The sequence below is a fragment of the Linepithema humile genome, chromosome 3, assembly GCF_040581485.1.
Source record: "Linepithema humile isolate Giens D197 chromosome 3, Lhum_UNIL_v1.0, whole genome shotgun sequence".
NCBI classification, from domain to species: Eukaryota; Metazoa; Arthropoda; class Insecta; order Hymenoptera; family Formicidae; genus Linepithema; species Linepithema humile.
In genome coordinates, this window is record NC_090130.1 from 17,215,328 (window position 1) to 17,276,275 (window position 60,948).

A 60,948-nucleotide genomic window follows, 5' to 3' on the forward strand; every position below is an offset into this window, starting at 1 on the left:
AACAATGCACCAGATAGTTCAAGACGAGGTATTGTGATAGATTTTAACGGCGCGACCCTAGATTTAGCGCATATTAATCTCGTAATTGTGTTTTTATCCTTTCCGCTTGACCGCACGTATAAACACGCCCCATAATCATTGAAACTTGCGTCGCAAAATCCGTGAATTTGAACGTCACAACAATCGTCGACTAATAATCTGCGCATAATTGCAATTTGATTCGTTATTTCTAATTGTTTAACAAATTCTATCCACTCAACGTGTATATTTTGTGGTACGGATTCATCCCAATGTAGCTTACATTGCCATAATCGCTGCATTAACCCTTTAGCGTATAATATTATAGGGCCTAATAGACCTAATGGATCGAATATTTTTGCGATTTCAGATAATATGTTTCTTTTAGTTATTCTGTTTGTTATTTTAATTGGAACCGTTAAATAATAGATTTTGTCATCTTCCGTATTCCAAGTCATACCTAACGTTTTCAAAGATCTATTCTCGCTAAATCTAAATTTTGCATGTAACGCGTTAGTAGATAAATCGTTAATTATGCGTATTTCATTTGAAGCCCATTGTCGTATTGAAAAACCACCTCGAGAAAGTAACATAATTATTTCGTCTCTTATCGATCGTGTTTCCTCAATACTATCAGCACCGGTTAATAAGTCATCGACATATAGATGAGACTTGAGAATCTCAGCTGCTCTAGGATATGCGCGTCGTTCATCATCCGCGAGTTTATGAAGTGCGCGAATTGCAAGAAATGGCGAAGATGCAACACCAAACGCGAGTTTATTTATGTGAAATACTTCGACATCATTATTTTTACGCCAAAGAAACCGTTGATAGCACCGATCTTTTTCGTGTAATAAAATTTGTAAATACATTTTTTCAATATCCGCCGTGATGACGTATTTATATGTACGAAATCGGATTAAGTGCGAGAATAATTTATCTTGTATTGTGGGTCCCACCATTAATAAATCATTTAGTGATTTACTATTACTCGACCTCGATGAAGCATCAAATACTATTCGGAGTTTAGTGGTGCTACTCGCGTCTTTTATTACCGCGTGGTGCGGCATATAATATCCGTCATCACCGGGATCTTTCGTCTTGGAAATATGCCCTAAAATCAAATACTCATCTATTACACGCGTGTATTCGTTTTTGAAAGCTGGATTTGCATCGAATTTGCGTTCCAATGACATTAAACGCTTAAGCGCAATTGTTCGTGTTTCGCCAATATGCGTCATTGTTGGGCGAAATGGTAAGCAAACTTTATAATGTCCTTGATTATCTCGAGACACATTCTTTACAAAATGTGTTTCACATTCAATTTCTTCTTCAGTTTTCGGTTTAATTTCCGCGATCTCTTCGATCGTCCAAAACTTTGCTAATTGATTTTCTAAATTTGTTGCGAAAGACTCAAATTTTAAAGGAGCTTGCGATGACGCATCGCCAGCAATCACCCATCCCAAACGCGTTTTTTGCAGATATAAATCACGATCTTCTCTTAAATTAATCCGACCGATTGAAAATAAAGACAAGGTAGCTCCAGAACCAATTAATAAGTCAACTGCACATGGAAGGTGAAATTTAGGATCAGCTAACTTAATATTCGACGGAATCTTTATCGATCCGCGTGGTACAACCTCCGGAGGAATCAAATTTGCAATAGTTGGTATTACTAAACACGTCAATTTTTTAGAAAAATCATCATGAATAGATTGTATAATTATGTGCGCAATGCCTTTAGATTCAGTGTTTATGGCATTTATCGTACCGATCGGTAGTGTTTGCAGACTTATTTGTACCTTTAATCGTTTTGCAAAACGTTCGGAAATGAAATTGGCAGACGCGCATGTGTCTAATAGAGCTCGGCATAAAACGCGATTATTTTTACGATCGTGAATATAAACTGACGCGCTTGTTAATAATTGTGGCCGGGGAATGTATGAAGCCAATGCGAAATCCGCCACCGCAGTGCTCGATTTCTCGATTAGTCATTGATCTTTATCTTTAGTTGTTTCTACGATTGATGTACCCACTTTAGCCGTGTTCGCATATTTATCCCAATGCAAAAGCGTATTGTGTTTTTTCTGGCATATAGTGCAATTCGAAAATTTGCATGGACTATCACGGTGGGAACGTAAACAATTGTAGCAAACCTTTGCATTTTTTACTGTCTCAATGCGTTTAGGTATAGATAATTGTTTGAATGCATTACATAAATAAAGAGGATGTCGCTTAGTTTTACATATTATGCAATTGCGTGACGCATTTAATATGAATGTTTGATTCGACGAATGCAGTCGCTTCTTTTTCGCAATGGGCTCATAAATATTCCTTTCGGTGTCAGAAAATTTTGATCTTTCGCGTTTTGATGCACAAACTGCCGATTTATATAAGAACTCATACATCTCATCTAACGTTGGAAATTCATCTCTCTTTAAAGTCACTTCCCACTTGTCTATAATACTCTTCGGTAATTTACTTTCAAGAATATGAACGATAATCTCATGTCCTACGTTCACTCCTAATGCTGCTAGTGATGCGAGATGTTGTTGCGCGTCGTCCGCCAATTTCGACAAACCGTTTGCAGTTTCTTTATCTAAGACGGGTAAATTCATAATCATCGACAGATGTCGGGAAACTAAAATCCGTTTAACCTCATACGAGCGTTCTAATAATTCCCATGCCTTATTATAATTTATTCCGTCTATTTCAAAAATTTTTATTTTGTTCGCTGCATCTCCTATTAACGCTGATTTTAAGTAATGCAGCTTATCGATATCTGATAAATCTTGACTGCCTATCATGCTGTGAAACGCGTTTCTGAAAGATAACCATCCTTCGAACTTTCCGTCGAAAGTAGGCAAGGGCGCTTGAGGTAACTTAATTCGTAGTCTTTTATTAGACGCGCTAGTCTGCGCGATCGCTACCTGATTCTCGTCATTAGAAGCATTTCCGGCACTCGATGTGCTTGCAGCGCTTGATGAATTCGCGTTATTTAACATGGCATCAATTTTACCCGCGAGCGAATAAAAACGTTCCTGAATATTCGAGAATTCGATTTGATGTTCATCATTAGAATCCAAAATCGCAAGTTCATCGTTAAATTCTTCAAATGCATGATATAGTTGAGTTAAACGAGTAATTCTTAATTTTAACGTAGAATCATCCAAAGTGCCTTTGTCGAGGGTATTATATAAGCCAGTGATCTGTGATTTTAGAGACGTTCTTTTTTGCAATATAAATTTCGTTCTATCCGACATTGTAAATTGTAATTAATTGACTTACTCAAATCGGCAATACTTATCTTCCGTTAACGGCTGAATTTAGTTTCGTCCAGATGAATCGGTCACCCTGGTGTATGTGAATGTTGTCACCGTCAATCTTTCCTTGATCGATTCACTGGTAATTAACGCTTGAGTGAGGCGTACCTCACAGGAGGCACCAATGTTTTGTAGCAGTAAGAATAATTCAAATAATTCTTCACTGTGGTTTCGTATAATAAAATATTTATTATTACTGATATATATGACTTTGTGTACTGATACGAGCTAGCTGAGAGCTTAGAACAGAATAAGAACTGGGACGTGTTCGTTCGACCTCGTATATATATGGCGTGATAGGATTTTTATGTCACGATTGGGGACAATATCCTCTTCTGATTGGCAGTTGTAAGTTGCTAGATCTACACCGCAACCAATAGAATCATAGACGGTGGAATAACATAAAAATATAAATAGTGCCGCTCAGACAAACAACTAGCTCGCGTTAAATCAGCGGATCTCTTTGATCCTCGTATTATCGTTTTTAATAAGTGAGTGGATGCGCGCAAGGGACGTATACGGCAGTGAATCCTTATGCTACACCACAAGTAGGTAGTTTCGTTTGCTCATTCTTTTTGCAAAGAAAAATTTTGCGATATAAGCATACTATCAGTCTGTCGTTTTGGTTATAATCATCGGTGAAAAGACGAAGAAATTGCTGAAGGCTGTAACCAAGAGACAAATAGTAAAGAAACACGCAGCAATATTGACCGCATGTTTGCGAAAAAAATCCTTGTAGCTGCTCGGTGTTCCATCGATACGTGATGGAATTTCATCGAAGACGCAGATGAAATCGTTGATCCGAGTGTGGCGGGATTCCGTAACTATCGAAATATGTGCCGGTACCATGCTCGTCGATGTAAAAGGCGACCCAGTGTCTTCCGGGGCGGTCATGTTCGTCTGTATTAGCGACAATGGCTGTCGACCTCGTCCACACCCTCGGTAGTCTGTCGGCAGGATAGACTCCCGCATATCTGACATTGAGACGATGCAACGCGTGTAAGATTTCCAACGAATTCATTTGTCGCGTAACAAGACGGTGCTCGCGTGCGAGGAATTATTTGTATAGTAGAGTCGCAGGGGTTTACCTCCTTACGCAAAGAGTAGACGTTCTCGAATGATTGTGTGTTAACGGGGATGGTTTGATGAGCGTAGCTATCGGTAGGATATTCTTCTTCTTTCTTTACGTACGGTGTATCTTTTGCAATGTAAGAAAGTGATTGATTCTTCTCTTCTTCTTCTTCTTCCGTAGCGTTACGCCACGCTTCGATATTGCGAATTATATCAAGATTTTTATTCTTTTTCATAAAAACAGCACTGTCGGTTTTTTCGCTTACGCTCCAATTCTCATGAGAAAGATCATCGCAGCTCGAAACGATGCTACACTCGCTGCTAGTGTTTTGAGTGACTATCCAGCGTTTCAATTTGCAAGCGTTGCGTAACGCGCAAAGAAATTTGTCTGTAGAGCAAAATCGAAAGCCGTGGTGAGAGCACCGATGTCCGCTCTCTTTGACTTCTGGTAAATTTTTAAATGCCGGAGAAATTCCTTCTAGATTATATACGTTTCTGGAAAGTAGACGCCTCAGATAGTGTGCCTTTTCCTGTCCCCTGCTATAGATGTAGCGCGCTCGACGTGTTATTTCACGTAGTTGTATTACGAAACATTTAAGATCAGTTTCACCATCGAACCACTCGATACCGTGATAATTTCGCGAAAGCCAGTTGTTTTCTCGTCTCGATTTATCGGGTAAATCGTCAAAGGGATAGGGAGGCGTCATAATCCAGTGTCCGATGATTGGTGAGTTAATCGCAACGACAGCTACTTCTTTCGGAATAAACTTCTCGGCGGCATCGCGGAAACCCTGTATATCAATGACTATATCCATAGTTATGTCCAAGTACTCACTCTTTATTTTTAAACGAAGCGACGACGTTCGTGTCTCGAACAGGACTGAATCTGTTTCCGCTGCTTCACACGCCATTTAAGAAAACAGACGTGAGGGAAAAATGTGTGTAGTAGTAGTGGTGGGAGGCGGGGGTTTGGTGTTATAAAAGTCTAACCGGCAAAATCGACGATAACTTGTCGAGAGGAGTCTATTTCTAGAATGTTATCGAACTCTGCGTAAACGATACAATTAACGGTCGCGGTAAGCGCCTTTTCAAATTTCACTTCTAATCGCAAACTACCATGTTTCACGAGATTCCAATGTCCGGCGCAATGAGCGGACAAGTCGGGGGTAAGATCGAAAGCGAAAAGAGTGTAGCCCTGGCCATAATCCTCTCTACTTATAGAATTTCCCTCGTTCAAGAAGTGAATGCCGGTTCCCGAGAAGAGCGTGTGGTAGGCTTCGACGTAAAGGCCTTCGTCTTTCGAGAAGTTCGGTTGTAACGGTCTACTGGGAATTTGCATACCATCGGCATACAGAGAAAAGAAATTTATACCGTAGTTTTTGAAATTAAACGGATTCAGTTTTCTATCACCATTAAACGCTCTGTTATCGACAAAACCGACTATTACACGTTTTGGCAGTTGTCCGAGTATTACATTATCTATCAATTCCCCTATGAGTCCAGCGTGAATCGTAAATGTTTTAACCTCGACTTTTGTGAGAGGATATTTGGCGGTGGTTTTACTCAACATTCTCGCATGCGAGAGTAACACACCAGGGCTTATCTTTGCTCTTCTAACGAGCAGACTAGCGTCTAGAAGGCGTATTTTTGACAGTGAATTAGATTCCATAAGGCAAAACGAATCTTTCGAGCGAACGAGCCTCATTCTAACTTCCACCCCGTTGATTAAGAATTTATCCTGATTGAAAACGTCGCAGTGAAGATGGCCTATGAGATCTAGCGCCTGTTCGTCTCGAATGTAACGCGAGCGTCTCACGAGAGCCTGATTTGGGGTTTGCGACTCTAGGAGGGCGTCCATTAAACCTGGGGTATCCATATCCCACAGACAGCAGGTCAGATGGGAGTTTTTTGCGGGTGAAGAATAATTTAATAACGCCTCGATGTAAGCCCGATACGCGTAAGCGTTGTTTGGGGGCGACACGAGTTTTTGATTGAAATATATGTCGATTTGGTTGAACATGGAATGCAGTAAATGATTTACAGGGCCTACTTTGAATTCGGGGGTGCCAACGGCGGTACCACCTCCTGCTAGGGGGGAAGATTCTACGCGTACGCGAAGGCTCAGCATGGTGTGCGTGAGATCTAGATAATCTTCTCCATGACCGGGTATGACGAATTCTATAGGCGCGTCGTCCGCGAGCGACGTTACGGGTTTGTAATAAATCCATTGCGAACTCTCGATGCTGGTTTGTGTGAGTGGTAAAGAAAAGAGATCGAGTTCACTTTTTAAACACTCGTTTGAATGTGTATGAAGAAAGGACATGCTCCGTAAATTCCTAATACACGCACTGATTAAGAGAATATGTCGGCTACACTACGTTTCTTGACTCGACGACGCCTCGTGGTGCCGGATGGCTTTTTGCTGTTGGTCTTTCTAGCCGCTGTGCGAATTTTCTTTTTTTTCGTTGTCTTTTTTTTCTTCGTGATTTTCCTTTGCACGCTGCTATTTTTCGACGATTTCTTTTTGCTCGTCTGACGATGAGGACGACGACACTTGGGAACCGCGATGCGTCTTTCGTGACTGAAGAAAGGAAACTGAAGCGCGGCTGTTTTCGCTGATACTTTATAACCTGTACCCTTCATCAAGCTAGTTATTTTTTCTTGGGCTTTTCTTTTGAGATTTCCACTCAATTCCTTGAAACGAGATTTGACCGCCTCCTTGAACGGTGTATTATTTTCAACATCCTCCATCACGCTAATGCCGGCGCGTAAAGCTTCTTTACCAACCGCTCGTACACCTTTACTCAGATAAGGAAGCGCTCTCGTGAATAATCCTCCGAGAAAACTACCGATTCCGTGTCCTCGTTGATAGGGTGCTCCGACGAAAACTCGTGTGATTCCTTCACTCCGACCTCCGTTTTGTATATCGTAATATTCATGGTCCTCCGGTCTAGTCATAGCGTGCGGCTTTTCTGACTGATTTTTTCTTACTGGAAACGTCTAAAGTGCAACGTCACCGTCAGCCTTCCCGATTGGAATGGTATTCTTTTTCCGAATTGATCTTTTATATCTATTTCAATCCTACGAAAATACGTTTGTCGTAATGGTATATAATGCGGGACGGAGAAATGTTTCACTTGATTCGCTCCGTACGCGTAATAATGACCGTAATGCTGCAGCTCGACCGGTACTATTCGAAGAAGTGGAGTTTGCACATCGCCGGTTATATAAGGTTCACAAATATCACAATAAACAAAGAGTTTATCGGGAATACCGCGCAGCAATCCGTGCGGTTCGAGAGTATAGAAATTTCCAGCGCGCCCTCTTTGTTCTCTTTTAAACCCGAGTTTGATAAAAGGTGCTGTAAAAATATCTTTGGAATTAGGATTAGTTGCAGTAAGTGTTGTATAGAATTCGATTTCACTAGTCGTTAGGGTTCCACCGCAACCGAGTATTCGTAGAAGATTATCGGAAACGTTCATATGATGAACCAGATTGCATTTATTTTCATTGCATGTAATCTCGAACAAGATTTTACCACCACTAGCGTCTTCTAGTGTCAAATTAATATGCGAATTCGCATTTTTGCACGCCGAATTAATAGCGGAGATAAGTTCCTCGATATTTTTGTAAATACCATTCGGTATTACTCCTTGCGTCGACGTTAACGTCGTCCCGTCTTTCCTCGTCTCGCGACCATTTTCAATATCGACGAATCTAATGACATTTTCACCGTGATTTATGTGTAAAAAAGTAGTGGGAAATTGGATCTCGTTAAGCGCGACTTCCCATTCGCCGTGTAAGTGTATAGGATGGGGTAATTCTGTAATGAAGGAAGTGGTTGCATTGTCCGGAAAATAGCGCATACTACTATTGCTGGGAAGAATCAAGAGAAATTGATCCGTCCTCATTTCGAACAAGCGGGGTTAAACTCGAAGCAGGGATCCAAGAATCAAACTTGCTGGGATAACCACGCCAACTAACCAGCACCTGTTTATTATTACCGCGACCCCGACTTCTTATCACACGATCGACGATAAACTCCTCCTCCTGCAAGTTTTTCTCAACCCGAGCCAATTCTTGTTCGTAAAAAATGCCGTCTATGACTTTTCCCGCTAAATCGCTCAGCTCGTACACACGTGGTTTTCGCCAATCGAGTATACGGTGAATTCGAAATATCTCCTCGCTCCACCGTACTTCGTATCCTTTCTCGAAGACGACTTTTGCTCTACTGATACGAACGAGATCACCGACGTGGTATTTAGCCTTTCGACGTTTCTCGTTCGCTTCGTCGTCGTTGCTCCTCCATTGGCGCGTTATATTTTCACGTGCGATACGTGCATTTTCTCTCGTAACGACATACGGTTGCATTCTGGTGCTCGAATGACGGGTGTGATTATAGGCGTTTACGATATTTTGCAAAACATCGATGTAGCGTCGCGTATTTTTATGCGTAAAATAACGCCACATTCGTTCTTTCAACGTTCTGTTGAAGCGCTCGACGATGGCGGCTTTGACATCCGGATTGCGGGCTACACGAAAACAAATGTCATTTTCTTCCAAAAGCTTTTGTAGCGGTCGCCCGACAAATTCTTTACCCTTGTCCGTTTGTAGGTATACGGGTACGCGTCCGTTACTTCTCGAGAGCACGCACTGGAAAGCTCCCATTACGGAATTACTCGTCTTGTCGCGCAATGGTTCTACCCAGACGTATTTACTAAGTACATCGATAATCACGAGTAAATACGCATATCCGTCGTTGTAACTTTTGAGATTTCGGAGTCCGATCAAATCAGCCTCCCACAGATCGTCGATATTCGTTACGTTGTAATGCATTCGTGGAAATTTCCGTCGCAATGGACGATGCAGTGTGTACGCATCTTGCGCTTCGAGCCATCGCGCGACATTGTTACGGGATAAATTCGCCGCGCGAAACAGATTATCAACAGCCGAATAACCGGCATAATGCGCGGGATCATAGTACAATTTTTCAAGACCCGTCATTCCAATTTATTCCAATCGAGCAGGCGTCTCGCTACCGGAGAATCCGTGTTTCTCTTAGGAGTGGAACTCGCCGTAGGACCGCTAAGTTTCGCGATATTTTGCGAAGAACCGACTGCTAATAATTTTTTATTTCTCACTAGTGTGGAGGGAATGTTCAAGTCGTGAAGTAACCGCGCGAACTGAACTCTTCCCACGGCTTTCACGGTTTTTCTATCGCGCATCGCCTCGTTTATCAGGTCTGAGATATTTGAATCTTTTACGACGTTACCGTCTATAGTCACGACTCCTTGCTCATCCCAGCTAATTCTACTCGACGATGTTTTATCGAGTAGGTGTTTCGTTAGTAAGCGAGCTTCGGCACGGTAAGATTTCGGTACGCTTTCCACTATTCTTCCGACGCTTTTCATCACCTCGAGACTTGTGTCGTGTTCTTTCGGGAAGCTTCTCGTACGACTAGAGTCCGGAACGAATGAGCCCGTGAGATCGTGCGCCGGTACTCCTTCACGTGTGTCCAACGCATTTTCGTCTTTTTCTTCCTCTTCTTCTTCCTCGGCGTTACGCGTGTCGTCCTCTTGATTTCGTCGTCCTCGTGCTACTCGTACAAAGTGAAGATATCGCCAAAGAACCTCTTTGTACATCTTCCATCTCTCGGCTTCATCCTTTGGATAGGGTGAATTAAGAATTTGACTCAACTCCGCATCGAGTCTGGATAAAGGGGTCCCGGGAGTTCGCACGGAATTATTATTATTAGCGCTTTCGTTGTTCCCCGATGTGTTTTCCACCAGAGGTACACCGTCGGTAGTCGGCTGCGGATGATGTAATTGACGCTGCATTCTCTCGAGATTTTCCGTAGAAATTAAAACCATTTTTTTCGCTCTTTCCATAACGCTCAATATTATTTTCTCTCTTGTGTTTTAATCCGTCGCCCTGTCTATAATTCGCGAAAATAAGGCCTCTAATAAAGGAACGATGATATAGGATAAGAATCCACCTCGTTGTACCAATAGCTTTCTTTTATTCTTCCAATTTCCACGCTTTGACGCGATACGACGCAGCGCCGTTTTGTATTTGCTCAGACGATTTTTTTCGCGTCGTTCGAGCGCAACGTTACCATTGAGTGTGTTGAAAACGCATTCGCAAATACAGCGAATAAATTTTTCATCCGCGGTTCGCAGGAAGGAGGTGCGTTGATTTTTGTTCAGATGACACAATGCCTCTAGAAGACAAACGTTTCTCTTTCCGATCGAACGTTTAGCGGTTTTCGTTGCACTGTCTGACGCTGCTACCGCTTCTTTCATCGTGTGAAAGTCTCTCGCAACTGACGTCACGCGAACGCAAGTACATACTTTTTATACGCTTGAGAATGATCTGCGCGGTACGTAGACGTAATGCAACGCATCGTCGGGAAAGATGTTTGTCCGAAATCGATATTTGTCCGGAGTCGATTGTTTCAGATCGAGTAATAAATATCCGTGAGGGCGTGAGGTTGCGTCAAAGTATGCTTCTTCTAGAAACTTTGGGTCATGGGGGTACACTTGTCGCGCGAGATGGCGAATTTGAGCGCGATCGCGCGGGTTCTTGAAGACGGTTATGTAGTTAGAATTAAGAGATATGTCGCGCTGTCCGCGTCCCTGGTGAAATAGATTTTGCGTGATGAGTATAACACTGAGATTCTTATGATGACTACCCTTTGTAAAAAGATCCACGATTACGTCGCACGAGGATGATTCTTTCATAAGATCGTCGATTATCACCAATTTTGGTGCGAGAGGATCGCAAGAATAATCGTCCGTTTGCGGTAGCCCTTCGCGAAACTCGATTATATTTCTCTTTATTTTACCCTCCCCTCTTCCATGTCCTCCCACTTTTTCTTTTGTTTTCGCAAACATGTATTGTAGTTGACGATATGCGTCTTGCCATTCGGCGTAATAAAATAAGACTCTTTCAAAAGAAACATCGGCCATTTCGGGTAAATATTTGAGAAAGGATTTTACAAAGACCGTTTTACCACAACCGGTGGGACCGCTGACAATAGCCGTCCAGGGATGTTTCCAGCGTACGTCCATCTTGTGAAATGAACACCGCTCGTGTCTTCACTAACATAAAAAAAGCCGTGTAACGGTACGATAAAGTAAGCTTACCATCGCGGAAGAGGGCACTCCGCGGCGGAGGTGCGCGCGCGCCAGCGTACTTCGCGGCGGTCTTTTACGAGCTGATTCAGACCGGAGAAGCTGGACAAACGTAAATGCTGAACAAGCGGAATTGCTCGCGTCAGCGCCTGCGCGCACGGGGGAGTGAGTTCATGAGCTTATGATACTCCCCCACGATGAAAAGCTGCTTTCCACGGAAAGAATTGGGCAAAAATAGTCGTTTTACGTGAATGTATGTGGGGAGAGAGAGAGAGAAAGGGGAAAATAAACTTGGAGAAAAATCATTGGAGAATTATTTTTTCAGAATATAAATACAAAGCAAAAACGATATAAAATATAAACAATTTTATTATTTCTTAAATCTTTACATGACTTTTTTCTATAATTTTATCATTTTCTTAGCCTATTCTTATTCTATTTTTACAACACAATTTTTATTTACTTTTTACAAAAAAATTTATAAACTTTACATATATGGGGAAAACATGCGTGTAATTATTTAAATAATAAAATAGAGCGAAGGAACAGCATCGTGAAATAACAATTAGCGTTCGGATAAATATCCATAAGGGACGGAACAACGACTGTCGAGAAATCTACGTTTTAGCAACACGGGCGTGCAAGCTTTCACTTCGTCGCGTGTTATTATTTCGTGAAAGGCTGTACGTCGAATTGCTCTGAAACATAGATTTATCGAACGCGATTCTACCGTTGCCGACTCCGTCCCTTCCTCCTCCTCCTCTTGACCTTCTCGCTCTTTACGTAATAATAATTCCCTAATATTATTAAAATTAACTAAGCGTGAGTTTTCGAAATTTAGAGTTATGCCCTTTACTTTGCAAACTTCTCGCGTTTGCCCTTCCGCTGTGCGAACCACGTATGCGTAAAATTTCGGACCACCCGATACAAACGCCTCGATATAGCTACCGCGACCATAGCTCTCGAGTTCGTCCGTCATATCGCCTAGGAAATTACCTTTACGCACTTCGTATTCATCGGAGACACCGCTGCTCACGTAAATACACGAGTCGGTATCGTAATATAAAACGCGACGATTCAATTTATCTAAATATTCGTATAATACAAGACGCGCCTGTGCCGTCGTGAAAGCCGCTATAACCACGTTAGTAAGAGGCGAGGGTACGTCCAGCTCTTCTCGCAGTCGCCACGAAACATACATCACTTCTTCGTTTACGGGTAATATTTCGATTATCTCATGCTGAGGATTCGTGAGTAAACTCGCTAAACGCTGTTGAGTTTTTACGATCTCGGTATTCGGCAGGTTGGATCGTTGACCAAATTTCCCCCAAAAAGAATTTAAACATAGCTTCGCGACCGAGCGCAAACCAGGATTCTTCGCGATGTTTTGCTTATCGAGAACGACACCCTCGGTTTTCTCGTAGTCGCGAAGATATTGTTCTTTAGACACGTCATCCTCACACTCGCTCGGCCATCCGCTGGCTTCTTGTTTCAATTTTAAAAATGTGTTTATATATTCCGTGAATAATCCACCCTGCTGTGTATCGGGGTCGTAGCGAGCTGTGGTGTATTGCCAAATCTCACAAACCCTCGTTACGAGATAACCTTTGTCGATGGCTTTGCGCAATTCAAGCGATACCCACGTACCCTCGAATTCTCGCTCGGACAGCTCGTGGGTACATTCTTCGTGTGAAAATGTTTCGCAACAACTGCGACACAACGCGAATAGTAGCTTTCCACGCACGCGATAGGGTAATACGGGGTGAAAGAGATCGCTCGGAGGGAGTACCCTGCAACGCACGAGACCTTCGACGGAATCAAAATTGTAACACGGTCCTATGCCAATTAGAGTCGAGCATTCCTCCGCGACGTACACCGTGGGATGTCCGATCGGGAAAACCCCGGTCTTCAGTACGTACGGGTACAGAGAACACACATCCACGTAACGTATCTTCTCCGTATCCGTAATCTCGTACCGCGTCACGATGTTCCCCGTACGTCCACCGTAGAACGCATCGCGCGGGTTGAGCGGCTCAATTTCTATCATTGGGTGATTTTGTAAAAATTCACGCATTTCCCTATTTTCCATCATTTCGCGATCAAAGACGCATTCCCACTTCTCTATCACCGAGTACCCCCGTCTTCGAAGACGATACGTTGTTGCGATGGTGCGCTCATAACGCAAATCAATCGTATCGCCGCGTTCGTTGTTTACCGTTAGTTCCCTATCGCGATTAATCTTAAAACACGACGGACATCCGTGCCAAAAACAACCGTGGAATTGCAACACGTGATAGTGTGTTATACCGTTTTCCACCGACTCGTAATAACCATCGACTAGCGTGCCGTCTTGCAGACGATATTCCCGAGTGCGTCCTGCGTGGGTGATGTTATGTCCGAGCTCGCGCTCCTTCCACACCAGCCACTGAAGCGCCTTCCGCGATTGGGTATTCGCGCGTCTGTACCTGCCCGGTGGAATTATTCCAATTTCTCTTTCACGTAAAAAGTTTTTTCTAAAAACCCTCATACACGTGGAAGCGATTGTTGTGCATTCCTCGAACGGACACACGCGACCGCACTTCAAGAAAATCTTTCTAAAAGACATACACGCGCGTCTCAGAATATTCACGTCGTTGCGACAGTAACGCAATATCTCGCATTCGAAATCAAACACATAATTCGTACGAATCATTTCCGCGTGCCACGCTAAAAACTTTTCTCGCTCGTTCGTATTCATACTATCGGGTGAATAATATCGAATATCCGGCAGCGGACCGACATATGACTGATTATCGTTGGTATTAAATAAATGCGGAAAAATGCCTTTGTCCGAAGTATTCGTCAGGCCAAAAGCCTTCGGTAACTCCGATAAACGCATTGGCATATAATTAATACTATTGATAAATTTCGTATGTCCCACTGTTAGTACTACAATTTTCGTCCCGTTTAAGATTACCCGCGGTTCTAAGGCGGTTCCGCTCTCAACAATATAGCGTAGGATAAATTGCGCATCGAATGCTTTCGCGTTATGAGCTATACAAATTATGTGTTTAAAATATTTAGTCGGACGTGTCGCGAAATCTACAAACTCCTTTACAGGATCACGACGAAATATGTATTCACGAATACCGCACCACCGACAACGCACCGAAGTATCCTCAATCTCGGCACACGTTTCGCAAATCTGCTGCGCGACGCAAAGTGTAGGTACGTGAATATTTACACTCGCGGTACCTTGAAGCGTGTCATCCTGTCGCGTCTCGAAATCGTAAAACACGAATGCGACGCGACTTTCTGTTTTAAGTACGCACTCACCCGCGTTTTGTTGTTGCTCTCCTCCCTCTCCCAAAATGTGCTCCGTGTCGTTAGTACGGAAATTAGCTTTGTGAGGGAGAGGAAGCATGTGACAAAGATGATTCAACGGCTGGGCAGAACGACACGTTGAACAGTAAGTCACGCCGCATTCGTGTTGTCTATTACGCTCGATTAAACGACCGCATTCTTCGCAAAAACATACGGTGTTGCAAACGCTACGAGACGATTGCCCATCGTATGATTTTTGCGCACGATGATGCTCAAGACACGTGTGATTGAAAAATTCGCGATTACAATTTTCGCAATGAATACGCTCCGCGTCGAATCGCTCGCACGAAGGTACCGCGTAACACCGAGGGCATTTATTTGAGCATCGGTGTCCCCTTACATCGCTGCGGCAACCGACGTTACAACGGTACACAATAACCTCGGCTACCCGCGGCGGCTCTTAAATTTAAAATAACGCTGTAATGTCGTAATTCAGCGTGATGTAATATGTTTAAACACGCGACCGGTTCGCGATGTAGTGAGGCTAGTATCGCATTTCCATCAAATAAGACTTTACCCCCGTGACCAAAAGTTTCCGCGCTATAAACCATTATCGCGATGTTTTCCGCGGCTAAATATTGCTGAAAATGCTCGATTTCGCGAATACCGCAACCCTCTTCTGGAATTGTAATACCGACTTTCCTCGTTAAATCACGTGCCAACCCACGTTGTAACGAGGAATGACGGTATCTCACGGCGTTCCATCTTTCTTGTAGGCTACCCGTACGTAAATTACCACGTTCATTGTAAATTTGCGCTGTTACGAGTGCGCGAGGAAAACATAAGTTATCCGAGTTGGATATCGTTAAAATCGAGCGTTTACCAGCGATATCAAGCGCATTACCCGCACGACCCGTAGGAGGAGTGACACGGTAAACGTGGATATTGAATTCTTGCGCTACGTTCAAGCCCCCGGAGCTTTGAGCTAACGAACTCACGAGGTTCCAGATATTCTCGTGAGTCAAATCACGAGATGGTCGGAACGAAATACCCGCGGGCCCGTGTGAAAGATTCGGGGAATCGAAACTAAGTCCGATGTAATCACCGGGAACACAGGAAAGTACCGCGTACGCGTGAAGCTCGCGAAACGCGTTTTCTAACCACGCGTAAACCTCCTCCCCCTCTGGTAATGATCGAAGGCGAAAACCAGCCTCTCTCCCTACTACACCGAAATTTCTAAACTCACGCACGTTTTCTCTTATTAAATCTAAATAATTAAAATTATCCCCGTTATGATTCGCGATCTGTTCCGGCGCACCAACCTGATTCTCCGGAAACAACGCTTCCTCATCCTCTTCTCTCTCCAGTCTCCCCTCCCCATGAACTCCTATCTCGTTGTCGTCGGTTTCTTCGGCTTGATTTTCCGCCGACTGCTGCTGCTGCTGCGTGTTTTCTTCCATTCCTCCCCCTCCTCCACCAAACTGAACTGGAAAAATCGAAAACAAACGAATTAGTTTATCTTTAAAATTATTGTTTTTACACTTCCATACTCGAATTTTACGCGTTGTTAAAATTAAAAATAGTAATACATTTCATATTAAATTCTCTCACCTTTATACAGGATTATTCCCTTTCTTGTTCACCGTTGATCGTGTTGATCATTGATTACTAATATTCCGGCGAGTAAGAAATTTCCGGGAAAACAATTCCTAAAAATTTCCTCCGGTTAGAATAAAGGTATTCGAGTATGAAAGCGTTATCTATGCAAAAATGTATAATTGTATTTACCTCTTTCCCTCAAAAGTTTCTCTAGAGTCTGTTCTTCCGTTCCACTCAGCTCCTCCCCCATATCTTCCTCTTGTACCTCATTATCATCATCATCCTCATCCTCCTCCTCCTCCGAATCTTCTATTATTATTGTATTTTCACCTTCTTGGTTAAACTCTAAAAAATTCACCATTGTTTTTTAGCGGATAAAAAATTTTTATCCATTTTCTTACTGCGATAAATTTCTCATTACTCACCTGGTGAAAAAATCTCTTCCTCGTCAAATGAACTCACTTCGTGAGTTCCAACTTCTTCTTCCTCGCTCTCGCTATCCAAGTTAACGAGAGGTGGCTCAGGTGTGAGCTCGATACGTGCACGCCCTAAAAACATTTAATATTTCATTATTTTAAAAAAATTTACCAATATGAAATGCTTATTTTTCATAAAAGAATGTGTGATAAGACTCACGTGAGGGTCCGGCTTCGGGTGAAGTATCAGTCCGTCGCCTTATTCCGTGAGGAGGAGTATACTCTTCAGGACGTGCAATACGTTGCACTCCTCTCACCCCCGCGATCCTGCGAGGCGATACGTTCCGATGTTCTACTCCTAAAAGATTTTACTCTTTTAATTTTTGAAAATTATATATACATATATATATAATAAAAATTGGAATATAAACTCACCGTTTTCACTCGCTTCCGAAATCGAACGATGAAAATAAAATAATAGAAAAGCTATATGCCCACCCGCATCCTCCACTTCTCCATCACCGAAAATACTTCTCATTTCGATAATTTCACCCGCGTAGATTACAAGTCTCTGATAGGAAGCAAAATGCCCCAAGCGAAATAGCACCGCTAGCACTGCACTAGGACACAGCCCCGCAAATTTCGCAAACACTTCAAAATTTTTTTCATCGTTGTCTGATAACAGCGATAAATATCTGCTCACATCGAGTCCGCACAAAGCGCGTGACAGTAGTAAGCATGTCTCGACGATTTTTCTTAAATTCTCAACCATTTTCGCGTACTCAAGATAATTTCGCCCGAATTCACGGTACGAAGAAACACGACGCGTGTTGTCCACTACACTGAGAATTTTGAAATGCGATTTTTCTCCGTCTCAAACCTCCTATTTATACCTTCAGTCGGATCAAAAAAATCAATCGGTTTCAAGTTGTACATCTTTCACAAAGATTTCCGCACATTGGCGGCAACTTTACAAGGTGTATATTACTTTAGTGTTCGAAGGGTTTATCAGACAAAAAATACCCTTCGGACGATGCCGATATTCTTTTCCTATAACTTTTTACAATTTAATTGAGAGTTAGTACGTGAGCAAAACTTAATTTCGAAAACTCACAGTAATAAACTTTCACGTGTAATATAAAAAGGTTTACATTTGCTTACCCTATTGTAAATTGCTTCTTTTTTTAACGGTACGGATATTTCCAATCTTTTTTTTGTCTAACCCTTTAGATCCCATATGTTTAAAATGTAATTTTTCCAGGGTCCAAGTGTAAATAAATAGTTTTATCGGATTGGAGATTTATAGTTTTAGAGCTTTTTAGGATGAAAGCTTGTAAAAATTCCGTTGACTGCAATATTTTTATTTTTTCTCATTCCTCAGTCCTCAGTTTCTCTTCCTTTTGTACCCTTTGATTTTTTTCCGAATAATTGTAATGCGAGACTGTGCAGGATGTAACAGCGCACGAACCGATGTCCTTACTCCTTCTTTTATCAACGGTCGTTTTTAAGAGAGTTCGAGAAAATGTAGAAGCAATAAACATCGTATCCAATCAGATGACTCAAAATTTTTATGCGCACGCATTTTCCCACTACTTTTCCGATTTTCTACTCCATGCGATTGGGAAAATTTTAATCATTCGTTTTCTGACATTCGAACGTGCGGGTTCAGCAGCAGCAGCAGCAGCAGTAACAACAGCAGCAACAATAAAGAAGATACAGCATTTTTGTATTTCATTTTGTGTCTACGTGAAAACTAGTATCATGAGTAAACGCAAAGAAATTTTAAATTCTGAACATCACGAAGTGCGCGGTGACGTTTCCGGAGCAAGATACTTCAATGGAGAAAAATTTGAGCAAAATTATATGATGTTAGCCAACACCACTTACGGACTCAATTCCTCATATACGAAAAAAATTCATGTTGGGTTGCAAACTTCAATCAACGATGACGAGTTTGATTTCCAACCCGCTGTTAAATTTACTTCCAAGGGAGCCGAGGGTATTTGCTTCAACATGGTGGAGTGGCAGCAATTTCAAGAAAACATGGAACTTATGACTGATTATTTAAATGGAAATAGTGTTAAGTCTAACTCTATTATTATCAAGAAGATAATTATAAATTTCACCACCACCTATGGAGCAAGAGCCCTGCTATTGAAATATCAGGAGCAAGAAGAGCCTTCTTCGGGAAGTAACTTGGCTGCAGAAGAAATCATCCATACTCCGAAGAAACCACGAACATATTCCTACGCAATAGCAATGCAAAAGACTACTTTTCTCGGACTGGAAAACTTACTCGATTGCGTAAACGCTAATTTAAATCAGTTAAATATAATCGCAAACAGTGTTAATGATTGCTCTAAATATCTTATTAATGAAATACAGGTAAATTTACCCAACAAGAACTTCATCGAAAGTAACATTGTAAAACACACTATAAACACTAATTGTCACAATATTCAACATAATGTACGTTTGCAACTAAAAGATTTAACATTTCTCGATACGTACTTTGAAATAATATTTTTAGAATTAATTGCACTTTACTTCAATCAAATTGTACGGATAATCAAGTTGCAGCGAAAATTGTAATCTATACGAACGTACATTTTTCTTGCATATATGGATTTGTTTATGACTCTCTGAATACTCTCCAAATAAATAAAATATTTTTGTCTATAACGTTCGACCATGTACTTTTAAGAAAAATTGTTGCAAATAAACATATTTTTGTATTCCATTTCTTGCATTTGTTTCCTTCTCTTTTCGCATGTTCCTGCACGCTCCACTCGCCATCGTCAATTCTTACAGCACGTTCAATCTGCGAAAACGGGTGGCTGACGCTCACCCCGTTCACGCAATATCGCGCGCTCGACCCCTTAACCATCACACCAAATATCAAACTAAAAGTCGCATGATCATTCGTCGCTGCGACGTCATTCTTTTGTTCGCTATACGTGCCAGAGAGTTCGGGGTACCTCATATAGACGCGGCCCCAGCACATATACATCCCTTCCCTTCGCAGACTAGAGGCGACTGTGTATCGTCGTTTGTTTACATGTCCCATACCTGCCAGAGAGTCCGGGGTACCTCATATAGACGCGGCCCCAGCACATATACATCCCTTCCCTTCGCAGACTAGAGGCGACTGTGTGACGTCGTTTGTTTACATGCTCCATACCTGCCAAAGAGTCCGGGGTACCTCGTATAGACGCGGCCCCAACATATATACATCCCTTCCCTACCAGGTCCCATAGCCATAAATACGACACACCATTTTACTATCATTAGATGTATAGGTAGCCCAGCAGACTAGGACCAGGACTAGAAATCCAGCGATCCAGGTTCGAACCCAGCTTGGATTTTCTCAATTCCGAAAAATAAAAATCACTTGTCAACAGCCGCCATCTTGTCAACAGCCGCCATCTTTTCCCCCTCCCCTCCCTGTGACGTCATTTGTTTTGACGCCAGACCAAATGTAGGTCAGTGGGTCAAATATGGGGTAGGTGGTGGGGGTTTGTTGTGACGCCCCATACCTGCCATATCCTACTGAACAAGAATATCAATATTCCCTCACATCTGAAAGACATTCAACAGACATAAAAAAATAATGACGTCTTTTGAATGTCTTTCAAATGTTTTTAAGATTGACGGGTTGTCTGAGATTCGGACATTGCCTAAACCGCTTTAGGCAATCTTAAGGCTGCCTAAATTGTTTTCAGGCAAAGTCCAAAATAAAGTTTTATTTCGGATATTACCTAAAACACTCTTGATAATTTTAACTTTGTCTAGGCAATTTAAGGATTGCCGATCCTTCGGGCTTAGAATCCGCCCAATAACATATATTAGGGGTACAAATAAGTTTTAAAGCGTTTTTTTTGAAAATTCAAGATTTTTTTGCAGAAATTCAATAATACATTTAAGTATCAAAATATTCTCCGTTATTATCTATGACCTTGCGCCATTTTTCAAGCAGTTTACGAATTCCGGCAGTGAAGAAAGTTTCGTCTTTTGATTTAATAAAGTCGTCGACCCATTTTCGCACTTCAATATTCCGGAAGCGTACCTTAGACAATGCGTTTTGTATCGACCAAGTAATAATCACTTGGCGCTATATCTGGCGAATAGGCCGGATGCGGTAGAACATTCCAACTAAGCGTCAATAATGTTTCTTTGACCGTTTTAGCGACATGAGGCCTAGCGTTGTCATGAAGCAATTTCACCGGACGCAATCCTTTGCCAGTATATGGACGTTTTCGACGGATTTCTTCGTTTAATCTCAATAGTTGTCGATTATAGCGATCACCATCAACCGTTTCACGTGGTTGTAGAAGCTCATAATATAGCACACCCTGCATATCCCACCATATACAGAGCATTACCTTTTGGTCGTGGATATTCCGCTTTGGCGTTGATGTGGATGATTAGCCGGGGTCTACCCATGATTTTTTTTGCTTGGGATTATCGTAATATATCCACTTTTCATCACCCGTTACGATTTTCCACAGGAAAGACTTTCTGTGCTGTTTGTTGTACAGATTCAGACACATTTCGACACGGTTATCTTTGTTCTTCTGGCTCAATTCGTGTGCAAAGCCGATGCTCCTGACGATTGGCAGCTGTTTACAGTCAAGGTGGTAGTAAAGTAAGTAAGTAAAATCGAGCAAGTAAGTAAAATGATAATTATAAAGTGAAATTAGTAGCAATGTTTCAGATTTTTTGGCGATTGCATTTCCCCGAAAATCTAAATTGAAAAATAAAAGTGTTTTAATGCATTAAATCTAGAAACGTACATAGAAGCTCTTCGAAAACTGAAGACTGTGCAAGATAAGCGATTCGCATTTACAACAGACTCAGATAATGATCCTGAGGAAATGTCAGCGAAAATGGAACAACGACTTAAAACAAAGATGTTAAAAAATAATTTACAGACCTTAGATCTATTAGTGACAAATCAAAAGCATCACGCATGAAAAACAAGGGTAAGCGAATTTTACAAACTCCTTTCTTATAAGCATTTGCATTATGTTTCCAAAATTTAACTGCAGCTTTTTTAATTTAAATATGGCTACGTCAATTTATATCTACTAATTATATAATATTTTTAGAGAAAGGAGATGTACCTATCAATACCGTTAAAGGTGTAGGCAATCTAAATGTTAAAAAACCTTTGAAACAGATACAAAAAACATCTGAAGATGAGGACTTACTTTCTTTTCCATTCATATACATTTACTGACAAAAGTTAAGAAACATGTTAATTATTTATAAATTGTATGCTTTTTTATTTTTAGAAATGTATAGGTTATGGCTAAGAGTAGCGTAGACAGATAACACTTTATATACATTAATAAACAAAGTTTGGGACGAATTTTCATCGAGTAATGCTTGCAATTCATCGTTCTCAGTCTTGAGAGGGGCTCCGCTACGTTCACGATCGCTAACGTCGAAATCATCTTCTTTAAAACGTCTGAACCAAAATTCACACGTACTTTTGGATACAACGTTGTCTCCAAGAGTCAAACAAATTGATGCACACGCTTTTGCGGCGTTCTTTCCTTGATGGAATTCATAGCGAATGCAGTGCCGAATAAATTGTTTCTCGTTTGCCATTTTCAAGCTGCTGCAATTTTAGGTTACACAAACAATATCGTGAAGTTGATTGTTAATTTTTATGTTACCATATAAACACTACAAAATCGGAAAAGAGCGGGAGAATATTTAAATTTTTAATTACTTTTTTATGTTCTACAAAAAACACTTTAAAACTTATTTGTACTCCTAATATATTAAAGCAAGTACTTACTACAATATTTTACAATGTCCACTTCATAATGATTTCATGTATAAAAATCAGGACGTTCACAGTTCATTATCAATGTTGCACTGTTTGCTGTTCGAGGTGGCCACCAACATTGCTGAATATCATTTTTTTTAAAAAAGCCATGCTGTTGGAATTTCAGAATATGTAAAATCCGACAAAAATTTTACCACCGCATATTTTTTACTTTCGTTGCTCATCTTGTGTGATATAGAAAACATCCTACGTTTTAAAAACTGAAAATGAAAATTAGTTTGCAATGACATCAATAATTTTAAAAGCAAGAGAAAGTTGAACGTAATATACATAACATCATTTTTTATGGAAACAGCTCTATTGTCGTGAGATCAATTTTTGTTGTCAAATTTCTCTTAATACTTTATTACATAAATACTTGATATAAAACTTGAGGAATATTGATCCTTCATATTCATAGATTACAAATTTATTAAAAAAAGATCTTTAAAAGAGAAAATTGTGAAACAGAATGTAGATAAAACAATCAGTCTTCTAAATCTTTTCTTCTTTATTGGTCTTGGTTATATAAAATCAGCATGAAGCTTTTGTACAGTAAAATACTATACACTCACCATTGAAATGTTGTTATCCATGAACTAGAAATCCGTTAAGCAAGGATTTTCCACTTGCAATATATTTAATATAAAGGCAAAAGAAATATACGTTTACGATGCATAAATTTTATCATATAACACACATACAAAAATGAAAAATATAAAAATATATTCAACCAAAGTTATAACATCTAATTATTAGTGGCTTGCAATGGTATTGTAACATAACAACCAATTTCATCAAAGCATTTAATTTTGAAACACTTCCTTTTTATTTGCGTTACGGAAATTTTAATTATATCTGCAGTAGTAGTGTTTGATATTATAAATATTCCAAGTCTTTTTGAAGAGCACGGTACACAAAAAAAAAGACTTTGGATTCAAAAAACGTTTTGCAGGAATATAGCAAACACAATTTTCTTTAAATATATCCAAAATAAATATTACGGATTTGTTCATAAAGAATAGCACAGTTATCGGCTTGATTGGTTGCAATTTTAAAATTTTTAAATTGAACATGAGAAATGTCGTGATTTTGTTTATAAAAAACAATCGGATATTGTTGAAATTTACATGATCGAATGAAAAGCTGTAATTCTTCAAAAGTACGATCAGAAAATTCCTCTAAGGGTGCCCCCGACTAATGCAATTTTTTTTAATTTTTTGCATTTGATTTTCAAATTTGAAGCAACTAAAGTTATCTAAAGAACCGAAACTTTGTACATCATTGGAAAGATGTAGAAGATTGTGAACGTTATGCGACAAATATTCGTCTTCATAAATATTTCCATAATTGGAAACAAAGTAGAATAACAACGAATTCGCATAAGCGTTGAATGGCACACATAGTTGTTGATCAGTTAATATCCTGATACCAACGCTAAGAGAAAGAAAGTGATTATAGCAATTTGTAGCCAATACTGATTTCACAACACAAATCCAGTATAAAGTAAAAATTGACGAAATTCTGTAGCCTTCCATTTATCAATATCATCTAAACCTCTAGGTTTTCTTACAAATTCTGCTGGAATAAAGGGTTTCAATGCAATTAAATAACGCAAAACTGAATTTACAGCCTCTTTAGATAATCTAATATTTCTGTTTCCTCTGACCCATAGTTGCAGCAATCGTTTTACAACACCTAAACAGACAAGGTGCATGTAATCTAATGGGATTTATGATACCATTCCAATACCGAGTTTTTCTAATATGGGATTACCTGTGTGATGTTCAACATGTATACGATTTTTAAATGTGTCATTTGTACGTAACATGCTGTTAGTTTCTCGAAAAACTACTCTGTTACATATGAAATCGCCTTCTTGAATACATTTCGAGCAAAAGGAATATCCTGTATGACTTTTTGTGTAGGTAGTAAATGATTTCGCCAGGGCATCGCATAATATCGCATTAAGAGTTACTGTATATTTTATATTAGAAACAATGATGCCTGTTTGAGAAAGGGGAATGAAGTCGTTAACAAAGTCGAGTAAAAACTCGTTAGCAGTATTAGGTTTGCACATTCCATGATAAATACCAATTATAAAAAGTAATGTATATGTATCTACATCTTCAATAAATGCCATTATTGGCCAAAATTGACTACCACTACTTTTGGAAATTGGCAAATCGTCAATATTAATATTTAATTTTATTTTATTCCCTGTAATAAATTCAGAATATATTTGTATGGATCGCTTTAGAGTAGAGAAAAGATCAAAATGAACGTAGCGTCCACTATCCAGAGATTTTATATTTACAGACGCATTTCGTGGTGTTTTAAGTAACACCTCTTTATCACGTCTTTAAGCAAATCTACATAGCCATGCTTCCTTAAAATAATAAGTAACTCATTAACAGTATTATGTGCAATATTTCGTTCAATAATACATTTTTGTAAATTTTCTCGTAAACTCGTTATATTATTGCTACAATCAGAGATATTATTTATATCAGAAATATAATCTTGTGCTTCAACATTATGTTCCTTGTTGCTTTCTATATCCGATAGTGATTCTACACTTGATTCACTAATTTCGTTAGCAAAATCGTGAGGCAAAATATTAATTTCGTTAAATGTATCATCGACATTTGTGAAACTACTGTTACCACTATTTTCTGCTTCTATCGTATCAGATGCTATATTTGAATTAGTTGAATGTAATAATTTTGAATATTTATAATAAGTCAATTTGCGTTTAATTATTTGATTCTTTCGCCTTTTTAATAAATATTGAAATTTTTTTGGCATGATGGCAGACAGTAAAATCTACATAAGAAACAACAACGGTGGATGAGAGTACTTGCGTGAAATGCGCCACCGTCAATGTATTAACATATTTAATTCATGCATAACACATTCTATATTTGTATTACACTAATAATATATATAGAAAAATAAATCAACACCCACACATACACACACAGATTTCTCTTCTTATTTTTATTGTATATATAAGGTGTTCAAAATAAAGGTTCACTAATTCAATTGACTATAATTTCTAAAATAAATAAAAAAATAAAATTCTTTTTTTTTTATTTATTAATTGAATCATGACAATTATAACAAATTAGGTGTGGAACAAAATGTCGTTCAAATGGCCGCTTTGAGCTGAGTCACAAATTTGAGCTCTTTTTATAGTATTTTGCATGACACAAAGTCTCTTATAAAGTAATGGAAATTTGAGCTCTTTTTGTACAAATGTTCTTTTAGTTCATCAATTGTTACTGGATAATTTGCATACACTTTTCCTTTGAGATAGCCTCATAAAAAAAAATTTGGAGCCGTCAAATCAGGAGATCTTGGAGGTCAATCAAAACTGCCAAAACAAAAAATAAAACGATCTGGAAAGATTGTTTATAATAGCGCGATTGTTTTGCGAAATGTGTGTGCGGTGGCACCGTCTTGTTGAAAATGAAAAGCAAAATTTAAAAAAACAATTACAAACAATCTTTCCAGATCGTTTCATTTCTCGTTCTGACAGTTTTGATTGGCCTCCAAGATCTTCAGATTTTTTTTTGTGGAACTATCTCAGGAAAAGTGTATGCGAATCATCCAGTAACAATTGATAAGCTGAAAAATAACATTTGTGCAGTAATAGCTCAAATTTCCACTACTTTATGTGAGACTTTGTGTCATACAAAATGCTATAAAAAGAGCTCGAATTTGTAACTCACAATCAGTCTGAAGCGGCCATTTGAACGACATTGTGTTCTACACCTAATTCGTTATAATTTGTCATGATTCAATGAATAGATAAAAAAAAAAATCTTGTTTTTTTATTTATTTTAGAAATTATAGCCAATTAAATTATTAAATCTTTATTTTGAACACCCAGCATGTGTATGTGCGCGTATTTACTTGAAAGCAGAGAAAATAATTGTACTTACATATAAAAGTAACTCTTATCCAAACGAGAGAACGGGTTGCGCACGAGTTATGCAAAAGATTTTTTCGAGAATTCTCGAGTAAAAGAGAAGTCAAATTAATTGTACGCTACTGAATAGATCGTACGTATCGCGATCGCGCGGCTTGAGAGGACAGGCCGTTCCGGCGAGCGTGCAAAAAGAAGAATAACTAAGATGGCGAAGTAAGGACACGCGAGTGTACAAGCGTCTTTCAATAAAGCGAACTTTGTAGTGCAATTGTTAGCAAACATTTATAAAACGACTACCCAGAGTACCCAACAGATTTCAATTTCCGACAGGCGTAAGTGCAACGTTTCAGCGACAATCTTTAAATCATACATCACTGCAACATAAATAAGACCACTTATATTAGAACACTTTTACGTAATTGTATTAAAAAAGATTGGGCTTTTATACATATGTACGTAAGTATGCATGAAGGTGTGTATGTGTATGTGTGCGTATTTACTTGAAAGCAGAGAAAATAATTGTACTTCCCAGTAAACAAAAAGATATCTTTTAGATGCCTAAAAGATGTCTTGCATGTCTTTTAGATATCTTAGAAATTGCCCAAAAGACCTTGAAAAGAAATCTAATATATGTCTTATGCAACACTTTTAGACTTCTTTAAGAAATTTTAAAGATATCTTGAATTATTCTTTACGATCTTCATAAAAATATCTTTCAGACAATTTCGAGGTATCGTTAAAATATTTTAAAAATATATGTTTAAAATATGTCAAATATATATGTGTGAACGGTGTGTGTAACGGTGACATTGATGAGTGACATGTATGTATATGTTACTCAATGTTACCGTTACACATACACATATATATATTTGACATGTTTTAAACATATATTCAATGCCATTGACATTATCGTCGTTTGCCTCGGATGCTTAAGAAACATCAATTTTTTCACAATGTTTCTCTTTCGTATCATTGAAAATTTTATTTTTATCAAAGTCTGATATTTCCTTTCGTCAACGCCATTGTTGAGATCGAGAAAGATTAATATATTTTTTACGCTTTGGCATAACTTTGGCCGTTCTAAAACTTTAATGTTAACAAATCATTAATCATCGATTATTGATAAGCAAATATTTAAAAAAAACAAAAATAAAACTAAATGTAAATTTTTTTTTAAATATTTGCTATTATCGATTTAATAACTTCAATGTTAATAAATTTATAATAGCAAATATTTTAGAAAACCAAAATAAAGTTTAATGTAAATAAGACTTTTTAAAAATATTTTCTCGTTTTTTAAACAGAATTGTTTTCTTTTAAAACGTATGGTTTGAAACACACAAAGTGTCATGCGAAAGACTATAGCGCTAAAATAAAGCTTAATATATTAATGTTATATAAACTTATGTATTTAAAATTTTTTTAACTGAAGGAATAATCGCCAATAAATATTGAATGCCAAAATCATGCCAAAACAGTAGAGTAAAAAAATTAAGTTAGCTTATTGTGACATTTGATATTATTAATATAACATGTTATTTATTGCATAAATCTAATATTTATCATCAATATTTATTTATCCATATTTAAGGTAAATGTTTCAATAGCCGGACATCTAACGATTAATATAAATTTGATTAATTTTTATAAATATTTACTGTTTTTAATTATCTAATTATGTAACCAATTGAGAAACAAACTATAGCTCGCTAATATGTAGATTTGATGGCAAAAAGTATGTATATTTTTATGCATTATATTTTATTGTATATATTATATTTATTGTTCTTAAACTGTTTATCTTGAACAACATTTACTTAGAGATCCATATTATTAACTTGTTAACATTACTTTATTTTGTTGAATTATTTAATTGTAAATATGATATTTCTTTGATAAAGATTTGTTGAAAAATTGTCTACGTTAACATGTAAGAAATATATATTGTTGTCGCAGATGGACAATACTCTTTGATGGTTATATCCTGAGGAGCTTAAAGGTTAGAAAATGTACAGATTCAGTTATTTCAAAAAATCTTTGTAACAAAAAAAATTTGATTAAATAATGTTTAGCTGTTTGTAAATTTGTAAAGGTATATATTATTTATCATATCAGATTAATCTTCGCTTAATAGAAATACATAACCTATTGAAATATCACGTACTAATTATACGTAAAAGAATTAAAGGCTTTATAAAAAAATACTGACTAAACTTTTGTAATTTTTTTTCAGATTGAGTTCAAAGACACAAATTGTTAAAAAAAATAGTCATTGTTTTTGCACTCACTTGTTAAAAACAATAAAAATCGCAGATCACAGTAGCACTTAGTTGCATCGATCAAACAATCAATATCTTTAACACACGTACCGTGCCAAATACTTATAAGCGAAAACGACTGCCGCGCCATCAAGCAGTCGCGTCGTGCAACACAACGTCTTTGCGATACCGTTTAGAGTTCTTTTCAAAGTGCCTTCAAGATATCTTGCTAAAGATATCTTTTAGATATCTTTTAGAACTTCCACCAGCAAAAATGTTTACTGGGTTACATATAAAAGTAACTCGTATCCGAAAAGTATCCGAACAACGAAAGAATTGCACACGTGTATGCAAAAAATTTCAGTGTCCGACAAGTGTAGATTGCAGCGTGTTCTAATATCACAGAACACTATAACATTTAACCCGTCCGCTAGTTAATGGTAACGTGTAATCGTAATCTATAATAATCGGACCGGGGAAAAGAACTTACGATACGATTCGGCAACTGTCTCTCCTGCGTGCTTCAACGTTGCAACGTGCCGCCCGTGCCGGTATGATCTCGCTTCCCAGCATGCTCCTGAACCAATCAAGACATGATATGGCTGTGTGTTACACATACGTCTGCGCGAGTGACACTCGCTACCAATCATCGACATAGTAGCCGCTGCGCGCACACGTAACAAGATGCGTATGCAGTTGTTTTCTGATGCTAACTCGTGCTGTTTCCTCTCGACACTCAGTTTATTACAAATAAACAAATACATAACATCAAAATAATATTTACGAAGCACTTGTTATATAACATGTTACATTCAAGTTATATTGCCATTTACTTTATTATAACCAGTAAGCAACAAAGCAAAATAACAATTCTATAACACAATTACATTAAAACAATTTTAAACACATATAAAGGAATGGCTCAAATGATAACAATCAATTAATATAATAGAAAGGCATAGAGAGCCGTCGCGGGATGTTAGTGCGAAATTATAATTTTTCTTAAAGAAATTAATTTGTTAGTCTACGTGAGACAGTTAAATTTGTACACCGATCTCTGGTTCGAGATACTTAAAGTGTACGAAAATTTTTAGTACATTGTTCTCACATATGGAGAATCAGTATGTACTGATAGGAATTATTAGAAAGAAGGGAAGAGAGAAAAAATATCAGGGCGCGAGTGGCTAAGCCGGGAATTGAACCCGGGTCTTCCATTTGCCGGGCGAATGTTCTACCACTAAACTACTCAGACCCCACGCTTCTAACATTTATTTCTCTTAGATTAGGAAATCAACAAATCTGTAGGACATAAACGCGTCATGATGCCCGCGTGATTTAAAACAATTTTAAACACATATAAAGGAATGGCTCAAATGATAACAATCAATTAATATAATAGAAAGGCATAGAGAGCCGTCGCGGGATGTTAGTGCAAAATTATAATTTTTTTTAAAGAAATTAATTTGTTAGTCTACGTGAGACAGTTAAATTTGTACACCGATCTCTGGTTCGAGATACTTAAAGTGTACGAAAATTTTTCAATTTTTCAGCCGGGTTCAATTCCCGGCTTAGCCACTCGCGCCCTAATATTTTTTCTCTCTTCCCTTCTTTTTAATAATTCCTATCAGTACATACTGATTCTCCATATGTGAGAACAATGTACTAAAAATTTTCGTACACTTTAAATATCTCGAACCAGAGATCGGTGTACAAATTTAACTGTCTCACGTAGACTAACAAATTAATTTCTTTAAGAAAAATTATAATTTCGCACTAACATCCCGCGACGGCTCTCTATGCCTTTCTATTATATTAATTGATTGTTATCATTTGAGCCATTCCTTTATATGTGTTTAAAATTGTTTTAAATCACGCGGGCATCATGACGCGTTTATGTCCTACAGATTTGTTGATTTCCTAATCTAAGAGAAATAAATGTTAGAAGCGTGGGGTCTGAGTAGTTTAGTGGTAGAACATTCGCCCGGTAAGCGGAAGACCCGGGTTCAATTCCCGGCTTAGCCACTCGCGCCCTGATATTTTTTCTCTCTTCCCTTCTTTCTAATAATTCCTATCAGTACATACTGATTCTCCATATGTGAGAACAATGTACTAAAAATTTTCGTACACTTTAAGTATCTCGAACCAGAGATCGGTGTACAAATTTAACTGTCTCACGTAGACTAACAAATTAATTTCTTTAAAAAAAATTATAATTTTGCACTAACATCCCGCGACGGCTCTCTATGCCTACAATTACATTATATGTATAAAAAATATTATATAATTACAATATAAATAAAGTGTAACATTTGTTATATGTAATATCTGTTACATGTTATTTCTACGTTATATAGCAGCTATATATTGTGTTTGCTGGGTTATATTATATATTAGTTATATGACGTATGACATATGTCATATAACTTATTTATAAAGCATGAAATATAAAGGTATTTTTAGTTTCTTGTATGCAGTGGCGCACTCAAGTTATTTTTTCGGGGGGGGGGGGGTTTAAAATTCACACACACACGCGCACGCGCACACACACGCGCACGCGCACACACACACAAAATGAAACAATATGACCAAAAGTCAGGACAGTGGCGCACCCAAAGGGGGGGGGGGGGTTTGGGAGTCAACCCCCCCCCTTCCCGAAGTTTTTAATATGTTCTATTTTTTTATTAACTCAACAGCAAAAAGTAAGAAATCTGTAGTTAAATAAAATGCGTTCAAACATTTGTATTTTTTGTTTGTTTTTAATTAGAATCACAATTTTAATAATTCAAAATTTACACCAATATTCTTACACACAAATAATTGATAGCCTCTCCAGCTATACTGCTGTTCGAACGTATATAATTTCTATTTTAAGATATTCATTTTAAGATATTGTGAAAGGATTAAGCAAGAATGACCAAAAAATACTTTAAGCTCTTTAAAACATTGTGACGATGACATGTTACCGAACATCAAGATACTGCTACATATATTAACGATACTACCTGTAACTATCGCAGAGAACGAAAGATCTTTCTCCACATTACGTCGGTTAAAAAATTATTTAAGAAGTTCAACATTAGAAAATAGGTTAAATGGTTTAACCCTCCTGCACATATACAATTATATAACTCCAACAGTTGATTCTATTATAAATAAATTGGTCGAAAAACGAAAAAAACTCAATATCAATTTATAATTATGCTACTATAAAAATAAATTGTATTTTTTATTAAACAATGTAACATTTTTATACTTTTTAGTGTGCAATATAAAATTATCCTAAAATAGAAATTATATACGTTCGAACAGCAGTGTTCGATATTAATTCTAAATTTACGTTTGGTGTTGGTCGCGTAGCATTAAGCAAACTGTATGTAAAATTATTTTATATTGAGTCTATTGAGTTATCAAATTTAATCTAACTAGTTGTTAAGGCTGCCATCTATTGCATCGCTATTAAATGTATTATCGCCGTCTTTTGTTTTTTGGCGCTTGAGCAGAGGTCAGTCGAGTCTCAGTTTTTCCATATATTATTATATAGTTCTTGTTCGTACACATACGACAAACGTGAACACACGTGACACGAGTCAATAAAATCCAATAAAAAAAGGTAATAAGCGAACCAGTGCACATTGCATTTTCATTACACACAAAACAGTGACAAAACATTGGTCCTTCGAGCCGGATTATTTGTTAACGAACAAAGATATTCGGTAGAAAACACGCATAATTTTGCTCACAAGACAAACAGAGGTGCATTTTTCGATCACGAAGAAAGAAAATCTGTTCGGCCTACACTCACAAGGATCACTAGGACTGGTGAAAACATTCCCGAACGCCAAGCGTCGGACATATTGTGACTGTAGAACATTGCAAGACGCCAAGCGTCAGACATATTGTGAGTGAAACGTGGCAAGACGCCAAGCGTCGGCCATATTGCAAAGACCACGTTGCAAGACGCCAAGCGTCGAGCACATTGTGATTGCAAACATTGCAGAATACCAAGCGTCAATCATACTACAAAAGCAATACATTGCAAGGATCCAGTCGGAAGTGATTGAGCGAGCGACATCTGAGACGTTTCCTACACAAGCATTTGGAGGTTAAAGGTAAGTCCCCAATCATTTTCCATCTCATTTCCTCTTCTATCCTACACAGCAAATTGCCTCAACACAATGGCAGAGTTGAAAAAACTCAAACAAACACGTGGTGTATTAAAATCAACGCTGACAAGAGCGATCACGTTTCTCGATTCTGAAAACGCTCAGCAAGTAATTTTGCCACAATTGCGAGAGCGCAAGGACAAAATTTCTGAGACATGGGAACTATTCAACGATATACAAGCGCAAATCGAAGAGAAAGAAGAAAATGTCAATGGTTCGGAGAAGAGAGAAGAATTCGAGAACGCTTACTTCGACATAGTATCAAGATTTGAGCAATTATTAATTGAACGCGAGTCCGCCGCAGCACCGGGGCCAGGTGTGGCTCAACTTCAACGCACAGGAAGTCAAACTCAGGCAAGTAATTTACGATTACCAAAAATCGAGCTTCCAACATTTGCTGGTAATTACGAAGAGTGGTACACGTTTTATGACACATTTAAATCTCTAATACATGACGTTGAAAATATTTCTAGCATCCAAAAATTTCATTATCTACGATCAGCACTTCGAGGTGAAGCAGCAACAGTAATACAATCCCTTGAAGTGTCCACAGCTAATTACGAGGAAGCATGGCAAATGTTGACGGCCCGGTACGATAACAAAAGGTTGACAATTCAAAAACACATCAAGGCAATTTTTGAATTACCCGCAATCACAAAGGAAAATCACACAGCATTACGATCCCTCTGAGACGGAATCTTAAAACATGTACGCGCACTAAAGGCTTTAGGACGATCGACCGAGCAGTGGGGAGATTTGCTTGTTTACTTAACTACAAGTAAACTTGACGCGATCACCAACAGAGAGTGGGAAAACAGTCTTACCACAACAGAATATCCAACGTTACAGAATCTCATAAATTTTCTAGAACGACGCTGTCATACATTGGAAATTGTACAAAAAAGGGCTCAACCAGTTAACACATTTTCTAATACGGATAAGCAGCGGCATCAAAGGACATCATCGCACATCGCAACACGAGGAAACAAGTGTCCTATTTGTCAAGGCGAACATTTTGTATTTGCATGTGATTCACTCTTGAAAATGTCGATACCTGAGCGCATCAACGCAATTAAGAAGAGGGATCTGTGCCTGAATTGTATGAGAGCGACGGAACATCGCGCAAATGACTGCAAATCAGGTGAATGTAAGAAATGCAGCAAAAGGCACAATACATTGCTGCATCTCACAGCACCGACAACTGAACAGAATACTTCACCAAGGGAAGAGAAACCTATTGCAGCTACTATTTCGACTGACAAGAAGATAGCTCTCGCATCGTCTTCACTTTTAAGCTCTTCATCTCATGACAATTCCAAGAGACATGTCTGGCTGTCCACGGCCGTTGTAAAAATTCTGAATCACCACAATAAATGGTCAACGTGCAGAGTCTTATTAGATTCCGGATCCCAATCGCATTTTATAACAGAGGCACTAGTCAAAAGGCTGGGACTCACGTTGCACATTGCTCAGCGTTCCCATTGTAGGAATCAACCAAGCAATTAGCCAAATCCAAAACAAGGTAAAGGTATCATTTGCTTCCAGATTATATGAATATCAAAGGAGTGTCGAGTGTCTGGTGTTGCGACAGATAACTGATCGAATTCCAATGACTCAAGGAGACGATTGCAATATTGTCACTCCATTGAATTTACGTCTTGCCGATCCAAGTTTTCATATTCCAGGGAATATAGATTTACTTCTAGGAGCCGAAATATTCTAGGAGATTTTGTGTGTCGGCCAGATGAAAGCCACCTTGTCTCATCCGGTTCTGCAAAAAACATTGTTTGGATGGATTCTAGGTGGAGCAACCACAGCTTTGCCACGATCGTACCAGAAGGATCGCATTGTGTGCAATGTTATTACAAACCAAGATCTCCATGAGGATCTAACGAAATTTTGGGAAATCGAGCATTGTTGCAATCGTCCTATTCTTACGCGCGAAGAAAAACTTTGCGAAGAACACTTCATGAAGGCAGTTTGCAGGAACATTGATGGTCGATTCATAGTAAAACTTCCTTTCAAAGAAGACATGATCGAATTACTTGGACAATCAAAATCAACAGCGCAAAGGCGATTTTGCTCATTGGAACGAAGGTTGCAAGGAAACCTGAAATTAAAAAATCAATATGTACAATTTATTAGAGAATATATACAACTTGAGCACATGGAGGCGATTGAAGACTCTGAGTTGACGGAGCCAGGATATTATTTGCCGCATCATCCAGTCATTAAGGACACGAGTTTGACTACAAAATTACGTGTAATTTTTGATGCCTCATGCAAAACGTCCACAGGATATTCACTAAACGACGTTCTCATGGTGGGACCAGTACTACAACCGGACATTCTGGACATCATCTTAAGATTTCGTCTCTGGCAATTCGTCATGACAGCAGACATTGAAAAAATGTATAGACAAGTGTGGATCGACGATTCGCAAAAACGACATCAGCGCATATTGTGGAGAGAAAATCCGCAACAAGATATTCATACTTATCAGCTTAAAACCGTCACTTATGGAACATCTTCTGCTTCATATTTAGCCACTCGAGCGTTACAACAAATCGCACATTTAAAACAGGATGAGCTTCCAAAAGGAACTTCGGTGATTTTGTCAGACTTCTACGTTGATGACCTCGTGACGGGTTCAAACTGCATTCAGCAGGCAAACATTATTCGAGATGAGGTGATAACCATATTATTAGAGGCAGGATTCAACCTACAAAAGTGGGCCTCAAACGTACCAGCACTATTACCTAGCTTATCAACATCATCATCATCAGATTCCATTGTAATACTTGACAAGGATGAAAGTGTGTCCACTCTTGGATTACAGTGGCATTCCGTCAACGACGTTTTGCAGTACGATGTAAAACATAGGACGCCGGCCGAGATAATCACGAAAAGAACGATACTATCAAGCATATCTCGAATTTTCGATCCACTCGGATTGCTCGGACCAGTCACAGTAACGGCCAAGATTTTCATGCAACATCTTTGGCAACTTAAAATAGGATGGGATGAAACGGTTCCTCTCGATGTTCAAACGAGATGGCGTGCATACGAATCACAATTATGTGCCTTAAACGGACTCAAGATACCGCGGAAGGTTATAGAAGAAGCGCACTCACTCTCACTTGAGCTTCATGGATTTTGCGACGCCAGCATGGAAGCCTACGGTGCGTGCGTCTATGTTAGAACGAGTTACAAAAATTTTCACAGAGCTCATCTTTTATGCGCAAAATCTCGAGTCGCACCAGCGAGAAGCGTAACCTTGCCTAGGTTAGAATTGTGTGCAGCTCAATTACTCGCCCAATTAATGCAGCGCATTAGAAAAGCAATTCCTACAAAATTTGATGGAATCTATTATTGGTCAGATTCAACAATTACGCTTGGGTGGATTCAAACGAATTCAAAACGATGGAGCGTCTTTGTGGCCAATCGTGTGGGTCAAATTCAAGAATTGAGCGACTCAACTTCTTGGAATCATGTTAAAACAACGGAGAATCCAGCCAACATAATCTCCCGAGGAATTTCACCGACACAGTTACTTCAAGCGCAACTTTGGTGGAAGGGACCGCCGTGGCTTAGTCTTGATCGCAACAAATGGGAAATAGAATCCACAGAAGTTTCGTCACATGAGAATCTTCCAGAAGCGCGCAAGACTGCATTAATTGCCAAGAATTTTACTAAAGAATGGAGTATCTTTTACACGATCTCATCGATGAGACGTTTGCAAAGAATCACCGCGTACATATTACGATTTATCGACAATTCAAGAAAACCGAGAGAAAATCGTAACGCCGGCTCGTTGACAGCAAAGAAAATGAAGCGCGCTACTCTGCGACTCGCCAGAATCGTCCAGAGTTATTCCTTCTTTACTGAAATCAAGGCCTTGCATAATCAGCAAGCAATTCCTCGCAACAGCAAACTACTCGGATTGGCACCTTTCCTTGATCACGATGGCATTATCAGGGTTAGAGGAAGATTGGCATGCTCTAAACTCCCATATGCGGCGAAGCACCCAATTGTATTACCGTCAAAACATAACTTCACGAAGAAGTTGATCGAGTATGAGCATGAAAGGCTACTACACGCTGGATCTCAAATGACGTTAGCTTCACTACGACAACGTTTCTGGCCAATATCTGGCAGGAGCGCTGTTAGACAGGTTACTCGAGCCTGCATAAAATGTTTTAAGACAGCTCCCAGCCCCAATCAAGTAATTATGGCCAATCTTCCAACTCCAAGAGTTTCGCAATCTCGGCCGTTCATGCATTGTGATATCAACTACGCTGGGCCATTTATGATTCGAGACTCTAAAAAACGCAACTCCAAGAGTTCAAAGACTTATGCTGCCGTATTTGTATGCTTGTCCTGTAAGGCCGTACACATTGAATTAGTTTTCGACCTATCGACAGAAGCCTTCTTGAATGCTTTCAAGAGATTTATTTCCAGACGAGGAAAACCATCCGATATCTATACGGACAACGGGACAAATTTCGTCGGCGCGGCCAGAGAACTGAAGGAATTAAGACAACACGTTGTCAAGGACATTCAGCAAGAAAGATTATCTAAAGTTTGCGCTCAAGAAGGAATATCCTGGCACTTTAATCCGCCTCAAGCTCCCCATTTTGGTGGCATATGGGAGGCTGCGGTAAAAAATGCGGTAAAATGAAATTTCATCTCAAAAGAGTGGCAAGAGTCGCACTGTTAAACTGTGACGAGATGGAAACGCTACTCGCACAAATAGAAGCTGTACTTAACCCTCGTCCTCTCATTCCATTAACATTCGATCCTAACGATAACTCCTATCTTACTCCCGCTCATTTTTTGATTGGGGATAGCCTTACTGCACCAGTTGAACCGACCTTGCTAGACATCGAAATAAATCGTCTCTCAAGGTGGCAACGAGTCAAACAACTTCAACATTTTTGGAAAAAATGGTCTAATGAGTATTTAAATTAGCTTCAGCAACGCACCAAATGGAAATTTGGAGCCATCTCGCTGAAACCAGGACAGTTGGTGATCATACAAGAGGACAACACCCCACCGCTATGTTGGCCGTTGGCTCGTATCGAGGAGGTGCATCCAGGCACTGATGGAATCGTCCGCGCCGCCACTGTCAGGACGAACAAGGGAACATACAAGAGGCCAGCCACTCGCTTGTGTCCTCTCCCATTGGATTCGGAAGAAATCCGCGATTAATTTTTTATCTTTATTGAAAATTTATATTTTTCAAGGCGGCCGGCATGTTCGATATTAATTCTAAATTTACGTTTGGTGTTGGTCGCGTAGCATTAAGCAAACTGTATGTAAAATTATTTTATATTGAGTCTATTGAGTTATCAAATTTAATCTAACTAGTTGTTAAGGCTGCCATCTATTGCATCGCTATTAAATGTATTATCGCCGTCTTTTGTTTTTTGGCGCTCGAGCAGAGGTCAGTCGAGTCTCAGTTTTTCCATATATTATTATATAGTTCTTGTTCGTACACATACGACAAACGTGAACACACGTGACACGAGTCAACAAAATCCAATAAAAAAAGGTAATAAGCAAACCAGTGCACATTGCATTTTCATTACACACAAAACAGTGACAAAACAAGCAGTATAGCTGGAGAGGCTATCAATTATTTGTGTGCAAGGATATTGGTGTAAATTTTAAATTATTAAAATTGTGACTTTAATTAAAAACAGACAAAAAATACAAATGTTTGAACGCATTTTATTTAACTACAGATTTTTTACTTTTTGCTTTTAAGTTAATAAAAAAATAGAGCATATTAAAAATTTTGGGGAGGATTTTGACCCCCAAAACCCCCCTTGGGTGCGCCACTGCTTGTATGTATCATTTGTAAAAAAAATCTTGATAAAAAAAAACATTAATTTTTTGACTTGCAATAATCTGTTTTAATATATACTTTTAAATACTTACAATTAGCCTTATTTTATGCGTTTACCTTGGTATCTAAAATACACATCAAAATATAAAATTAATTTCTAATTCAGTAAAAACAAACATTGTAGTCTTACACCAGAGAGGAATGGTATAAAATATCATGTATATTCAATAACAAATAAATCACTTTTCCACTGACATTATGCACAACTTTGCAGAAATAAAATTGTAGCGACACCTCCGATCTTGTCGCTCCACTCAAAATATATTTATTTTTTGGCGCGGGTTTTGGGACGTCGCAAGGAGGTGGAAATAATCACGCTAATTAGAATTGTAAAGTCAACCACACAACAGAATTTATTGCTAATTTACTCACTCTTACATCTATTGATAAAGTTTTAGTTTAGACTCTCGGGAGCGGAATACAAATGTTCGATACAGCGAGATCGACTCGACTGAGCGCTAAAGGCCGTCTTACTCCAATCGTCAAGCAAACAAAACAAAATTTGAGTTTTTCCGTCGTCAGACCACGGGCGCGCGCGCCGAAGAAATCACGATTTTAGCACGTGGTAGCGATTCCAAAACAACCGATCACGCGGCTGTCACAAGACAGGGCCGTTGATTCAATCGCTCTTCATCATATTAAATATAATATCTCGTATATTTATGCCTGCCTGAACATGCCGCCCGCCTCGTATCCGGAACGGTACGATAAAGATTTCCCTTGTCTCAATCTATCGGAAGACGACAAATTTGCGAGATTGGTCTCACAAACTCAGAATCTTTAGTTTTTACACTAACAATACGGACATGTCCATCGTCGCCGGGTCGCGTAGAGATAACACGCGCAAGAGTCCATTTGGAGGGCGGTAACAAATTATTTCGTAAGAGCACGAGTTCTCCTGGTTTAATATCCGGGAGCGAGCGCATCCACTTGGATCGTTGCTGCAAGGTGTGCAGGTAATCACAGGACCACGCGTTCCAAAAATGTTTGAGCATTGAACGAACGCGTTGATAGCGGGAAAGGCGATTTTCTTGTACATTCATTACTGATTCCTCTGGAACGGTGAGGAGAGAGGCTCCAATGAAAAAGTGCCCTGGAGTAAGCGTCGTAAAATCATCGGGATCGTTAGTCATGGCAGAAATCGGTCACGAATTCAAGCATGCCTCCACTTGACAGAGAAGGGTGGAAAATTCTTCTATCGATAGCGTATGCTTGCCCACAATGCGCCTTAAATCGTGTTTCATGCTCTTCACCCCCGCCTCCCAAATACCGCCGAAGTGGGACGCAGCGGGGGGAACAAAGTGCCACGTAGTTCCATCGGCCGCTAAAAGCGAGCCGAAATCCGAATCTTTGACGATATTCCGGAATGTATTTGCCAATTCTCTCTCTGCTCCTTGAAAGTTGGTCCCGTTGTCACTGTAGACATCGCTGGGGATGTCGTGACGCGAGAAGCGTGACGACAAAGCGTTTAAATGCTGCGAGAAAAGCCTCGGTAGATAAGTCGGAGACTAACTCAAGGTGTATAGCGCGGGTCGCCAAGCAAACGAATATGGACACGTAAGCCTTGTGTGAATGTTGTCCTCTCCCCTTTTTCTATAGGACGGCAAATGGTCCCGCATAGTCAATGCCCGTGTGTGTGAACGGGCGAGATGGCGAGACACGTGAAGTTGGAAGACTTCCCATAATTTGCGTCGGAATTAACGCTCGTTGGCGAGCGCACGGGACACAGCGATGAATAGCCGACTTGACTAAGTTTCTTGCGCCGATAATCCAATAGTTCTGTCGGATGAACCTGATAGTCAACTGTGGACCTCCATGTAACGTGTGTTTGTGGGCATGGTCGATGATCAAGTCACTGATACGATGACGAGGCAAAATAATTGGATGTCGCTCGGAAAATGCGAAAGGGGCATTTTTTAGCCGCCCGCCGAGCCGGATCGTGTCGTTTTCGTCGAGGAATGGCGTTAATTTTATTAAAGGACTTTGAGATGATATAGGTTGCTTTCGAGCTCCTTATATTCTGAGGCGAAAAGACTGAGCTGAGCTTGTTTGCACCAAAAGATGCGTGCTTCGGACAATTCAGCGGCGGTAAGGCGAGAATCGGTTCTCGCGGTACTTGACCGTTTCGATCGTGCACAGGCGATAAATCGAAGGACATATGCGGTCACTCGAAGTAGGCGCGTCCACGATGATAGCCGATGAGGAAGATCATCGAGCGCAAGCGGTTGCGGCACGTCGTTGATATGTGCGACAGCAGCCTTGCGAGTTTCGGTGTTGACGCCACGGGTAATTTTGTCAGAACTCTTGGGAGTCTGACGGGGCCATAACTTCGACGACTGTGTCAACCAAGTCGGGCCCAACCACCATAGTTCGCAGGACGATAGATCAGCCGGAGCGATGCCGCAGGATGCAATATCCGCGGGATTCGAGCCAGTCGGAACGTGACACCAAGTAGCTGACGGTAGTTCTGTTTGAATTTTCGACACTTGATTTGCTACAAACGTAACTCACGTGGAGGGATATTTTTTAAGCCATTCAAGAACGATTGTCGAATCAGTCCAGCAATAGGTTGGAATACTAGAGAGCTGCATCGTTTCAATAACGTATTGTAGCAATTTGATGAGTAATACGGCACCGTTTAACTCTAAACGCGGGACAGACAGAGTTTTAATTGGCGCCACTTTAGATTTGGCTGCGATAAGCATGACCTTGACGTCATTTGAGCAGGTAATTCTCATATACACCACGACACTTATAGCTTTAAGTGAGGCGTCGGAAAAACCGTGATAGTCGATACTGCTCACATGTTTGGATTGTCCGGTCCAGCGGGGTATCCAAACTTCGGTGAGAGACCGGAGAGAATCGCGATAAGTTTCCCAACATGTGCAGAGATCCGCGGGAAGCGGCTCATCCCAGCTGCATGTTCTAATCCACAATTCTTGCATCAGTCTCTTAGCAATAATGACCGGTGTAGCCCATTCAAGGGGGTCGAAAATTCTGGCTATGGCCGAAAGAATCGAGCGTTTGGTCGCTACCGCAGTGGGTGGGAGCGAAATATGGAAGGAGAAGGAATCATCTCGTGGCAACCATGAAATGCCGAGAACTTTAATGTTGTCATCCTCTTCTAAGGAGTGATCCATGTTGATAGCTCGATCATTAGGCGGTACATCTTCGAGCATTTCGGTAGCGTTGGCCGCCCATTTACGCAGACGGAATCCGCCCGCCGCGATCATATTGACTAATTGAACTTTATTGCATTGGCCGTATCAATATCGCCGACACCAAATAAAATGTCATCGACATAAGTCTCGTGTAGTAGAATGGAACGTGCAAGAGGAAATCGATGGCCTTCATCTTCGACAAGTTGGTGTAATACCCGTATCGCGAGGTATGGCGCGGGAGCTGTACTATACGTAACGGTACGTAGACGATACGACTGGATGGACGATTGCGACGACGGTCGCCACAGAATGCGTTGGTAATCGGCATCTTCGGGATGCACCATTATCTGCCTAAACATTTTCTCAATATCGGCAAGATATACGTATTTATGTTGTCTCCATTTGATTAGTATAGACATCAGATCAGTCTGTAGCTTGGGCCCGGTATGAAGATGGTCATTAAGAAAAGTTTTATTCGATGTAGCACACGACGTGTTAAATACGACCCTCAATTTAGTCGACAAACTTTTGCTCTTCACCACGGGGTGATGCGGTAGGTAGACGACGGTGTCGTGAGACGATTCTGGACCGGTGACCAGCTCCATATGTCCCAAGTCTAGGTACTCCTGAAGAAACGCACCATATGACGCAGCGAGATTAGCATCGCGTGACAGCCGCCTCTCGAGTTTGTCGTACAATCGAGTCGCGATGCAGCGTGAATCTCCAATATGTGGAGGAAATTGTTTAAAAGGAAAGCGAACAATGTATCACCCGCTCTCCTTTCTCGCGTGAGTGGTACGAAAATGATTCTCGCATTTCTCCTCGTCCGCGGTAAAGCTTGGTTTCATGGGAACCTCTTCAGTCTCCCAGAATCGCACGAGAATTTGGTTGAGGTCAATGTCCATGGTATTGACTGTCGCTACGCAAGCTGATGCATTGGAATCGATATCGCGAGTAGGGCCAGTGACAATCCAACCAAAGATCGTTGACTGGGCCGTGGGACTGCCGAACGGACCTTTTCGAAGTCCATCTAATAATGTGGCTCCGTATAGATCCGCTCCAATTAATATTTGTATCAGAGTTTGATCGGTGGGATCAGTATCGGCTAAGTCAAGTCCTTGTAAATGCGGCCAGCCAGAGACAGGGCTGTGCTTCGAGGTACTGTATGATGTTATCCGATTAAACACGTAGGCCGTGACTGGGAGAGAAATGTCGTTCGTTGTGCACGGCTCGAGCGAAAGTCGTATCATCGTTTTCGCCATACCGGAATATTGGGCGCCGAAACACGTCACGGGCAAAGTCGTCCGTTGGCGGGATGTGTGCAGCGATTGAGCCAATGTCTCCGTGATAAACGTATGAGTAGCTCCTTAGTCGAGTAACGCGCGTACTCGTACTATTCGATTTTCGTAGGTACGCAAATTCACCCACGCGGTGGCGAGTAGCACGGTAGAATTTTTCGGTAGACACGTTGACGCAGTGAGCACTGACAGACTGGCAGTTTATGTTTTCGCGGCGCTTGCGTCAGCGGAGTGGTCGGAAGACGGCGCGCTCTCATTAGTCTTGTTATCGCGGTGTAAATATGGTGCGCTCTGTCGCATTTAAAACATTTCTGTGGATTTTTACACGCACTGGCGGAATGACCGAGTCGCAAGCAATTCATACATTTTAATTTTTTCGCTAGGGCGAAACGTTGATTAATGTCCAAGGGGACGAATTGATTGCATCGATAGAGTAAGTGCTTTTCTGAGCAAGCCGGGCATTTACGGGAATCTTGTACGGACGCGTTATTCGCAGTATGAATTTTCGCTTTGCAGTTACACGACTTTCCGGATACAGTATCGCTCGCAGTCGAAGAATTATCGTCGTCGAGACCTCTAATTTGCTTTGAAATAAACTTTAGAAACGTGTCTAATTCAGAAGGATCGTACGAATCCCCCAATTCCATCTGCCACTCCTGACGAGTGCGAGGAGGCAATTTTTTAGTAAGTATAAAGATCAAAGGATCGCTCCATTTATCGACAGGACGCCCGAGATTTGACAACGCCTCAATCGCTAATTTCGTTACATCGCGTAGATTTCGAAGCGCGCTAGCTGATTCGGTTTTTACAATCGGTAAGTCAACGATCGCTTGCAAATGAGAATTAATAATTAGACGTGTATTCGCATATTCGCCCGTCAAGGCCTTCCATGCGGGCTCGAAATTATCTTCGGTGATTTTAAAATTGCGCAATAAAGCGGCAGCATCGCCCTTAAGTTTGGACATCAAATAATGCAACCGCGTGACATTATTTAGTGACGAATTATTTATCACAAGAGTCTCGAATATGTCATGAAAATGAGTCCACTTTAAACGATCACTAGAAAATTCGGGGAGTTCGATACGGCAGAGTTTCATCGCGGAATTGTTCGCAACTGTCGTGTTAACTGAGCTGGTGTCACCTGAGTGTCCCGGGATGGAGGGCCTTTCGGAGAGCGTCTCGATGAGATCGGCCATGTAGTCGGAAGCGTCGAGGTACTCCGCCTCAGCAAGAAGGAATGTACCTTGTTTAAAATAGTCCAGCTGCTCTCTTTCTTCCTTGGAAGCCCCTTGAAGGAGTTGTATGTTGACGAGCTGAGTCTTCTCCCACAGCTTCTTCAAGGCATCGAGACGATGCTTCACCTTGGCGGCCGTGAGATTGCTCGCACCGAGTTTTTTCAAATTTGTTACCGAACGAGAGATTTGTCCGATAAGAACGTCTTGCTGCGTGATCAGCTTTTTGAGCGTTTAATGAATAAACACTAAAGTTCACTGACTGTACGGCACTAAATGTCCATCGTGTATATAAGTCGTTCGCGTCAATCACGACAACTTATTTGCTCGCGAAGGAATGCATGCGCGACAAGAGCAGGTTATTCGCGTGAAATTATTCTCAAGGTCGCTCAACCCGGCACTTAAACGCGTGTTGTTGCGCGGTATAACTATCACTGCCTTTTGTAATCCTACGCGCCAAATACACGGCGCGCAAGCACTCAATGGAATGTCAATATTCACTAATGTGCACTGAGAAAGTCACGACTCTTTTCGACGTTCACCCGCTGCATCCGGCTCGAAGGACCATTAAATGTAGCGACACCTCCGATCTTGTCGCTCCACTCAAAATATATTTATTTTTTGGCGCGGGTTTTGGGACGTCGCAAGGAGGTGGAAATAATCACGCTAATTAGAATTGTAAAGTCAACCACACAACAGAATTTATTGCTAATTTACTCACTCTTACATCTATTGATAAAGTTTTAGTTTAGACTCTCGGGAGCGGAATACAAATGTTCGATACAACGAGATCGACTCGACTGAGCGCTAAAGGCCGTCTTACCCCGATCGTTAAGCGAACAAAACAAAATTCGAGTTTTTCCGTCGTCAGACTACGGGCGCGCGCGCTGAAGAAATCACGATCTTAGCACGTGGTAGCGATTCCAAAACAACCGATCACGCGGCTGTCACAAGACAGGGACGTTGATTCAATCGCTCTTCATCATATTAAATATAATATCTCATATATTTATGCCTGCCTGAACAAAAATTATTTTCTGATTTTTGAATGTGTAGTGCAGTTTAAAACACACAGTCAAAATATGTCTATATTTTTAAAATAATAATTCTGATTTTTCATAAATCACAGTGGTTTTATAAAATGTTCAATTTTAACAGTTTTTATTGGACTGTACTTTAGACAATATTATATTTCTCTGTGTTGTAAGACAAGAATGTTTCTTTTCTACTGTAATAGAAATACATTTTCGATTTTGATACGTATTTTAAATACTAAGTTAATCATATAAAATAAGGCTAATTGTAAGTATTTAAAAAAAGCATACCCACACGGAACAAAAACCTCTAATGAATATCCACTAGTGATGTCCATCATGGAGATTCGAAACCTCTATTAGATATCTATGTAATCTCCTATAGATGTCTACTAGACATCTACAGGATTACATACCTCCATTTGACATCCATTAAATATATTCATAGATATCATATGGAGCAATCATAGATGTTCCATAGATATTTCATAGAGCTTTGATGGATTGTAGTTTCTGTTTTGAAATAGAAGCATGTGCCTTCCACGGGTGTTCTTTCGGGATGATACTTCGTAGATCCATAGACGAGGAAATATGTATTTCTTCTTAATTTCAGAATTTATTTGTGCCGAATGTGAGATGCTTCTGAGTACAAAGTGGGTAGCAACACTTAATTACGTATATAATTGCTCAACGAGATAAAATATCGAGAGCTCGTTGTCTAACGTGGCGACGAACGAGACGTACAACGTACAAGTGCATAGGCGCGCACGCTCGCGCGATGGCAGCGATGCGAAGACGCCGAAGGGCGTCCAAAGAAAAACAGTAACAACCGATACGCATAAAAAAACGCCTTAGCGCGCAGAGCGGTTGTTTTGAATAAATATCTAACAGTTTCAATTTGTTAATAAAATTATTTGAAAGTAAAGTCACAAATATGATTGCGAGATAGTCTTGTTTATGTAGGTGTTAACAGAATGTCACGACTGTGAGACAGTCGAGAACTGTGAGACAGTCGAGAACATGGTGACATTCTGTTAATACCTACATAAACAAGACTATCTCGCAATCACATTTGTGACTTTATTTCCAAATAATTTTATTAATGACGAATTGAAACCACAATCTTTCTACTAAACAGATTTGTAACGTTAGCTCTGAAAATGGCTGAATGATCAGTCGAAACGTTTGACATCGACGATGCCTTAACAATATTCGTTACTATGGATACTGATACTTCTATCAAACATCGATAACAGATGTCTAATAGACATTTATGATGGATTTATATCGTCATTTATCATGGAAATAATATGGATTTCTAATAGAAACCTATCTAATATCCACCGTAGAGATAGATGTAGTATGGAGTTATGAAGATTATATGGACGTCTATTGGATATTATGTTCCGTGTGGATATATTGAAACAGATTATTGCAAGTCACAAAATTAATGTTGTTTCTTTTATCAAGATTTTTTTACAAATAATAGACACAAGAAATTAAAAATATCTTTATATTTCATGCTTTAGAAATAAAAAATATGGCATATATCATATACATTCCCAGATAGCACAAGGACATCCATTGTATGTCCAGTGGACATCCACTTCTGGACATTGGGACGTCCATACGAAGTCCAAATAATATCCATTGGACATTCGATGAATGTCCATGGGACATACATTTTTCACAACTTTGTACATCCACAAAATGTCCGAAACATGTTCGATTTTGGACCTAATTTGCATTGATTTGGGACACCTTCTTAAATAATAAATTTTAACGAAAAATAAGAAAAGAATTATTTAATCTTTGTTTAAAATAGTTTATTCTTATTTTATATATTTGATTTTATTTTAATATAACAAATTCTTATTCACACATATATTTTTTATACATTTCACAACTTTTATAAATTAAAAATATATATTATGATATCTCCTATATGAGATCCTAATATCACATTCAGTAATACTTTGGTCTTTTATAATAAAACATATTCCTATATATACTATATATATAAGTAACATATTCTATAATATTCTTTTTAAATAAAATAATAATCTTTTCAAGTAAACTTTTAAATAAATTTTTCTAATACAACAATCTTTTTAAATAAACTGTTTGTCAAATAAACTTATTCTTTTTAAACGAACTTATACATATATTATGATATTTATATAGATACGCGCGCGCGCGAATAGTGTTCCTTATTATTCACTGTCTTCTTGAGTGTTCGCGAGTTTCTTTTTATCCGCATCGGACCTTTCCTTCGCTCTTCTTAGCCATTTTTTAATACCTTCTTCTAGATCTTTTTTTAAATGATTCATTGTACGCTTCTCCTGCAGCTGAAGTAAAATATATTAAATAAGAATAAAAATGTTTTTAAATTATTTTTTTTATGGTTTTCTATCGTTATAATTACATTTTGAATTGCTTTTACTTGTTAACGTTTCACAAATATTATATGCCTTATCAAGACTTTTAGACTTTCTGATACATATATCCTATAGAATCAGGGTCTAGCAGATCTAATAAAGCACATAATTACAATTTTTACGAAACGTCAACAAATAAATAAGCAATTTAAAATTCAACAATCCAAAAACCGAAAAAATAAAAGCTAGCTAACCAAGTATTATTAATCAATATAATGGCAATGATTAATCAATATATGATTGGCAGCATGATAGCGCAACATTGATTAATGGCAATGATTAATCATTGCCATTATATTGATTAATAATGATTAATATGATTAATCAATATTGCTATTATGCTGCCAACAATACAATTGACAACATTGTTGGTAACATAATAGCAATCTCACAGACAGCTGGCTCTTTGGAAATTAATTATTTATTAAATTAATTATTTAAAAAATTGTGATTAATTGTGCTATTATTAATGTAGCTATCATCATTATTATTTTCACTAAGAATCTCTTCATTATCAATGGCCTCTTCCTCATTATTTATTAATTCATATTTATCATTATGAATGGCGACACATGTTAGTGATAAATCTTTACTCAAATTTTTATTTACATTAGTCGTGTTTACGAGTTCATCTCTTTCCTGCAGTAATGATGATATATCATTATGAATGGACTCTACGATATTGATAGATGCATCAGCTATTTCTTTTGCACGTGCATAATATTTTCTATTTATTTTAGGCATTTTTAAGAATTATATTACTCACCTGACTGGACTGCTCGTACAGAATCTAATGCTAGATAGAATTTTCGGTGATAGTTGTACTCCGAGAAGGGCGTTGGGTATTGTTTTCAATCTCGATTTATTCGCTCTGTACCTTTCACCGGAAAACTTATTTGCCACGCTATATTGAAATAATAGACGTCTTGATTTTCTGAATACTTATCAGGACTGGAATAGGACAATCTGCGTATCAAATCTATATAAAATGAATAAAACATAACCTATTATGTGTAACTCATCGTATAAATTTCCTTTCTAATTCATAATCGAAGACATATATTTATACATAATTTCAATAAAGTCTGATACTTACCGCAAGAAAACAGAACGAAATTGAAGACCAAGGCGCGAGGCGCTTGCCGGTTTCTCGATAACACAACGCAGCACAGAATGGCGGACAGCGGCGGGAGAGAGTAGAGAGCAGAGATATCACTTTCGACTGGCCTCGTACGTGTGCGCTCGGCGCAGGCGAGAGGTGGTAGAGAGTAGAGACAGAGGTTGCGTTCCGTTTTGCGCATAGCACGCATCGTTCGCATCGCTAATGCTTAGCGCATTGGCTGCGTTTCGTTTCATTATGCGCATGATACATGCTTTGAAACGGAACGATATTGAACGCATTAGAAGCGGAAAATCAAGGGCGGTATTCATAGTCCCTTCTTATATTCAAAATCGTCTTAAGCACGGACTTATATTCGCTCTCTTCGTCAAACATAGGGCGGTATTCATAGTCCGTTCTTATATTCAAAATTGTCTTAAGCACGGACTTATATTCGCTCTCTTCGTCACACATAGATTGTGTCTGACGAAGAGAGCGAATATAAGTTCGTGCTTAAGACGATCTTGAATATAAGAACGGACTATGAATACCGGCCAATAGATTGTGTCTGACGAAGAGAGCAAATATAAGTTCGTGCTTAAGACGATCTTGAATATAAGAACGGACTATGAATACCGGCCCAAAATGGATTCCATAATAAATTGCGCTATCAATGTGACAATGTTTTTAATTGATGAAATGAGTGACAGTAATAGTAGTGAATCATCAATGACTCTTCCATTATGACTCTTCTTATTTTGACACTTTTTCCAATATCGCTATCAATCGCCATATGCAATTACGCAATCGCATGGAACGCATATGGCCGGAGCACAGACTTTTGCATAAAGCATAATGCATAAGCATAAGGAAATTGATTGGTCCATTTCCTTATGCATTTGCTTATGCTTATATATAGACCAATCAATTTCCTTATGCTTATGCGTTATGCTTTATGTAAAAGTCTGTGCTCCGGCCTATAAGCTGCTGCAACTCAAACTTGAGGTAGCTGATGCGTGTATTATGCGCTGCAGGTGGTGGGGATCTAGGGAATTCTAAGCGCTGTTCATGCGCGCATTGAGTGAAACGGAACGTTTTCTATGTAATTCGTGCGCATAATGTGCGAAACGGAACGCAACCAGAGTTAGAACAAAAGACGAAAAATCGCGCGAAACATTTCGGCTGCGTTCCGATATTCACTGCAAGTACTGAAAATCTATAGTGTACGTGACATAAACTATAGATTTTCAGTACTTGCAGTGAATATCGGAACGCAGCCTTTATGTCCAAGACCGAAAATCTTATGGACGTCCAAATAATGACTACTAATGGATATCCGAAATCGAATGTACGATGGATATCCATTTCATATCCCCGGACGTGTGGATGCAAAATGGACATAAAATGGATGTCCATAGGATATCCTGTGCTATCTGGGTTTATTGTAAAAAGAGTATATCAAAGAAGAGTATATGTATATGAAAATATAAATATATGTAAATATACTTTATTTTTTAATTAATTTTTCAGAAAATAATAATTTTTTAAATAAACAAGTACCATATGGTATACTCTTTTACTAGACTGAAACACTTCACTGCGTTTGCCGCGTCGCGCATGCGCGAAAAACCGGGCCAAATCTGGCTACACTGAGTACGATATTTCTAATTCATTGAGCTGTTTGCCGACTACACAAGCTATGTTTTCTTTTCAAATAAAATAAAGACAACGGGAGCGACTTGGTTTTTCTTAAACTTTCGAGTGGCGCAATAAACGTGAAAAATATTATATTCATGATCGAACACACAATTGCTTCTTCTCATTTGTTGTGCCATTAGCATCCTTCCTATGTATGTTTTTTTCACGTGAAAAATTCCAATTTTTTTTCTTAAATACAAAGTCTCATTTCTCGAATATTTCTCGATCTCATCTATCACTCAAGGAAAAAATTCTTCGAGATATATTATATTGAACGTGAAAAATAAAGCGGGATAACTTTTAATTTTTGCGCTGATAGTGAAATGCATCGATACGACGATCTCTGTGCAATGACTTTTTAATTTAAAATATAATAATGCAAAAATACATATCTATTGTTGTTTTATGAAGCTTTATTTATATTATTTATTACAGACTCTTCGTACCACATAAAATTTGCTTACAATTAACATTATAATATTTGCGTCGACGTACAATACGTTAATCGCTTTTTAAATATTATGCAACATTATAATTAACATCACATTATTCGATTCTTTAAGACAAAATACGTTACTTTCAATAATTGATTAATGGAATAGAATATGAATAATATGAATTTATTAATATACATATAGCGACAAAACTCGAAATCACATGCATTTTATTATTTTATTTAATGTAAATTTGAAATATAGTCTAAAAGTAATTTAGAGAAATTATTTCTATTGACTTTATAATTGTGTACTCATCTGATTAATTTTTTATTACAATATTATTGTCATGAAAAGTAATATTAGAATAAAAATATTTTTATTAAACAATATATGTTAATTATTATATAAATATTATTGTTGTTTTAGTTTCGGTATAATATAATTTTTTATAAAAATCATAGAATAAATAAATAAATATCAATATATTTATATTAAAAATAATAGTTATCTGTCCATTTCCTCTTGCTTCATAGGAGGACGATAAACCTTGCGTGTACACTAATAATATTGCAAAGAATTGCATCTAATTTGAGAAACAAATTATAATAATTAAAATTTTTTGTAAAATTTTGCATTTATGAAATTATATTAAAACTTATATAATTAACATTATAATTGACAGAAAAATTTTTAACATTATAAAATATTAATTTGTGAAATAAAATACATGATGGATATTTATAGAAACGTGGAACATATATAAATTTATGAATCTTTTTATAAAAAGTTATGTTGATTTAAACATAAACATAAACATAAATAAGCAAGAAACATAAACATTTGTAAGATATTTTATGATCATTCAGACTAGTCAGTAGTAATCGGTGTATATTATTGAATATTAAAGCTGTGTTATGCGAGACAAGGCTGTGTGTGCTCTATCAAAGCTTCAACAAGTAATAAACGTTTTATTAAAAATTTTAAACCAATTTTTTTTAATAATTAAAAAGATATTGATAACTTAAGTCAAATTCAAATTCATAAATTTTGTATTAATTTGATCGCGCAATCCGCAAAGATGATAGCAGAGTAATGTATAAAAAATACAAAGATTGTTCGATGGCTCGTTTTTTCTTAATCAAACGTTTAATCCACAATACGTTATTTGCAATTGAATGTTCAATAATATTGTACTACTTATATTTTATAGACATTTATTAATTGCAATTTATTTTGTTTAAATTGTAATTTTGTTTTATCCGAAAGCTTTCAACTTATCACTTTGATATGAAATACATTATAATCTAGAATAATTGGCAATATAATTGTTAAAATAAAGATTTAATATAAGAAATAATAATTTAACTTACCAATTGTATCCTTGTTACATATGGTTTAATAGGGAGGACACTTTTTTGAAGATTTGAACTCCACGCAGCCAGAAAATAATAAATATACATAATTACATGCACGGAACAATTAATCAAGGTAACAAATGTTGCTCTTTCGTCTAACATATATTTTAAAAAATACCAGGCGAAAGCTACGTTTGACACGTGATGGTATACGTGCACACCGGAAACCTGATTCTGTTTTTTCTTTAACACAAATATACAGGTTTTAAAATAATTAAAAAATTTCAATAGTAGAATCCAGCACATCATATTGAAGAGCTAAAACGAATATTATTGCATATTTATAAAATGTTAAAATAACTAAAGAAATAAGTATTATTTCTTAAATTTTGATTATTTTAAACAATACAAGCAGCAATTATACAATTTAAAATTAAAAATTATAGAACGAGACTTATTATCTATTTAGCAATAATAATAATATTATAAATACATACTCTAATCGCACTAAGCAAAGTTGGATCTGGTATAAAACATAAAAAAGTATATTTCGAAAACCAACCACTAGATATGTGTTCCTTTACTACCCAAATGTTTGCCAATATTTGATCTATATTGTAGACCAACATGAAGGTTTTCAGCTTATATGGTGGCTTATTTTTTATGTAGCGAGGGCCAAAACTAAGAACGAAATACAAGTAAGCAAGAGTTTAAATATAACTTTGAAAGGTGAACTTATAAACAGCCAATTGCAAGTTAGTGACTCTGAAAAAAATATAATAATAATAATGCAATATTTAAAAACAAATACAAAATTTGTAATATACATATTACATATTATATATACATATTACATGTATATATATATATATATATATATATATATATATATATATATATTTATATACATGTAATATGTATATATAATATGTAATATGTATATTACAAATTTTGTATTTGTTTTTAAATATTGCATTATTATTATTATATTTTTCAGAGTCACTAACTCGCAATTGGCTGTTTATAAGTTCACCTTTCAAAGTTATATTTATAACTCTTGCTTACTTGTATTTCGTTCTTAGTTTTGGCCCTCGCTACATGAAAAATAAGCCACCATATAAGCTGAAAACCTTCATGTTGGTCTACAATATAGATCAAATATTGGCAAACATTTGGGTAGTAAAGGAACACATATCTAGTGGTTGGTTTTCGAAATATACTTTTTTATGTTTTATACCAGATCCAACTTTGCTTACAAGGGGAGCACCAGAGATTGTCCCCTCCGATTTCATTGAACTTAATATATGTTATACATCTATCCTCCCTCTAATTCATCTTAAAATAATAGGACCCACCTCTCAAGCATTCGCGAGAAAAACGCGTTTAAAGATTTACGTGTGTGTAATGTACCGTGTAGTAAGAACAGATTGACAGCTAAGCAGCGTAGCCTAGTCGGTAAGGCGCCTGACTACAATACTGCATATTACTGGTTCGAATCTTATTTTTTCCACTTTTTTTTTTTTTAATTTTTCTCGCAACGTACTATTGTGGTGTATGTTTTTAAATATTTAGCCTGTAAAATAACTGTTTTAATTATACAATTGATTACATTTCAGAAATTATAATAAAATTCATCTATTTATTAATGTTTTTAAGGTTTTATGAATAAAATTTATGTAATATGAGAAAGTGTTAATAAAATATTTTATAATATATAATGAAAGGAAAGGAAAGTAAAAGGAAAAAGTCAATAAAAAAGTCAATCTTCTATAACAATATTCATAAGATTTTAATCAGCAAATTTTTAATAAACATATATTTAATCATCTTCGGAATGAGATTCATTTTCGGATGAGTTACATGTTTTGGGATGATATTCATCATAGAAACATACAAAACATAATATTTTGTTACAATGAGCACATTGAATAAAGCCCACATTTTTACAACTACATAATTTTTTAATTATTGCAATAGAAAAACATATTTCGTTCATATTGAGAAATATCGGTCTCTCTTCTATTAATTTTGATGCATACCACGCATATAAAAGCATCGGTTTAAAAACGGGAGCGCTCAATTGATGCAATAGCAAAGAATGTATTTTAATAGCATCTTCACGAGTACCTATTTCTCGTTGTTGTTGTAATAAAGTAGAACAATTTTGCAACTTTTTAATAAAATTTTTTACTTGCCGAAAAAAATAAACGTCGCATGACAAGTAAAAAATTTTATTAAAAAGTTGCAAAATTGTTCTACTTTATTACAACAACAACGAGAAATAGGTACTCGTGAAGATGCTATTAAAATACATTCTTTGCTATTGCATCAGTTGAGCGCTCCCGTTTTTAAACCGATGCTTTTATATGCGTGGTATGCATCAAAATTAATAGAAGAGAGACCGATATTTCTCAATATGAACGAAATATGTTTTTCTATTGCAATAATTAAAAAATTATGTAGTTGTAAAAATGTGGGCTTTATTCAATGTGCTCATTGTAACAAAATATTATGTTTTGTATGTTTCTATGATGAATATCATCCCAAAACATGTAACTCATCCGAAAATAAATCTCATTCCGAAGATGATTAAATATATGTTTATTAAAAATTTGCTGATTAAAATCTTATGAATATTGTTATAGAAGATTGACTTTTTTATTGACTTTTTCCTTTTACTTTCCTTTCCTTTCATTATATATTATAAAATATTTTATTAACACTTTCTCATATTACATAAATTTTATTCATAAAACCTTAAAAACATTAATAAATAGATGAATTTTATTATAATTTCTGAAATGTAATCAATTGTATAATTAAAACAGTTATTTTACAGGCTAAATATTTAAAAACATACACCACAATAGTACGTTGCGAGAAAAATTAAAAAAAAAAAAGTGGAAAAAATAAGATTCGAACCAGTAATACGCAGTATTGTAGTCAGGCGCCTTACCGACTAGGCTACGATGCTTAGCTGTCAATCTGTTCTTACTACACGGTACATTACACACACGTAAATCTTTAAACGCGTTTTTCTCGCGAATGCTTGAGAGGTGGGTCCTATTATTTTAAGATGAATTAGAGAGAGGATAGATGTATAACATATTGTTGCGCCTACTTTGGTGGCGGTAGGCGCTGCGTATAGATTCGGGATTCGCCGTGCTGGTCAAGGGGGCTTTGGCTCGGAGAGTTTAGAATAATTAAGCACTTCTGAATATATATAGAATAGCTTTTATTTGGTATCTTCTTATTACACTTGTCACCTCACTTATTCGGCGACCGTACTACCGTGGTTACGCGTGTACGCGACGTGTCGTGCTTCGTCCGGAACTTTGCTGATAAAAACCCGCGGCGCCTTGTGTGCCGCCTTAATTTATACGGATCAGTATTTGGAACACAATGAGACTTGAACTATATCGATCCATTGTGTTACCAAAATGCTGATCTGTTTAACCTACTTTAGACGCAAGTGACACTCGGGCTTCTAAGAACGAGTGCTCGCGTCAGCGCCTAATTGTTTAATAATTAAATAACTTTTGTCACAGGATTCTCGAGAAGTGGCCTCGATTAATGGCCTTCTAAATGTTTATTATTGTTATTGCCTAATTAACCTATAATTATTACGTTGTGGTCTTTCGACACACAACATCCCTCCCCCGTTAAAAGAAGAAAACGGAGGTACGAAGTTTTCGTTTGTTTAGTGCAGTTGTCTCAGTAGTAGCCTGAGTAGTGCATGTTATAATGATTTACAATTTTACGCATTCCGGGGTTGCGAGAGTTCTCGAGTTTCCCTTTTTCTTTTTGCTAGAACAATTACCATTCCTATTAATAGAGTTAACACAATAACTACGATGGCTACAGAACTAGTGACCATAGGATAAATAAATATTGGCTTTTTGAATTGCACAACATTACTTTCTTCTAATTCCTTGTTAATTTCTTTTATTTCTCTTCCTAAATCCATGAGTTCCTTAGGGCTCTGGATGATTTTCTTTAATTTTATTGGTCTGATTGCCTCCTCTGGCTTATTTATGACCGTCTCTTTTATTAGAGTTAAATTAAATTTCGGCAAAAAGGCTTGAATGCTAGTGTCACTTGTTGACGTTAAAGTCCTGATGGTCATGTCCGTCGTAATTATTTTACAATTATTTACTAATGTAATTCTACCGGTGCGTTCAATTTTGATTCGCATATCCCTTTTATTTTTGCACTGTATAATTATTTCTTGTTCTTTATTAGTCGAATACAGCCATGAATTTTCTTTGCTTAGAGCTATCCAAATCGTTTGGTTAGATTTAATATATCTAACGTCGCACGCATTTTCTTTCGCTAGTCCCGCGTACAACTGTACTTCACAGAGTGCTCTCGGATTTATAGAATATACTGGACTGTCTGGTTTACAAATATACTGATTTACGATTTTTACACACTTACTTAAATTTTCTACCGTCATGGTTACATAGGAGGGTAATTCCAGATTAACGGCAATTACATGTTGGTTTATTTCCGTAAAGGTAAATAGTTCGCCATGGTTATGGACAGGTAGAGGAATTATCTTTATTAACTTATATTTAGGATAAGATACAAGTGGAAATCTTAATATAGTGTACACAGTGTCGTTCGCATAATATGCGTTAACAGTGGTCAATTTCTCTAGTAACGGCCATCCACTATTTTCGAGGGCAAAGGGGAAGTGCGTCCCTTGAGGCAAGTGTGGCGTTATCGCTCGCAATTCGCTAAAAATTTGCTCTACCGGAACTAACCTAGGGTGTATAATTCCGTGTGTAGCGTAGGACAAGTAGTCATATACGTTCTGTACGTCACGTTGTAAATCGGTTAACATTTTATTAATAATAGTATAATATTCGTTTATTTCTTCGCTTTTGATAATTAACAATGTGCCGCTGTAGATACGCTTATCTAGATCGTATAATCTTTCGTTATTCTGTTCGATGGTTTCTTCTAAATCACTGATATGCGCTATTGTAGTATTTAATACTTTTAATTGGTTATGCGTTACGTGCGTAAGCGTCTTCTGGTTACTTTGTATTAGCATCAGTTGTTCGTTTATTTGTTTTTCATCGTCGGCGTCCATAGTGCCGAATAACGATTTAGCTAGCGAACCTATTCCGTTAATCAGTCCGCGCTTTCTATTTGATGAATCCTTATAGATACTGTTTAATCTGTCTATTAGTGCAGCTAATCTAACTTCATCTTTCTTTATTAATTCTAACAGATTCGCGAATTTGCTTTTCTCTGGACGATTTGGATGTATCGTGTCCCTTGTAGTTGAACTCGCATGTCGCTCATAAATTCGACCATTATTTCCATCTGCTCAGTTTCGCGATTTCTATGCGTTCCAGCCTCTATTACGGTCTCTTCGCCCTCGTTACTTAGTTGTTCGCGTAACGATTCTATATCCTCGTCTATCGCGCTGGCAGTTATGTTGCGCGGTGCTTGGGCCATCGTGCTCCGGTATCTTATCTCGCGCGGATCGAATATACTGCTATCGTATGAGGTCAGTTCGGACTCGCTATTTGCTGACGCGCGACTCGGTGTTCTACTGCCTATTTGTCTGTTTCGACGCGTTTCCCTATCCTCGCTTTCGGGTATTAGACTAGTATCTATTTCCCCGAAAGAGTAGTGTCGATTTACTTCTATATTCTCGTGGACTTCCGGATTCTCGCTCGCGTTTTCGGTACTAGAACTCTGTGTTTCGAGTTCGCGATTTCCGCGTGTCGCACGCTGTGTTCCCTGACTCGGGTTTATAAGTGCGCTTATCGCTCGTTGGCCCTGGCTGCTGAATAGCCAGGATCGATTAAGTTGCACGTTGGGGTTATCGCGTTCCTCGGACATTAACGCCGCTTAACTTTTAGTGTACAATTTTTTGTCAGTAACTTACAGAATTATTATCGCTCGCATGTTGAATCGCTGCTCGTGCCGTTGCGTCGGGCTGTCTTCTGCGTCCGGCTGTCGGCTGTTGAGGCAGGTCGCGGTTCGTCTCTGCGATAAGGCCGCTCTGCTCAGGTTGCGCTGATTCAGCTCCTGCGGCGTTCTGCTAGGCTCACGCTGTCCCTCTGCTGCTTGCTGCTGCGGGTTGCTTCGGCCTTGTCACTTTCTTGGTCACCAGTTTCAACACTTTAACTTTCGTTTTGCGTTGTTTTTTAGCTCTGGCGCCTGCGCTTTTAACTCTTCGAGTTAGGCTTCTTGGTCCAGCTGCAGCCGTGCCCAGGTCATCAGGGTATTCAGAACATCCAGGTAAACGGTAAAGATGGCGAATCCCACCGCTGCCACCAATTTGTTGCGCCTACTTTGGTGGCGGTAGGCGCTGCGTATAGATTCGGGATTCGCCGTGCTGGTCAAGGGGGCTTTGGCTCGGAGAGTTTAGAATAATTAAGCACTTCTGAATATATATAGAATAGCTTTTATTTGGTATCTTCTTATTACACTTGTCACCTCACTTATTCGGCGACCGTACTACCGTGGTTACGCGTGTACGCGACGTGTCGTGCTTCGTCCAGAACTTTGCTGATAAAAACCCGCGGCGCCTTGTGTGCCGCCTTAATTTATACGGATCAGTATTTGGAACACAATGAGACTTGAACTATATCGATCCATTGTGTTACCAAAATGCTGATCTGTTTAACCTACTTTAGACGCAAGTGACACTCGGGCTTCTAAGAACGAGTGCTCGCGTCAGCGCCTAATTGTTTAATAATTAAATAACTTTTGTCACAGGATTCTCGAGAAGTGGCCTCGATTAATGGCCTTCTAAATGTTTATTATTGTTATTGCCTAATTAACCTATAATTATTACGTTGTGGTCTTTCGACACACAACAATATATTAAGTTCAATGAAATCGGAGGGGACAATCTCTGGTGCTCCCCTTGTTAGTGCGATTAGAGTATGTATTTATAATATTATTATTATTGCTAAATAGATAATAAGTCTCGTTCTATAATTTTTAATTTTAAATTGTATAATTGCTGCTTGTATTGTTTAAAATAATCAAAATTTAAGAAATAATACTTAATTCTTTAGTTATTTTAACATTTTATAAATATGCGATAATATTCGTTTTAGCTCTTCAATATGATGTGCTGGATTCTACTATTGAAATTTTTTAATTATTTTAAAACCTATATATTTGTGTTAAGGAAAAAACAGAATCAGGTTTCCGGTGTGCACGTATACCATCACGTGTCAAACGTAGCTTTCGCCTGGTATTTTTTAAAATATATGTTAGACGAAAGAGCAACATTTGTTACCTTGATTAATTGTTCCGTGCATGTAATTATGTATATTTATTATTTTCTGGCTGCGTGGAGTTCAAATCTTCAAAAAAGTGTCCTCCCTATTAAACCATATGTAACAAGGATACAATTGGTAAGTTAAATTATTATTTCTTATATTAAATCTTTATTTTAACAATTATATTGCCAATTATTCTAGATTATAATGTATTTCATATCAAAGTGATAAGTTGAAAGCTTTCGGATAAAACAAAATTACAATTTAAACAAAATAAATTGCAATTAATAAATGTCTATAAAATATAAGTAGTACAATATTATTGAACATTCAATTGCAAATAACGTATTGTGGATTAAACGTTTGATTAAGAAAAAACGAGCCATCGAACAATCTTTGTATTTTTTATACATTACTCTGCTATCATCTTTGCGGATTGCGCGATCAAATTAATACAAAATTTATGAATTTGAATTTGACTTAAGTTATCAATATCTTTTTAATTATTAAAAAAAATTGGTTTATAAAATTTTTAATAAAACGTTTATTACTTGTTGAAGCTTTGATAGAGCACACACAGCCTTGTCTCGCATAACGCCCCTGATAGCACAAAAAGTTTCAGTTATGTTGCAGGGACCTTTCAACATTTCAATTGTGTATCATTACATTTACAATGTTTCTGAGACTATATCTTTTGAAATATTACAATTGCAATATTTCTGTAATCATCTTAATTAAAACCTTACATTTTAAATGTATCTGCAAGCAGTGGCGCACTTAAGGGAGGGGGGGTTTGGGGGTCAAAATTCCCCCCCGAAATTTTTAATATGCTCTATTTTTTTATTAACTCAACAGCAAAAAGTAAAAAATCTGTAGTTAAATAAAATGCGTTCAAATATTTGTATTTTTTGTCTGTTTTTAATTAGAGTCACAATTTTAATAATTTAAAATTCACACCAATATTCTTGCACA

At 38.1% G+C, this 60,948-nt stretch overlaps 8 protein-coding genes, 1 long non-coding RNA gene and 1 other non-coding gene across 10 annotated transcripts; 3 read left to right on the plus strand and 7 right to left on the minus strand.

Annotated features, from left to right (window-relative positions):
- Nucleotides 1-5,397: 5,397 nt before the first annotated feature.
- On the minus strand, nt 5,398-6,735 carry LOC136999006 (uncharacterized protein F54H12.2-like). The gene has a single exon (XM_067352401.1). The coding sequence runs from the start codon at nt 6,733-6,735 to the stop codon at nt 5,398-5,400; it is 1,338 nt and encodes a 445-aa protein (XP_067208502.1).
- Nucleotides 6,736-8,282: 1,547 nt separating this feature from the next.
- Nucleotides 8,283-9,416, minus strand: LOC136999007 (uncharacterized). Its single transcript, XM_067352402.1, has one exon. It carries the CDS (start codon nt 9,414-9,416, stop codon nt 8,283-8,285), a length of 1,134 nt encoding a protein of 377 aa, XP_067208503.1.
- A 2,642-nt stretch (nt 9,417-12,058) lies between these two features.
- LOC136998606 (uncharacterized) lies at nt 12,059-14,300 on the minus strand. Its single transcript, XM_067351568.1, has one exon. It carries the CDS (start codon nt 14,280-14,282, stop codon nt 12,111-12,113), a length of 2,172 nt encoding a protein of 723 aa, XP_067207669.1. The 5' UTR covers nt 14,283-14,300; the 3' UTR covers nt 12,059-12,110.
- A 16,544-nt stretch (nt 14,301-30,844) lies between these two features.
- TRNAT-GGU (transfer RNA threonine (anticodon GGU)) lies at nt 30,845-30,916 on the plus strand. Its single transcript has one exon. It is a non-coding gene; the product is annotated as a tRNA-Thr (tRNA).
- A 3,885-nt stretch (nt 30,917-34,801) lies between these two features.
- Nucleotides 34,802-38,268, plus strand: LOC105675906 (uncharacterized). The gene is made up of 2 exons (XM_012373402.2): nt 34,802-37,717; nt 38,029-38,268. Exons 1-2 carry the CDS (start codon nt 34,802-34,804, stop codon nt 38,266-38,268), a joined length of 3,156 nt encoding a protein of 1,051 aa, XP_012228825.2.
- Nucleotides 38,269-40,113: 1,845 nt separating this feature from the next.
- LOC105675914 (uncharacterized) lies at nt 40,114-42,201 on the minus strand. Its single transcript, XM_012373414.2, has 3 exons — nt 41,604-42,201; nt 40,951-41,462; nt 40,114-40,443 (listed from the first exon to the last, which is right to left on the minus strand). The coding sequence occupies exons 1-3, from the start codon at nt 42,199-42,201 to the stop codon at nt 40,114-40,116; spliced, it is 1,440 nt and encodes a 479-aa protein (XP_012228837.2).
- Nucleotides 42,202-42,206: 5 nt separating this feature from the next.
- On the minus strand, nt 42,207-42,734 carry LOC105675922 (uncharacterized). Its single transcript, XM_012373426.1, has one exon. It carries the CDS (start codon nt 42,732-42,734, stop codon nt 42,207-42,209), a length of 528 nt encoding a protein of 175 aa, XP_012228849.1.
- An 815-nt stretch (nt 42,735-43,549) lies between these two features.
- LOC136999008 (uncharacterized) lies at nt 43,550-46,115 on the minus strand. Its single transcript, XM_067352403.1, has 2 exons — nt 46,110-46,115; nt 43,550-44,869 (listed from the first exon to the last, which is right to left on the minus strand). The coding sequence occupies exons 1-2, from the start codon at nt 46,113-46,115 to the stop codon at nt 43,550-43,552; spliced, it is 1,326 nt and encodes a 441-aa protein (XP_067208504.1).
- A 1,520-nt stretch (nt 46,116-47,635) lies between these two features.
- LOC105675940 (uncharacterized) lies at nt 47,636-49,378 on the minus strand. Its single transcript, XR_001101322.2, has 3 exons — nt 49,228-49,378; nt 48,898-49,110; nt 47,636-48,041 (listed from the first exon to the last, which is right to left on the minus strand). It is a non-coding gene; the product is annotated as an uncharacterized lncRNA (long non-coding RNA).
- A 1,134-nt stretch (nt 49,379-50,512) lies between these two features.
- On the plus strand, nt 50,513-60,604 carry LOC136999009 (very long chain fatty acid elongase AAEL008004-like). Its single transcript, XM_067352404.1, has 4 exons — nt 50,513-50,578; nt 50,814-50,883; nt 53,718-53,896; nt 59,809-60,604. The coding sequence occupies exons 1-4, from the start codon at nt 50,513-50,515 to the stop codon at nt 60,118-60,120; spliced, it is 627 nt and encodes a 208-aa protein (XP_067208505.1). The 3' UTR covers nt 60,121-60,604.
- The last annotated feature ends 344 nt before the right edge of the window (nt 60,605-60,948 follow it).

Excerpts from the sequence above, each read along its gene's own strand:
- LOC136999006 (XM_067352401.1), bottom strand. The coding sequence starts at position 6,735 with ATGTCCTTTCTTCATACACATTCAAACGAGTGTTTAAAAAGTGAACTC.
- LOC136999007 (XM_067352402.1), bottom strand. The coding sequence starts at position 9,416 with ATGACGGGTCTTGAAAAATTGTACTATGATCCCGCGCATTATGCCGGT.
- LOC136998606 (XM_067351568.1), bottom strand. The coding sequence starts at position 14,282 with ATGAATACGAACGAGCGAGAAAAGTTTTTAGCGTGGCACGCGGAAATG.
- LOC105675906 (XM_012373402.2), top strand. The coding sequence starts at position 34,802 with ATGAAAGCCACCTTGTCTCATCCGGTTCTGCAAAAAACATTGTTTGGA. Across the intron at positions 37,718-38,028 it reads GTGGCATATGGGAGGCTGCG|CTTCAGCAACGCACCAAATG; the intron begins GTAAAAAATGCG and ends TATTTAAATTAG.
- LOC105675914 (XM_012373414.2), bottom strand. The coding sequence starts at position 42,201 with ATGATCGCGGCGGGCGGATTCCGTCTGCGTAAATGGGCGGCCAACGCT. Across the intron at positions 41,463-41,603 it reads CCCGCGTTTAGAGTTAAACG|CAAATCAAGTGTCGAAAATT; the intron begins GTGCCGTATTAC and ends TTACGTTTGTAG. Across the intron at positions 40,444-40,950 it reads GCAACCTATATCATCTCAAA|CATTTAAACGCTTTGTCGTC; the intron begins GTCCTTTAATAA and ends CTTTTCTCGCAG.
- LOC105675922 (XM_012373426.1), bottom strand. The coding sequence starts at position 42,734 with ATGGAGCTGGTCACCGGTCCAGAATCGTCTCACGACACCGTCGTCTAC.
- LOC136999009 (XM_067352404.1), top strand. The coding sequence starts at position 50,513 with ATGTCCAAGACCGAAAATCTTATGGACGTCCAAATAATGACTACTAAT. Across the intron at positions 50,884-53,717 it reads GCCAAATCTGGCTACACTGA|AGTCACTAACTCGCAATTGG; the intron begins GTACGATATTTC and ends TATATTTTTCAG. Across the intron at positions 53,897-59,808 it reads AAATATTGGCAAACATTTGG|CTCTTCAATATGATGTGCTG; the intron begins GTAGTAAAGGAA and ends TATTCGTTTTAG.